At 53.8% G+C, this 67,353-nt stretch overlaps 4 protein-coding genes across 8 annotated transcripts; 3 read left to right on the top strand and 1 right to left on the bottom strand.

The window, feature by feature from the left end:
• Positions 1-10,577: 10,577 nt before the first annotated feature.
• CUNH11orf68 (chromosome unknown C11orf68 homolog) lies at positions 10,578-13,228 on the bottom strand. 3 transcript variants are annotated; one of them, XM_033205931.1, is made up of 2 exons: positions 12,991-13,228; positions 10,578-11,990 (listed from the first exon to the last, which is right to left on the bottom strand). In XM_033205931.1, exons 1-2 carry the CDS (start codon positions 13,113-13,115, stop codon positions 11,231-11,233), a joined length of 885 nt encoding a protein of 294 aa, XP_033061822.1. In that variant the 5' UTR covers positions 13,116-13,228; the 3' UTR covers positions 10,578-11,230. The 3 variants fall into 3 exon arrangements, with proteins under 3 accessions (XP_033061822.1, XP_033061823.1, XP_033061824.1); XM_033205932.1 differs by having other exon boundaries at positions 10,578-11,987; positions 12,991-13,226; XM_033205933.1 differs by lacking the exon at positions 12,991-13,228 and adding an exon at positions 12,407-12,934 and having other exon boundaries at positions 10,578-12,099.
• An 84-nt stretch (positions 13,229-13,312) lies between these two features.
• Positions 13,313-15,626, top strand: DRAP1 (DR1 associated protein 1). The gene is made up of 7 exons (XM_033205934.1): positions 13,313-13,627; positions 13,864-13,936; positions 14,032-14,125; positions 14,427-14,546; positions 14,653-14,746; positions 14,967-15,055; positions 15,400-15,626. The coding sequence occupies exons 1-7, from the start codon at positions 13,586-13,588 to the stop codon at positions 15,503-15,505; spliced, it is 618 nt and encodes a 205-aa protein (XP_033061825.1). The 5' UTR covers positions 13,313-13,585; the 3' UTR covers positions 15,506-15,626.
• Positions 15,627-37,081: 21,455 nt separating this feature from the next.
• On the top strand, positions 37,082-50,726 carry TSGA10IP (testis specific 10 interacting protein). Of its 2 annotated transcripts, none has more exons than XM_033205929.1 (8): positions 37,082-37,248; positions 38,318-38,454; positions 38,548-39,272; positions 39,441-39,588; positions 45,147-45,317; positions 48,061-48,160; positions 48,369-48,493; positions 48,998-49,152. In XM_033205929.1, exons 1-8 carry the CDS (start codon positions 37,102-37,104, stop codon positions 49,119-49,121), a joined length of 1,677 nt encoding a protein of 558 aa, XP_033061820.1. In that variant the 5' UTR covers positions 37,082-37,101; the 3' UTR covers positions 49,122-49,152. The 2 variants fall into 2 exon arrangements, with proteins under 2 accessions (XP_033061820.1, XP_033061821.1); XM_033205930.1 differs by lacking the exon at positions 48,998-49,152 and adding an exon at positions 50,605-50,726 and having other exon boundaries at positions 37,086-37,248.
• Positions 50,727-50,932: 206 nt separating this feature from the next.
• On the top strand, positions 50,933-66,729 carry SART1 (spliceosome associated factor 1, recruiter of U4/U6.U5 tri-snRNP). 2 transcript variants are annotated; one of them, XM_033205926.1, is made up of 20 exons: positions 50,933-51,331; positions 53,047-53,104; positions 53,801-53,856; positions 54,379-54,505; positions 54,629-54,734; positions 54,992-55,069; positions 55,185-55,284; positions 55,374-55,516; positions 55,648-55,854; positions 56,548-56,672; positions 56,760-56,875; positions 56,967-57,109; positions 64,032-64,205; positions 64,286-64,396; positions 64,636-64,723; positions 65,214-65,304; positions 65,415-65,550; positions 66,216-66,305; positions 66,410-66,531; positions 66,642-66,726. In XM_033205926.1, exons 1-20 carry the CDS (start codon positions 51,019-51,021, stop codon positions 66,658-66,660), a joined length of 2,403 nt encoding a protein of 800 aa, XP_033061817.1. In that variant the 5' UTR covers positions 50,933-51,018; the 3' UTR covers positions 66,661-66,726. The 2 variants fall into 2 exon arrangements, with proteins under 2 accessions (XP_033061817.1, XP_033061818.1); XM_033205927.1 differs by having other exon boundaries at positions 51,072-51,331; positions 54,338-54,505; positions 66,642-66,729.
• Positions 66,730-67,353: the final 624 nt, after the last annotated feature.

The following is a 67,353-nucleotide window of genomic DNA, read 5'->3' as shown; positions in this document are numbered from 1 at the left end:
TAATCTCAGCTCACTACAACCTCTGCCCCCCAGGCTCAAGTGATTCTCCTACCTCAGCCTCCCAAGTAGCTGTACAGGCACCTGCCACCATGCCCGTCTAGTTTTTATAAATTGTAGAGACGGGTTTTCACCATGTTGGGCAGGCTGATCTCGAACTCCTAACCTCAGGTCATCTGCCCACCCTGGCCTCCCAAGGTGCTGGGATTACAGGCATGAGCCACGGCACCTGGCCTGGAGATGACATGTTAATTCACTTCTACAAAGATTTATTTTCCTTGGTCCTGGCCCCATCCTCTCTCCCCTGAATGCTCTCCACAGCTTCCAGCTCAGCACTTCCCACCCAGCAGCCTGAGGGATTGTTTTAATCATGAAAAATTTTAAAAGTCTGAGCATTTCACTATCAGACTTGGACCTACCCCAGCTGTGGCACCTTTGGAATTGCTACCCAGGAAGGCCCGAAGCCTGGGAAGGGGTGGGCTAGGGGTGCTTGGCGTACCCCATGTTCTTTTAGGTTACATGCTGCTTGGGAGGCTTGAGGGGCTAAGAGGATAACACTAGTGGCTCTTGCTCATTGAACTCTGATGAACCAGACGCCATTCCAAGTAACATGTTTAATCCTCACAGCAACCCTGTGAGAGAGATAGTATAATACACCCATTTTACAGATCAGGAAATGGAAGCACGGAGAAATTAAGCAACTTGCTAAAAGCCACACAATGAGGAAGGAAAGTGTGCGGAATCCAGACGCTCGCAAATCTGGTGGGACTTGGCCAAATTCACAGGCTTTTCCTTCATAGATACCTGCTTACTCTCCGCCCCAGGCTGCTAGACCGAGCCCCTCACCTTTGCACAGACGACTCCCTCTGCCCAAGGAACCTCCCTTGTCCCCTCACCTGGCTGACTTTTATGCTGCAGCTTTCAGTTTCCCCACCACTTCCTCAGCAAGGTCGTCTACAAGCCCAAGCCAGGTGAAATCCTTTAATCTCTTATGCAACGAGCAATACAGTTCCCTCGTGCAATGAAGGACATTCATTACCTTTTGTTTTTGTTTTTGTTTTTTTTTTGAGACAGAGTCTCGCTCTGTCGCCCAGGCTGGTGTGCAGTGGCGCGATTTCCGCTCACTGCAAGCTCCACCGCCTCCCGGGTTCATGCCATTCTCCTGCCTCAGCCTCCCGAGAAGCTGGGACTACAGGTGCCTGCCACCATGCCTGGCTAATTTTTTTGTATTTTTAGTAGAGACAGGGTTTCACTGTGTTTGCCAGGATGGTCTCGATCTCCTGACCTTGTGATCCGCCCACCTCAGCCTCCCAGAGTGCTGGGATTACAGGCGTGAGCCACCGCGCCCAGCCAGGACATTACCTTTTTTTTTTTTTTTTTTGAGACGGAGTCTCGCTCTGCCACCCAGGCTGGAGTGCAGTGGCCAGATGTCAGCTCACTGCAAGCTCCGCCTCCCGGGTTTACGCCATTCTCCTGCCTCAGCCTCCGGAGTAGCTGGGACTACAGGCGCCCGCCACCTCGCCCGGCTAGTTGGTTTTTTTTTAATTTTTTTTAATTTTTATTTTTTTAGTAGAGACGGGGTTTCACCGTGTTAGCCAGGATGGTCTCGATCTCCTGACCTCGTGATTCGCCCGTCTCAGCCTCCCAAAGTGCTGGGATTACAGGCTTGAGCCACCGCGCCCGGCCGACATTACCTTTTATTCTCCCTGTTCGGAATAATGTTTAAAGGTATTGCATTTTGGAGATGGATATGCGTGTTTCTGTATATATATATCTATATCTGCATCTACCAAGTTGATGGCCATAAAAAGGGGGTGTGGAAAAGAAATTATTTTATTTTATCATATTTTATTTACTTATTATTTGAGACGAAGTCTTGCTCTGTTGCCCAGGCTAGGGAGCAGTGGTGCGATCTTGGCTTACTACAACCTCTTCCTCCTGGGTTCAAGCAGTTCTCCTGCCTCAGCCTCCTGAGTAGCTGGGACTACAGGCACCTGCCACCATGCCCGGCTATTTTTTTTTTTTTAATTTTAGTAGAGACAGGGTTTCACCATGTTGCCCAGGGTGGTCTTGAATCCTGAGCTCAGGCAATCAGTCCACCTTGGCCTCCCAAACTGCTAGGATTTGGAGGGAGCCACCATACCTGGCCTGGAGAAGGAATTATTTTAAAACGTCGTTTTTATTTTTATGTTGCTTTACACTAAAAACATTTAATTGCATTTCTTGTTCGACTAGGTAATACATTAAAATATTTTAAAATTCAAAAGTTACAAAAGGGGTAGAGTGAGAAGCCTCCCCTCCACAGTAACCAGTTTCTTTTGTATTTTTTTTTTTTTTTTTTTTACCAAGAGGTAGCCTATCTACATCCCGTATCATTTCTTGCTTTTTGGTTTTCTTATTATCTTGGAAGATCTTTCACTGAGTATATATAGATCTGCCTTGCTGAAAAGAAAAATCTGGCCGAGCACTGTGGCACACGCTTATAATCCTAGCACTTTGAAAGGCTGAGGCAGGAGGATCACTTAAGCCCAGAAGTTGGAAGCTGCAGTGAGCTGTGATCAGGCCACTGCACTCCAGCCTGGGCAAGAGTGAGACCCTGTCTCACGAAAACAAAAACAAAAGCTACCTCGTCGAGGTTTATCTTACATTCAGTAGAATGCACGCTTTGTTAATGTGCCGGTTGTGTGTATACATCTGTGTAGCCATGTTCCAATCCAGATACAGAACATTTCCGTCCCCCTAGAAAGTTCTCTCCTGCCTCTCTGCAGTCGATTCCCCCACCCCAGGAAATCACTTAACTCATTTATGTTATCATCGATTAGTTTTGTCTCTTGCAGAATTTCATATCAATTGAATCGTTCGCCACATGCTCTTTTGTGCCTGGCTTGTCTCCCACTGCACAGATGTACCACAGTTTATCCATTCTTCTGAATTAACTGAACTAAAAGTTGAATGGAGTCAGATATTGAGGAGGTAGGGATGATTAAAGACTTAGTCCCAGGCACGTGGTGGTGGGTGCCTGTAGTTCCAGCTACTCAGGAGGCTGAGGCAGGAGAATGGCGTGAACACGGGAAGTGGAGCTTGCAGTGAGCTGAGATGGTGCCACTGCACTCCAGCCTGGGCGACAGAGCGAGATTCCATCTCAAAAAAATAAAAGACTTGGTCCCAGGCCAGGGGCGGTGGCTCACGTCTGTAATCCCAGCACTTTGGGAGGCCAAAGCGGGTGGATCACTGGAGGTCAGGAGTTCAAGACCAGCCTGGTCAACATGGTGAAATCCTGTCTCGACTAAAAATACAAACATTAGCTGGGTGTGGCAGCGCACTCCTGTAATCCCAGCTACTTGAGAGGCTGAGGCAGGAGAATCACTTGAACTTAGGAGGCGGAGGTTGCAGTGAGCTGAGATTGCGCCATTGCACTCCAGCCTGGGTGATAGAGTGAGACTCTGACTCCAAACACACACACACACACACACACACACAAACAAAAAATAACAAAAACAAAACAGCGACTTGGTCCTCCTGGCCACAAGGCACTTTCATTCAGCCCAGAGAGGCGGTCAGACACTCAGACTAGTCCTGGTGCTAAGGAGACGGTGCTGCAGGGAGGAGCCAGAGTGCCAGGGCCATTACTGGAGCCCCAGGAAGGAAGAGTTCTTTCCAACTGTGGTGGGGGTGGGAGAAGCCTTCCTGGCAGAGGAGAACTGGGGAGAAACATTTATAAAAAGTGGGGCTCCCTTTCCCTCACCAGCCACCTCTCCAGCCCAGGACTGTGGGACAAACATCAAAGACACAGCTCCAGCCTGCCTGGGTCTCTAGTAGTTCGTTAAATGACGTCATTATGTGACTTCAGGTCAGTCTCTTTCCCTCTGGGAGCCTCAGTTTCCCCTTCCTGCAGATGAGGTTTACATACTGTGGACCCTGAAACTAGAGGTTTCCATGGAGATGGCAGGGGCTGGGATGGGGTTTTGGGCCTCTCATCCTTGCTTCAGTAAGCGCCATTCAGCAGGCAGGAGGGGCTCTGGCAGTGGACGTCTTGGGTTTGAATTTCATTTCAGCCACTTCCTGGCTGGACAAGCTGGGGAAGCTGGGCAATTCCCTAACTTCTCAATGCCTCAGTGTCCTCCCTTGTGAAGAGGATGCTGGCTGGGCGCAGTGGCTCTCGCCTGTAATCCCAGCACTTTGGGAGGCTGAAGCGGGCGGGTCACCTGAGATAGCGAGTTTGAGACCAGCCTGACTAACATGGAGAAACCCTGTGTCTACTAAAAATACAAAATTAGCCAGGCGTGATGGCGTACACCTGTAATCCCAGCTACTCAAGAGACTGAGGCAGGAGAACTGCTTGAACCCGGGAGGCAGAGGTTGCAGTGAGCCAAGATCATGCCATTGCACTCCAGCCTGGGTGACAAGAGCGAAACTCTGTCTCAAAAAAAGAAAAAAACAAACAAAAAAAGAGGATGCTAATAATCTTACCCGCTTTTCACAGTTGTTGGGGAGTGACTGATATGGATGGACAGTGCTGAGCATGGCACCTGTACAGTAAAGGATGGATAAATGTTAGCGAGAATTTTCTTGCTGTTTTATTTTGTGCTTTATGGGCAATTTCCTCTGCAGGGTGATGTCAGGGGCGCTGCTGTCAGTGCTCAGGATGGATCTGCCTGCTCCGCCTGGCCCCTTACGTTTCTTGGAGTGGCTCCTGCTTCCTGCAGACCCAGGCTCAGGCAGTTGGAGCCTGTCACCCAGTTCTTAGGTTCCCCCTAACTCCTCAGACCTGGGCCATACCCCAAGCCCAGTACCCCATGGGTGCCAGCTCCTGCTCTAGGCCAGGAGTGGTATGAAACACCCATCCTGGATGAAAGGTTGGCAGGCCTGGGCTGGGCCAATAAACCACCCCACCCATCCTGGGAGGACCTCTGGGCACCGGTGTAAACTGAGTCATGGGGGGTGAGGGGGTGAGTCACACAGCCTGGAAGTGGGAGCCAAATGGGACAGAGCTCGCCTGTGTGGGGTCCCTGGCCCCATCTCAAACAGTCACAACTCTCAGCCCACCTCCAACACCCATCAGGCCCCTGGCCCACCGCAGAGGTGAGCGGGGCCAGACCAGGTTCCCAGAGGGAGGGAGCCTGGAGGCTGGACTCCCAGCACGCACGCATGTGTCTGTGTGTGAGTTTGTGTCATGTGTTGTGAGGGGCGGGTGGCAGACCGGAAAGGGAGGCTCTGACTCGGGAGGAAAGGATGGATTGGGGTTTGGAAAAGAGTCAAAGCCCTGGAGAAATTTTGGCGGGAATGCTTCGCTGCCCTCTCCTGGCCTCTGAGGGTTGGGCTGATTTTCCTGCCTGAACCAGCTTTCTCCCTTTAGGGGAGGGAGGAAGAGGAGCTGGGGCCTGGTGGGTGACCTCCGTGTCCTCTAGGGTATACAGAGGGCAGAGTCGGTCGGAGGAGGAAGATCCCCAGAAGCCAGTTTAGACTTCATCCCAGAAAGGTCTTTCCCCTCAGGGCCGGAGCTGCTCAGGGACCAGGGACAGAGCTCCCTGCGACATGGGTGTACAAGGACTCCTGGGAGTTGTGCAGGCCCCAGAGCATTTCTAGCTTTGACCTTGGCCAAGTTGCCAAGTTACTTAACCTCTTTCTGCCTCAGTTTCCTCATCAGTAAAAGGAGGAGGTCTGTGAGGACCATAATGAGTTAATGCATCTGAACTGCTTAGGGTGTGCCTGGCACAGAGTAGGTCTATATACAGGTTTGTTTTTTTTTCTTTTTCCAGACAGGTTTGCCAGGCTGGAGTGCAGTTGCTGGATCGTGGCTCGCTGAAGCCTTGCTCTCCCAGGCTCTACTAAAAAAACACTAAAAAAAAAAAACACTAAAATAGGCAGGGCACAGTGACTCTCGCCTATAATCTCAGCACTTTGGGAGAAGACTCTGGTGACGCTCAAGCGACCTTCCTCCCTTAGCCTCCTGAGTGCTGGGAGTATAGGAATGTGCTACCATGCCTGGCTTTGTTTTGTTTTGTTTTTGGTAGAGATGGGAGTCTCACTGTGTTGCCCAGCCTGGTCTTGAATCCTGGGCTCAAGCAATCCTTTCGCCTCGGCCTCCCAGACTGCTGTTATTATAAACATGAGCCATCACACCTAGCCCATGTTTACTTTTACTATTTGAGCCTGTTTTCTCATCTATAAAATGGGTGAGAAAGGACCCCTGAGGTGGCCCTTGTCCAGCTTTCTCTCTGGTCCCAGTCTCTGGTTTTATTCCCTGGGAAGTTGCCCCCTAAGCCCTGTCACCCTGCCTGACTCTATCTCCCTGGCATTTTCCCAGTAAGCAAAGGAGGATGGGGTTGGTGGGCTTCTCAGCTGGGTGTCCTCAGGTTTACCCCTGGTGCCTGGGGGATGTGTGTCAGAGGAGTGGGGAGTTTCCCTCCTCAGATGAATCAGCTGTGTGACCCGAGCCTCATCCCTGCCAGAGCCCCTCCCAGCCAGCAAGAGTGGGGCGCAGCTGCCCTACTGGGAAAATCCCCCAAATCCTGCCAAAGCTCCTGCTGAAGCGTTCTCCCGACTCAGCTAATTCAGTCCTCTTTGAGTCTGCCTGAGTTCCAACAGAAGTACAAGTCGGGCAGATTCTCTCCTTCCCTGGACAGACCCTCTGGAGCCTCCTCCCTGAGATCTGGGGTTTGCAGTATGTGGGAGTGGGAGGAAAAGGAGTTGGGGCGGGGGTTCTTTACCTGGCCTCAGTCACCCTTCCCCTGGTTTTTTTTTTTTTTTTTTTTAGACAGAGTCTGGCTCTTGTCGCCCAGGCTGGAGTGCAGTGGCACGATCTCAGCTTACTCTAAACTCCGCCTCCCAGGTTCATGCCATTCTCCTGCCTCAGCCTCCCGAGTAGCTGGGACTACAGGCGCCCACCACCACGCCCGGCTAATTTTTTGTATTTTTAGTAGAGACGGGGTTTCACCATGTTAGCCAGGATGGTCTCGATCTCCTGACCTCGTGATCCACCCGCCTTGGCCTTCCAAAGTGCTGGGATTACAGGCATGAGCCACCGCGCCTGGCTCCCCTGGTTTTATAAAAGGAGTGGAGCACAGGACTTGTCCAAGTTTTCCCAGCACCCTCTGAGCTGAAGGCACTTCCCTGCTCCAAGGTAGGAAGGGGCCAGCCAAACAGGGCAGAACCCACTGCCAGCCTGAGGGGGTGGGTTTTGGAGGGCCATTGACCTGGCAGGGGATCAGTTCCCACTGTAGACCTGGAGACCCTTCTTGCCCAGTAGGTTTGGTCATTGTACTGTCTATGCCTCAGTTTCTTCATTGGTAAAAAAGGGACTTTCTGCTGGGCATGGTGGCTCATGCCTCTAATCCCAGCACTTTGGGAGGCCAAGGTGGGTGGATCACCTGAGGTCAGGCGTTCAAGACCAGCATGGCCAACATGGCAACCCAGGAGGAGGAGGTTGTAGTGAACCGAGATCATGCCACTGTACTCCAGCCTGGGTGACAGAGTGAAACTCTGTTAAAAAAAAAAAAAAAAAAAGAGAGAGACTCAGCCGGGTGCAGTGGCTCACGCCTGTAATCCCAGCACTTTGGGAGGCCGAGGCGGGCAGATCACGAGGTCAGGAGATCGAAACCATCCTGGCTAACACGGTGAAACCCCGTCTCTACTAAAAATACAAAAAAAAATAGCCGGGCGTGGTGGCAGGCGCCTGTAGTCCCAGCTACTCGGAGGCTGAGGCAGGAGAATGGCGTGAACCCGGGAGGCGGAGCTTGCAGTGAGCCGAGATCGCGCCACTGCACTCCAGCCTGGGCAACAAAGCAAGACCGGTCTCAGAAAAAAAAAGAAAGAGAGACTCTCAGTTTTGGCCCAGCTTCTCTCTCAAGTGGTTCTGAAGACCCAACCTCCTGTGTGCTTTAGAAAGGAGATCTTGAGTCCTTGCTGGGTCTCATCTGTCTTTGCAGTCCCCACTCCAACAGCACTTCGATAAAGTGGGGGTTCAACAGTACATAAGGTACCCTGGAATTGGATGAACTGGGTTTGAATCTTGGCTCTGCCACTTACTTGCTCCATGACTTGAGCCAAGTATTGAACTTGTCTGGGTCTCAGTTTCCTCTTCTGCAAAATGGCAATAATAATAGAGCCAGGTGAAACTTAGATGAAATCATGTAGGTAAACGCTTTGCCCTGTGCCTGGCTCTTGTTATGAATAGAATGAGGAAACTGAGACCCAGAGAGGGGGAGTGGCTTTCATTCACTCACTGATTTATTCAAGAATGTTTGGCTGAGTGCAGGGGCTCATATTTGTAATTCCAGCACTTTGGGAGGATGAGGTGGTAGGATTGCTTGAGCCCAGGAGTTCAAAGCTGCAGTGAGCCACGATCATGCCACTGCACTCCAGCCTGGGCAGCAGAGCAAGACCCTATCTCAAAAAAGAAAGTTAATTTGGCATCTGCACTAGGCTGGGCCCTATGCCAAATGCTGGAGAACAAAGCATTGCCACTGTTCTGAAGGGATCTTACACACAGATGAGAGCAGCAGGCGGGCAGGAGCTGTAGAAGCCTAGGGGCATGCCTGCAACAGTTGGGGTGAGGAAGGATATGGAAGGATCTTGAAGAATTACACCTGAGCCAGTAGGTCTGCAACATGGCGCCAGCCAGGGAAGTGGGCGAGGGTAAGCCAAGCAGAAGCTACAGCACCAGCAAAGGCATGAAAGTGAGAAAGGCCACCATGTGTGCAAGAAAGTCGCACGCAGCTCAACGTTCTTGGACAAGGAGTGCGAAGCAGGGAGTGGAGACAGGATGAGGCAGACAGGTCCAGCAGGGGCTGGAGTCGCCAATTACCTCATTCATTCATGTAATAACTTACGGAGTCATTGTTCTGGCTGAGCACTGTGGTAGGCTCTGGGGACAGGGCTGAGATCTAGCCACTGTTCCTGCCTTCACAGAGCACAGTATGGGCATGGGGCTTAGGGGCCAGCAGGAGACGGACATCAATCAAGCCATTACACAAGTCACCACACACACACTCCGGCCATCAGGGCTGCAAGGCAGGTGCTCAAGCAGAAGGAACAGCCCGAAGCCCAGGGTTGTGTGCCAGTGGGTGAAGGAAGTAACAGATGGCTCCAGCAGAGTGAGCATGGGCAGAAAGGGGTGCCCGATGGAAGCGGGGACAGTCGATGGGCACCAGGTCACAGCCAGTGCAGGAGAGTGGACTCTATCCTGCAGACTGTGGGGAGCCATGGAAGGGCTTTTGGCAGAAGGACATGGCCACTCTGCAGGAGGGATCTGTTGACTTGGCTGTGGAGAATGGAGGAGGGACAAGAGGGTGGAAGTGGCTTGGGAGACAGTGGGTTGTGGGGTGGGGCAGGGCAGAGCAATGAAGAAGGGCTGTGTGTGTGACACACTCAGCTATGGAAGAAGCCCGTGCCGTTGACCCCACTTGGGCATCTCTGCGGGACCCATGAGGTGCCTTGGCCCACTTTGGTGGAGTGCAAGGCCCTGGCAGCCCAAGAGAGGCAGAGCACCAGGCTCCAACTTGGAGACCACCCAGCTCTGGGGACTTCCCAAGGCTGGGCAGAGGGAGACTCAGCCCTGGGGAAGCTCAGGGTGGGGAGGAAGCTGGAGAGAGCACTGAGCCAGCATCTCATGACTCAGCCACTTCCACCCAGTCAGCCTGGTGGCATCTCCGCTCCCCTGCTCTAAATTCCGATTTGGTGAGACTGCTGGAGGCTGAGTCAGTCTCGGCACGGCACGAGAGCTGTGTCCCAAGGGGCTCCCTGCCAGACACCCTGGCCTCCAATCAAGGCCAGGGCCAGGCACAGGGCTGGAGAGATGGAGGGGTGCGGAAGCCAGGCTCCGAGGCTCCAGCAAGTCCCAGCAGAGCAGGGCGGTCTACTGAGATCACATAAGTGAACATGCTTCGTGAGTTATGAAAAGCTGTTTTCCTCGGTGGGCTCAGGGACCTCATTGCCTGAGGAAGGGACTGGGATTCAAGTCCTAGCTCTGCCCACTTCATCGTATGACACTGAGAAAACTCCTTTCCCCTCTTGGCTTCAATTTCCTTGACCACAGAATGGAGCCAACGTCTCCTAAAGAGGTTGTGAGAATTAAATTGAATACATATGAAAGCGCTTTGCAAACTGTCCAGTGGGCCCTATGACGGTCAGGACGGTAGGACAATATGAATGGCGGGGCTTCCAGAAAGACTACCTAGGGTTGCACAGGTTGTTCACTGCACCAGGATGTCCAGCCTAGGGTGCCGAAATCCAGCCCATCCCATCCTCTGCTCCCCAAACCACGTACCCTGGCCTAGGACTGCCTGGGCTTGGTACCTTTCTCTAATATGCACAAATGTACCCTGAGGGCTAGCAGTGGCCCCTCAGACGTTCCTGGAGGGATCAACCCCTGGAATTATGGGAAATCTCTGAGAAACTGATTTGGGATGGAGGGGAAGTGGGGCTGGTTTTGCAGAGGTTCTTAGAGACAGGGCCTAGCCTCAGCAGTGAGGCACAACTTATTGCTGAGGCAGCTGTGGGGGCCTGGCCAGGTCAGCGGGGTAGTCTCTCCTGGCCCTGCCTCTCCCTAGCAACCAAAACAGGTAACCACCAAGACAGTATTTTAAAAAACACTCAAGACACAGACCCAAGCCGGGTTTTATTGAAATGCCAGGAGCAGGCACATGTCAAAGTAGCCAAGGAAGGGGGGATGGTGGGACAGGCTGTGTGAGTTGGCAGGGATGCGCAGGCCTCATGTCCATGGTCCTGGCATCCCCTCTGCCAGGGGACAAGTAGACACAACTACCCTCCCCGCAAAATGGCATGCTCAGGCCAGTGGGGCCCCTACCCCTGGACCATGAAGGCTCCAAGGAGAGAGGGTGGAAGCACTAAGTTTTCTCCCTTGTGAGGGGGAAGGAAAGAAGGGGAGATGCAGGAGGAAGGGGAGGTATAGCAGGGGATGAGCGTCCCAAGGAAGTCTCTCCTCCTAGCTGTCTGCACCCAGCCCATGGTCCTGGGCAGTGGAGAGGAGCAGCACTACAAAGGGAGGCTGAGGGTTCATCCCTCAGGGAACCAGATTCCCCCAGCCTGCGGGGCTTGCATCAGCCCTGAACAGAGGGCAGAAGTTCAAGGGGACTGAAGATGCAGGTAGTTCCCAAGTGACCTAGTAGTCCCCAGAGCTGAGGGGCTTGTCCTTCATGGGACAAGGAGGAAGACAGGAGGCTCCATCCCCAGCATGGAGAGGGGAGAGGGCAGTCTCCCCAGTTTGGCCCCTCTAGGTCAGTTCCACGTTGTTGGCACGGTCAAGCACTCGGGAGCCACGGGCACTGCCCCCAAGCTGGAAACGACTCTCATAGAGAGTGGGGCAGAGGTGCCAGCGGTTGGCCCGGTAGATGCCCAGGTAGGTGTAGACATCAGGCTTGTAGGTGAGCAGGCACTTAATGCCTGCTGCACGGATGGCTGAATCCGCCTCCAGTACACCCAAGCGGTCCGTGAAGTCGTCCGTGTAAACACAGATGACCTGGCGCCCACCCTCCTTGGCCCGTGGGCTCACCTTGGCTACCTGAAGCCGGCCTTCAACCACTGCCCGGGCAATGCCAGCCCAGGCATGGTCCAGCTTAAAGCCCGGTGCCAGATGCATAAGCCACTTGCCTGAGAGCACGTGGTGGGTGATGGCGAGCTGGCGCAGGGTGCCCGGTGTGATGGGCCGCCCACTGGTCTGCAGAGCTTCCCAGGCTGCCTGCAGGCCCTGCACATCCCCGGAGTTGGGGCTGTAGCCCTGCCCATACACTGCAATCCAGCCCACAGGCTCTGAGTTGGGTGAACCGGGGTCCCCATAGCGGGTAACTTGGGATGGTGGGTACTTGGCCAACCAGGCATCCAGCTCAGTGGCAGGCGTCGTGTGGGCATCAAACACTAGCCAGGGGTCCATGTCAGCTGCCATGGCCTCTGCAGCCAGGTGCTCAGCAGTGAAGCCATCCTCACGGCCACCTGGAGAGTCCTCCTCTTCCAGCTCCTCACCTGGTTCCATCCTGCTGTGAGGGAACTGAGTCAGGGCGGGGTCTGAGACAATAACTACATGTGCCAGGCACTGGATTAAACTGTGGCCTTGGGTAAGAGTTACTGTCGATGCGCCTCAGTTGCCTCATCTTTTTTTTTTTTTTTTGAGACGGAGTCTCGCTCTGTTCTCCAGGCTGGAGTGCAGTGGCCGGATCTCAGCTCACTGCAAGCTCCGCCTCCTGGGTTTACGCCATTCTCCTGCCTCAGCCTCCCGAGTAGCTGGGACTACAGGCGCCCGCCACCTCGCCCGGCTAGTTTTTTGTATTTTTTAGTAGAGACGGGGTTTCACCGTGTTAGCCAGGATGGTCTTGATCTCCTGACCTCGTGATCTGCCCGTTTCGGCCTCCCAAAGTGCTGGGATTACAGGCTTGAGCCACCGCGCCCGGCCTGCCTCATCTTTACAATGGGATAACAACTGTTCCTGTCCTGTAGATCCGCTATGAAAATTAGATGCCTGAGGAGTGAGCGCTCCAGAAGAGTTGCTGCAGTTATTACTATTCTCCTTGACTTACAGACAAGGAAACTGAGGCTCAGAGATAAAGGACTTGCCCAAGGTCACACCTGTAGTGAGTGGCAGGGCCGAAGGGTGAATCCAGGCGTGGGAGCAACCGGCCCCAGCTACACCTCCCGGCCCTGCCAAGGCCCACCTTTTCCTGGCAGGTATCCGGAGCGCTGGCATTTAATAGAGGAAGGCAAAGAAGCGCACGTTCGCGCAGCTCCCAAGGCCGGCTCTGTAGAGCCAGGCCTCCCGAGAAGGCGTTATCGGGCCCACTTAAAGACGAGGACACTGAGGTCCAGAGAAGGAACAGGCCGTTCCGAAGCCAATGGGGCGGTGCCCGGACTCGAACCTGGGCTTGTTAGAGCCTGCAGGAGCGCCAGGCTCCGGCCGTGCCGCGCCCGCCGCCATTAACGCCCACGGCCCGAGCGGTGCTCCCGCCCCGGCCCTGCCCTGCCCCACCCGCCGCCCGCAGTCACCTCCGGCCTTCGCTGCGTTCGACGCCGGCCCAGCCCCGGGCCCGGTTCCGCTCCTGCCGGGGCTCCGCGCCACCGCCACCGCCGCCGCGCCCCACCCCCGCCACGGCCGCCGCCGCCGCCGCCATCTTAGCGCCGTGCCACCTCAACAACAACTTTATAGACAAGCGCAGCCACGGGGCGGAGCCGCCGGCCTCAGCGGCCGCAGCCGCCGCGCTGTGGGGCGGGACCGGCAGGGGAAGGGGCGGGGCAGACGGGGAGGTGCTGACTCGGGGGCGGGGCCATCGCGGGAACCCCGGGAGGGGCGGGCCGCGGGGGGCGGGGCCAACGTTCGCTCTTCTGGCCTTAGGGGCGGGCGGGAGCAGCGGTACAGACCGGGGAGGGACGTGCACGGCCCGGGAGGCTCCAAGAGGTGGGCACTAGGGCCCTGTGAGCGGCGTCTTAACCGGCGGCGCTAGGACTCCACGGGAAGCGGCGGGGGCGGAGCGGGCGGCACCAGGACCCGGGGGAACCGAGGCGGGCGGGCGGCGAGCAGGCCCGGGAGCCGGGAGGCTGCGGGCGGCGGCGCTGGACCCGACGCGGCGAGAGAGGCCCCGAGATGCCGAGCAAGAAGAAGAAGTACAACGCGCGGTTCCCGCCGGTGAGCACATGGCAGAGCCCGGCAGGAGTGGGCCCGGCTCCCGGGAGGCTTGGGCCCAGTTCCCGCTGGAAAGGCAGGCGCGCCGCGGTGTTCGGGGGCCTGGACGCCCCGCCCCCTCTGTGCCCTCCCCGCGTCCGCGTCCTCCGCCCCCTTTCTCCGGGGATGCCCCTTCCTCCCCTAGCACCCCCTTAGGGGACGGAGGCGACGGGGTCTGAACTCTGCTCCCCCACCCGAAGGCGCGGATCAAGAAAATCATGCAGACGGACGAAGAGATTGGGAAGGTGGCGGCGGCGGTGCCTGTCATCATCTGTATCCTGCCGGGAGCGGGCCGGGTCGAGGGGCGTGGGGGAGGGAGGCAGCGGGTCGCCCTCTCCCGCCCTGGCGTTCTCCTTGACGCCCCTCAGCCCGGGCGCTCGAGCTCTTCCTAGAGTCGCTGTTGAAGAAGGCCTGCCAGGTGACCCAGTCCCGGAACGCCAAGACCATGACCACATCCCACCTGTGAGCGGCAAGGAGCCGGGAGGGGCCGGCGGGGCTGGCGCGGGGAGTTCACACACTGAGGGAGGCAGAGCTTGGATGGCGAGGGAGGTGGGCGGCGGCCGGGACACCAGCAAGGCCACAGACTGGCAGAGGAGGGGCTGGGCGTCCAGGCAGAGGGAGCCACCTGAGTAAAGGAGGGCAGGCCCGGGGGCGGAGATCAGCCCGAGCTCCAGTCTGACATCCGGAGCCCCTTGCTGCCACCCACTGAGGGTTTGGGTGTCTGGGCCCGTCTTGAGTGCCAGCCCCTCCTCATCTCTTCCAGGAAGCAGTGCATCGAGCTGGAGCAGCAGTTTGACTTCTTGAAGGACTTGGTGGCATCTGTTCCCGACATGCAGGGGGACGGGGAGGACAACCACATGGATGGGGACAAGGGCGCCCGCAGGTGGGGCCAGGGCCTGGCATACAGTGGGGAAGGCCAAGGCCACAGGGCTTGGGGGTGGCCAAGGAGTAGGGAGACCTCCAGGCAGATGGACTGTACCTTCCCAAAGGGGCCGGAAACCAGGCAGTGGCGGCCGGAAGAACGGTGGAATGGGAACGAAAAGCAAGGACAAGAAGCTCTCCGGGACAGACTCGGAGCAGGAGGTGAGTGAGGCCCCAGCTCTTCGCCCTGCCCTTGGTGATGGGACAGACAGCCTCGCCCCAGGCTGAACTGGCAGGAGGCCAGCTCTCATCCTTTTCTGCGACCTCTTTGCACCCGGTTTATTTGTAAATTGGGGCTGTGAGGGTCAACTGCTGTCCCTGCCACTCCCAGTGATGGGCCTGTGTCTTTTCTTGTCAACTCTGACCTCTGTGGTGCTCACAGGATGAATCTGAGGACACAGATACTGATGGGGAAGAGGAGACATCACAACCACCACCCCAGGCCAGCCACCCCCCTGCCCACTTTCAGAGGTGAGCAGCCCAGACTCCCTAGAGCCAACTTACCCTTCCTGTTCTCCCAGGCCCCTCGGTCTTGTTGATTGTGGCATATTTGGGGGGTGGGAGGAGAATAACTGAGGAGACTGAGGAGGGCTCAAAGGCAGGAGACTGTTCTCCTGAAAGATCCTGCTCCACCTTGCCAGGGCCCGTGGGTGGGCCCTGGGCCTGCCCTGCGTGAGCTGCCCTGGGCCTTGGCCCCATGGATCTGGAGGGTGGTGGGGGGAGGGTCAGGTGGGGGAGGGAGGGGCTTGGCAGCTGCCCCCGTGGAGGGCATGGTGGGGCTCAGGCCTGACTCCCTCCTGCCTTCTGCTCTGCAGCCCCCCGACGCCCTTCCTGCCCTTCGCCTCTACTCTGCCTTTGCCCCCAGCACCCCCGGGCCCCTCAGCACCTGATGAAGAGGACGAAGAGGATTATGACTCCTAGCGCCTTCTGCCCCCCAGGCCATAGCCCCTTTTAGTTGGTTTTAGTTGCTCTGGGGGGAGGAGAGAAGGTAGAGCTGTTCTTAAATTTATTAAAAAAAATAATAAAAGGGAACCTCAGTGTCTGTTGCAGGCTCTGTGCAGGACATCATGGTTGCCATCCCATCCACCCAGCTGCCTTCCCCACATGAAACGGGGAGCTGGGGCCAGGTGCGGTGGTTCACGCCTGTAATGCCAACACTTTGGGAGGCTGAGGTGGGTGTATCCCCTGAGGTCAAGAGTTCAAGACCAGCCTGGCCAACACGGTGAAACCCCGTCTCTACTAAAAATACAAAAATTAGCTGGGCGTGGTGGTGTGCCCCTGTAATCCTAGCTACTAGGGAGGTTGAGGCAGGAGAGTCGCTTGAACCTGGGAGGTGGAGGTTGCAGTGAGCTGAGATCACACCACCGCACTCCAACCTGGGTGACGGAGTGAGACTCCATCTCAAAAAAAAAACTGGGAGCTGGGGCCGCGTCAGTGGCAGGTGAGGTGGCAGTGAGGGGAGAGAGGGATCATCTGGGGAGGCTGGAGGCCCTGGCTCTGCTGAGCGCACCAGGGCTGCCGACAGAAGGCAGGTGGGAGAGCTCGCAAGTGCTGGGCATGCGGGGGACACCTGCCCCGTGGTGCTGCTGACCCACCGTGGGCTGCTGCCCTGCTCTCAGCAGCCTCTTGTGTCTCTGATGGAGACTGTTCTGCCCCCTGTGGGCTGCTGTGAGGGGATAAGTGGGACAGGGAGCAGGAACAGGTCTTGGAAACTGTAGAGTCCTGTGCCCGGTGTAGTGAAGGGCATGTGGAAAGGAGCAGACATAGCAAGATTGTGGAGGGCCTTGAAGGTGGTTTTTGAGCAGGGCGGTGACACAGTATGTTCATCCAGATAACCTTTCAGAGCAGACCCAGTTGCGTGTAAAGCAGAGGCACTCAGTGAGGTTGGGGAGGGCGCAGGTGGCCCACGTGGGGCCTCCTGGGGCCCGCAAGGCATTCAGTTTTAAAGGTCTAAATGGTGGCGTATGCCTGTGGTCCCAGCTGCTCAGCAGGCTGGGACAGGAGTTCGAGGCAGCAGTGAGCCATGATTGCACCACTGCACTCCAGCATGGGCAACAGAGCAAGACCCCGTCTCAAAAAAAAAAAAAAAATCTCAAAAAGAAAACGTATACATATAGTCTGTTTCTTAACAAGCTCAGTGGCTTTCTCTTGGGCACTGGTGGCAGCAGGGAACTGACTTGGAAGTCTGGGTGAGGTGATGGCAGCTGGAGCAGGACGAGGTAGGGGCACAGTGAGCGGTGGGCAGACTTGGGTCTGTGCTGGCCTCAGCCTTCAGCGTGGAGATGGCCGACTGCACATGGAAGCTGAGGGGATTGTTAAGGGCGGCCCCCAGGTTTCTTTCTGCAGCAGCTTTGGTGGTCAGGGGCTCCTTCCCTGCTGGGGGACACAGGAAGAACAGGTTCAGCCTGAAGGTCACAGTGTGGCTGTGATGAATTGGGGGTGCCTGTGAGGCTGCTGAGGGAAGGTGCTGAGTGGATGTGTGAATGTAGGGGGACAAAAATGCGTGTGAGCCTCAAAAGCAGGTGACCTCGCTGAGCACGGGGTGCTGGTCAGACCACCAAAGGAGATGAGAGAGCCCAGAACCGGTGCCACCCAGGATCCACGGTGGTGCCCATGCAGGTACATCTGGAAGCAGGGAGAGGTCAAGTGTCAGACACCGTGGACAGGAGGTGGCGCCTGCAAGGCGACCCTCAGCTTTCCTGGCGACTCCACCAGTGCTGCTTGGGCCTTGGTGGTGGTTGTAGGGGGTGAGGGGGCTGGAGGTGAGAGACCCAGAGGTGTGTGGAAGCAGCACTTAGGGATGCCAACCACAGACCACTCAGAGTGAGGGGCACAGGAGTGGGGAGTGGTTTGTTTATTTACATATATATTTACATTATATATTGTATATACATAAATTTTTCACAGTATATGGATGCATAGGGGTGGTTTTTAGATGGCGAGAATGCAAGCCTTTAGAGAGGATCTGCAGGGATAGGATGGGAGAGAATTGATGGGGTGAGGTGGGGGAACCTCAGGCCAATCTCAACCTGTCAAGGGACAGGGCAGTGAGTGGGTTTTGTGGGGAGGATTGAGGTAATTTTTTTTTTTTTTTTTTTTTGAGACGGAGTTACTCTTTCACCAGGCTAGAGTGCAGTGGCGTGATCTCAGCTCACTGAGAATCGTTTGAACCTCCACCTCCCAGGTTCAAGCGATTCTCCTGCCTCAGCCTCCTGAGTAGCTGGGATTACGGGTGCCCGCCACCATGCCCAGCTAAGTTTTGTATTTTTAGTAGAGACATGGTTTCACCACGTTGGCCAGGCTGGTCTCAAACTCCTGACCTCAAGTGATCTGCCTGACGTGGCCTCCCAAAGCGCTGGGATTACAGGCATGAGCCACTGCACCCAACCAGAGGTAACAATTTTTTTTTAATTTTAATTTTTTGTTTTGTTTTGTTTTGGAGCCAGGGCCTCTCTTTGTTGCCTGGCCTGGAGAGCAGTGGCATGATCATGGCTCACTGCAGCCTTCTGGGCTCAAGGGATCCTCCCGCCTCGTCCTCTGGAGTAGTTGGGACTATAGGCGTATAGTGTGTGTGTGTTGTGTGTGTGTGTGTGTGTGTGTATGTGTAGAGATGAGGTCTCACTATGTTGTTCTGGCTGGACTCGAACTCCTGGGCTCAAGTGATCCTCCCACCTTGGCCTCCCAATGTGCTGGGCTTTCAGACGTGAGCCACCACACCTGGCTGGTCTTCACAGCTTTTATCTGATGGTGTCTGACTTATCTGTGAAGCGTGGGGTGGGTCTCCTTCCCTGAGTAAGAGACCCAAAGAAGGAGAAGGTGGGTTAAAACACCCCAGGCTGATGGGAGGGTCAACGATTTGAGACATGGAGAGGAGACAGCCCTAGGGAGCTGGAAACGGGTGTCTGCAGGCCCTGCCTGCCTCTGGGTGCCCTGCTTTGGTAGCAGTGCCTTTTTTGGTTTCCTTTCAGGAACCATCTCTCCTCTGCTGGGACCTGTGCTTTGTGCAGTTGAGCGCCCTCCCTGGGGCTGCGGGGTGGGAATGGCACACCAGGCTAGCCCATCACAGAGCCACCCACACTCCACCACTGATGGGTGCAGGGGTGGGGTCCTGAGCCCTGGGACTTCAAGTGGGACCATCAGGAAAGGGTTTTGACAAGATCGCTGGCAAGATGACAGCGACCACATTGGGGCAGCAGAGCTGGCGGAATGAGTGTGGGCTGCCGGGAGCTGTTGGAAGCTACTTATTACCCTGAGGGAACCATCCTGCCTGAGAACAAAACCAGCACAGAGAGCAGAGCCAAGAGGTCCAGAGACAAGAGCTTCCTGATGCCATCTGGGCACCTGGGGCTGAGCTGGCTTGAGGCCTGTGGACCTTGGACTTCTTAAGTCACATGAGCCAATAAACATTTCCCTCCTCTAAGCCAGTTGGGTTTCTGTCACTTGTCATTGAAAGAGTTCTGGTTGACATAGGGCCTGTGGACAGGAGGTGGATCCCACTGGCCCAGGGGCAGCATTCTCAAAACAGATTGGGGTGGACCCAGGGAAGGTAGACACTTGGGGTCACCAGAGCAGAGGTTGTGCCAAGTGCGTGTGAGGAGTGGGAGAGGGAAAAACCCCTGGAAGCCTATTGGCTGGGTCCATCCAAGAGGTGAGAGTCAGAATGGGGAGGGTTCAGGGTGACGCCTGGGAAGGCGAGGAGGCCGGGGTGCAGGGTGCGACCCTCACTGCATCCAGGCAGAAGGCCCGAGGAGGCCTAGGTGGGCAGGAGGAGCTGCCTGGAGCAGCTGGCCTGCACCTCTGTATTCTTGGCCTGCTGGTTCAGCCTTGAGGTGGAGCACTTAAGACTGGAACCTCTGGAGCCAGGCCCAGGGTCCAAATCCTGACTCCTCCACTTACTAACCTCAGACAAATTCTCCAACTTCTCTATGCATCAGTTTTCTCATCAGATGCATCTGATGTTATCAGACTAGTTGTTACCTATGTTAATTATATGTACTATATATTTTCTTTTTAAAAACATATGTACTATATATTTAATAGTCACTCCTCAGTATCTGGGGTATTGGTTCCAGGACCCCCATGGATACCAAAATCCGTGGATGCCCAAGTCCCGAAGTTGGCTCTGCAGAACCTGCCAATAGGAAAAGCCAGCCTTTCATATCCACGGGTTTCACATCCTGTGAATATTGTATTTTTGATCTGTAGTTGGTTGAATCCACAGACGTAGGACCCGCGGGTGTGGAGGGCCAACTGTACTGTATATACCTGTATGAGGGCAAAGCTTGCTGATGTCACAAAGCCCAAACATACAGGTTCAAATGCAATGGAAGTTTGTATATTGCTTACGTAAGGTTCATAATGGGATTTATCTGATCAGTGGGCAGTACTTCTCTAAGAGGGGCTTCAGGGCCTTGGCTCTTGTGGTGCCATCTTAGCCCATGATTTCCAAAGTCACTGTGGAAGGGGAAAGCTCAGAGCCCATGGAAGTTTTTATGGGCTAGGATGGCAAGTAGCCCAGTGCTTCTGCCCACCTCCCACTGGCTAGTAATTTCTGCTGACCTCACAGGCCACGCCCAGCCTTTGCCAAGTGTTAGGATGCAGCCTCCTGAGACAGAGGGCAGGGGCCCAGGGGAGATGGTGCTCCTGCCTGGGTCACGTGGCCTCTGGGTGCCTCCTAGGAGTGGTGAAAGATGGCCTCTGCCCAATGGGTGCCACTGGCCACTGGGAAGGGGCAGCCTATCAGTGTCCTGTCTGCAGAGCTCCGCTGGGGAACCCATGATTTTCTCTTTTTTCTAGCCATGAGACACCTTTAGCCTAGTCCGTCTGAATGTCTTGCTCTGACCTCAGCTGCGCCCAGGGTGCAGGTGTGACCTGTATGTGGCGTGGAGAGCAGCTTCTGAGGCCGGCATGGCAGCCAACAGTGACACTCCCTGCCGGTTGAAGAGCCGCTCTCTATAGCCCACCACAGGGTTCAATCAGCAGATGTTTCCTGAGCACCCAACATCATTACTCAGCAGGGAAATGAGATAATAGTCACCCACCGATTAAGAGTCTGACATCCCTGGCCAGGCGCGGTGGCTCATGCCTATAATCCTAGCAGTTTGGGAGGCCGAGGTGGGCAGAACACCTGAGGCCAGGAGTTGGAGACTAGTCTGGCAAACATAGTGAAACCCCATCTTTACTAAAAATACAAGAAATTAGCTGGGTGTGGTGGTGGGTGCCTGTAATCCCAGCTACACGGGAGGCTGAGGCAGGAGAATCGCTTGAACGGAGGAGGCGGAGGCTGCAGTGAGCTGAGATTGCACCATTGCACTCCAGCCTGGGCGACAGGAGCAAAACTCCATCTCAAAAAAAAAAAAAAAACAAAAAAAGAGTCTGACATCCCCAAGTACTAGAGAGGAGGAGGCTACACAACACTCATACATGGCTGGTGGAAATGTCAGTAGGTACAACCACTTTGGAAAACCATTCAGCAGTTTCTTATTAACACACACACTTCCCCTATGACCCAGCAATTGCACTCCTAGGTAGGTACCCATGAGAGATGGGGGCATAGGGCCACCGGAAGACATGTACGAGACTGTAGCCCCAAACTGGAAACAGCTCAAATGCCCATCAACAAGAGCGTGAATACATAAATGGTGGAATGTTGTATGATAGAACAGCAGTAAAAGGAACCGCTGTCAATGCAACACCGTGCGTAGATCTTGTAGATCTTACGTGGAGCAAAAGAAGCCAAACAAAAAAGGACATGGGCCAGGTGCAGTGGCTCACACTTGTAGTCCCAGCACTTTTGGAAGCCAAGGTGGGCAGATGGAGTTCAAGACCAGCTTAGGTAACATAGCGAGACCCTGTCTCTACAGAAAAATACAGACTTTAGCTGGGCATAGTGGTGCCCGCCTATAATCCCAGCCACTCAGGAGGCTGAGGTGGGAGGATGGATTTAACCCAGGAGGTAGAGGCTGCAGTGAGCTGAGATTGCTCCACTGCATTCCAGCCTGGGCGACAGAGTGAGACCCTGCCTCAAAAATTAATTAGTTAAAATGAAAAAGAGTACACACTAATGTAATTCATTTAAGCCACGCTCAGGAACAGGAAAAACTAATCAACGGTGATGGAAGTCAGTACATCTGTAAGGGGTGGGGATTGGCTGGGGGTCGGGTACAGGGAGCCTCTGGAAGTGTTCTTCAACTTGAACTGGGTTACATATAAAACGATTAAGCTGTACACTTAAGATGGTGCACTTCTCTGATATCTTCATAAAAGTTTTACTTAATCTTTATCTATCTATTGAGACCCTATTGCACGCCAGACACTGTTCTAGGTAGTGGCGATTAAGTGAACAAAATGTTCTTGGAGTTTATTTCTGAAGCGGTGAGACAGACAATATAGATGAATTGTGCCGGGCACGGTGGCTCACGCCTGTAATCCCAGCACTTTGGGAGGGTGAGGTGGGTGGATCACCTGAGGTCAAGAGTTCAAGACCAGCCTGGCCAACATGGTAAAACCTTGTACTAAAAATACAAAAAACTGGCCGGGTGTGGTGGCAGATGCCTGTAATCTCAGCTACAAGGGAGGCTGGGGCAGGAGAATCGCTTGAACCCGGGAGGCAGAGGTTGTAGTGAGCCAAGATTGTGTCATTGCACTCTAGCCTGGGCAACAAGAGTGAAACTTCGTCTCAAAAAAAAAAAAAAAAAAAAAAAAGAATCGCATGTCAGATGGTGATCCATGCTCTGGGAAAAATAAATAAAGCATAATAGGCGGTCCAGGGTGAGAAGGGAGGCCTGCATTCTTTTTTTTTTTCTGAGACAGAGTCTCACTCTGTCTCCCAGGCTGGAGTGCAGTGGCACAATCTCAGCTCACTGAAACATCCGCCTCCTAGGTTCAAGCGATTCTCCTGCCTCAGTCTCCCGAGTAGCTGGGATTACAGGTGCTCACCACGCCCAGCTAATTTTTTGTATTTTTAGTAGAGACAGGTTTCACCATGTTGGCCAGGCTGTTCTCAAACTCCTGACCTTGTGATTTGCCTGCCTTGGCCTCCCAAAGTGCTGGGATTACAGGCATGAGCCACGACGCCCGGCCTTGAGGGGCCAGCATTCTAAACTGGGTTTCAGGGAAGACTCTGGTGACGGTGAGTATGGAGTGCACGGGCTCACAGCCCTCTGTGGGGAGAGGGCTCCAGGCAGAGGCAACAGCAAGGGCAAAGGCTGGGAGGATTGGATTTCATCTGTCAGTTTCCCTGTGGTCTCCTCTGCTCCCACTGCCTCAACCACCACTCAGGGCCTGACTCAGGGACCACCAGCTCTGCACTCAGCCCGCCTTAGCTGAGAGGTGTCCTTGTGGCACTGGCAGCCCCTTGGGCCTGAGAAGCTTGGTGCAAAGGGAGAAGGAAGAGGCATGGGGTGCTGCTGGACTTGGGGCCCCAGAGGCCGGGGAAGGAGGCAGAGGGGTAAGGAGAGTTGAATGACTGAGTGAACCTGCTCGTCGTCTCCCAGCCTCATCCCTGGCCTGGTCAGGGAGCTGACGTGCTCTGGGATCTGTTGACTTTCCCTTTCCCTCTCTGGGCTTTGCCCTCCACAGCCATGAAATAGGGCTGCGGATGCCTCTCCCGTGGTTCATGAGAGGCAGGAGGCGTTGCAGCAGTGCGTTGCTCTGTGCTTGTCAGGTCTGAGGCCACTGTCAGTTTCTCTGCACCCCCGAGCCCTCCTCTGGGAGAGATGTCCTCATACCCCCACCTTATGGATGAGGAGACTGAGGCTCTAGAGGTGAGGTAATGGCCCAGAGGTAGGCAGGAGCTTGATCTAGGCATATGTGTCGTCTAGGACATGGAGAGGTGGAGTTAACAGCTTAACCCCCAATACACACCCAAAGGCCATCCCTTTCTCTGGCGCAGGGACAGTTGGCTCCAGGACATAGACACGACCAAATTCCCACTCAACTAGGCTACAGGCCCTGAGGCAGGGGACTGGCGCCCATGATCTGGGCAATCTACCAGGGGCCTGTCCCTCCCCTCTTGGGTGCAGGGCCTTTTTTTTTTTTTTCTGAGACAGAGTCTCACTCTGTCTCCCAGGCTGGAGTGCAGTGGCCAGATCTCAGCTCACTGCAAGCTCCGCCTCCGGGTTTACGCCATTCTCCTGCCTCAGCCTCCCGAGTAGCTGGGACTACAGGCGCCCGCCACCTCGCCCGGCTAGTTTTTGTATTTTTAGTAGAGACGGGGTTCACCGTGTTAGCCAGATGGTCTCGATCTCCTGACCTCGTGATCCGCCCATCTCGGCCTCCCAAAGTGCTGGGATTACAGGCTTGAGCCACCGCGCCCGGCCAGGGCCTTTGATGAGAGTGGGTCTGGACTTTCTCGGGGGCTCCTTGTAGCCAGGAAGTGACAGGGCTGTGTGACTACTTCCCATCATCAGAGTGAACTATCTTTATTCTGAAATCCCATTTTTCCTATTGTGTGTGTTCAAATGTCGTTTTAAAAAATGGAATAAGATTTTGGCCAGTAGTCAGAGAGCTGCAAAGAAAAACAGGATCCCACACGATGCCCATCAGATAAAACAGAAAATCAGATAAAACCTGTTGCTAGTAAGGCTGCCAGTGAATGGAATTCTGGCATTTGGTGGGCGTGTAAGTTAGTGGGGATGTTTGAAAGGGCATTTTGGCAGTTGTGTGTCCCCTGGCAGGTCCACTCCTGGGTTAAACCTCTCACAAGCAGAACAGATGTATCCCAGGCATGGTTTGAGGTAGCAGAAAAATCAGTGTCCATCACTGGGCAACGGCCTGGGCAGAGAGCGACAGGGATGGAGCTTAAATGCAGAGTGCTGAGTGAAAAATAGTCAAATAGAGCACCAGAAACAAAAAATGCAGACATACACAGGAATGCTCTATACAGCATTTCCGCCACTTACTCTGTTACCTTGGACAAGTGACTTTAAGCTGTCTCTACCTCTGTTTTCTTTTTTCTTTTTCTTTTCTTGAGACAGTCTCTCTCTCTGTCGCCCAGGCTGGAGTGCAGTGGAGCAGTCTTGGCTCACTGCAACCTCCACCTCCCAGGTTCAAGCGATTCCCCTGCCTCAACCTCCTGAGTAGCTGTGACAACAGGCACATGCCGCCATGCCCGGCTAATTTTTGTATTTTTAGTAGAGACGGGGTTTCACCATGTTGGCCAGCCTGGTCTGGAACTCCCGACCTCAGGTGATCTGCCCGCTGCAGCCTTCCAAAGTACTGGGATTACAGGTGTGAGCCACCACGCCTGGCCTATTTTCTTTTATAAATAAATAAAAGAAAGACAAGGGAATGGCACTTGTGATCCAGGCCCTCCACCAGGGGTCTGGTCCCTCCCCTTTTTGGTACAGAGCCTTTGATGAGAGTGGGTCTGGACTTATACACAGGTGTGTGCGTGGAACAGGGCATGGAGAGGTGAAGTTAACAACCTATCCTGCCACACCTCAGGCCATTCCTTCCAGGTTGCAGGGATGCTCAGCTCCAGGACATGGATGAGACCATATAGATACAAATATATATGTATATGTCTCTCTATACACAAATATATACATATTTATATGTATATGTGTGTGCCTATATGTGTGTGTGTGTATATATATACACACATATATTTTTTGAGAGATGGGATCTCACTTTGTTGCCCAGGCTGGTCTCAAACTCCTGACCTCAATGATCCACCCACCTCAGCTTCCCAAAGTGCTGGGATTACAGGCATGTGCACCCCCGCCGGCCTCTACCTCTGTTTTCTTTCTTTTCTTTTCTTTTCTTTTTTTTTTTGAGACAGACTTTCTTGTCACCCAGGCTGGAGTACAATGGCACTATCTTGGCTCACCACAACCTCTGCCTCTCGGGTTCAAGCGATTCTCCTGCTTCAGCCTCCTGAGTAGCTGGGATTACAGGCATGCGCCACCACGCCCGGCTAATTTTGTACTGTTTTTAGTAGAGACAGGGTTTCTTCATGTTGGTCAGGCCGGTTTCAAACTCCCGACCTCAGGTGATCCGCCCGCCACGGCCTCCCAAAGTGCTGGGATTATGGGTGTGAGCCACCGCACCCGGCCTACCTCTGTTTTCTAATCTGTAAAATGGGGATCATAATAGCACCTCCTTCAGGGACATGTGATGGTTTCATGAGATATGATACGTAAGTTGCTCAGCATAGTGCCTGGCATAGAGTAAGTACCCAATAACTGGTGCCTGCTGTTACAGACATTTATGGAAATAAGATCCTGGAAAGCAGATTGGAAGGGCATGTGCCAAACAGACAAGGGGGCATCGTGGATCAGGGCAGCAGGAATAAGACTGGGATGCAGGGAAGGGGAAAGCCCATTGAAAAGGGAAGCTTCAGGCAGGGCACAGTGACTCATGCCTGTAATCCCAGCACTTTGGGCGGCCGAGGTGGGTGGATCACCTGAGGTCGGGAGTTCCAGACCAGCCTGACCATCATGGAGACACCCCGTCTCTACTAAAAATACAAAATTAGCCAGGCGTGGTGGCGCATGCCTGTAATCCCAGCTACTAGGGAGGCTGAGCAGGAGAATTGCTTGAACCCGGGAGGCGGAGGTTGCAGTGAGTTGAGATCGCGCCATTGCACTCCGGCCTGGGCAGCAGGAGCGAAACTCCATTTCAAACAAACAAACAAACAAGCAAACAACAAAGGGAAGCTTTTGAGGGCCCTATGGCTGCATGGAGTGTCCCAAACTAAGGCGCATGTCTGCTTGATTCTATGCACCCTGTGTTCAAAAAACAGAAAAGATATTGTCAGAATGGGCCCAACCTTAGGGGACAGCATCACATAGGGCAGGGTAAAGCATGGCCCTACAGGATTCATGGGATCATACATTGTCTTCATTCAGTCACTCAAGAAGTATTTGCTGAGGCCGGGCGCGGTGGCTCAAGCCTGTAATCCCAGCACTTTGGGAGGCCGAGACGGGCGGATCACGAGGTCAGGAGATCGAGACCATCCTGGCGAACACGGCGAAACCCCGTCTCTACTAAAAAAATACAAAAAATGGCCGGGCGAGATGGCGGGCGCCTGTAGTCCCAGCTACTCGGGAGGCTGAGGCGAGAGAATGGCGTCAACCCGGGAGGCGGAGCTTGCAGTGAGCTGAGATCAGGCCACTGCACTCCAGCCTGGGCGACAGAGCAAGACTCCGTCTCAACAAAAAAAAAAAAAAAAAAGAAGTATTTGCTGAGCACTTACTCTGTGCCAGGCTCTGCTCTGGGCTTGGGGAAGGTGAACTCAGAGAAAACACACAGAGCCTCTGCTCCCAAGCTCGGTCCAGTTGGGGGAAGGGGCAGCAGGCTGATGGTAAACAAATAGGCACACACACGCCTCTACAGGGGTAGCGGGGAGAGGGGACCCCAAGGAGGCCAGCGTGTTGAAGCCACAGTAAGCAAGTGGGTGGGCAGGGCCCTGGTTCCTCCGGGGTGGTGGCTGCCCTGGTTTTAGCCACGGATGCTCTTCCATCCCAGCCCGGTGCCCAGGGTCGGTTTCACTTTCCCCTTACTCCTTTTCTTAGAGTTTGGTTTCTGTTTTGTGGGTTCCCTGCCCCCCTTCCGCCTTTGCCTGGAGTTGCAGATTAGCCTAGTGGTTCTCAACCCTGGCTACACCTTAGAACCCTGGGGAGCTTTTTTTTTTCTTTTTTTTTTGTTTTTGAGACAGAGTCTCATTCTGTCTCCCAGACTGGAGTAGAGTGGCGTGATCTCGGCTCACTGCAAACTCCGCCTCTCAGGTTCAAGTGATTCTCCATTCTGCCTCAGTCTCCCCAGTAGCTGGAATTAAAGGCACTCGCCACCACGCCCAGCTATTTTTTTTTGTATTTTTAGTAGAGACAAGGTTTCACCATGTTGACCAGGCTGATCTCAAACTCCTGACCTTAACTGTTCCACCTGCCTCAGCCTCCCAAAGTGCTGGAATTACAGGCGTGAGCCACTGTGCCCGGCCAACCCTGGGGAGCTTTAAAATACCCAGAGTTTTAAAAGATCTGGGCCGGTCTTCAGTTAGATCAGAAGCCCTCCGCCTCCCAGGTTTACACCATTCTCCTGCCTCCGCCTCCCAAGTAGCTGGGACTACAGGCGCCCGCCTGGTCGCCCGGCTAGTTTTTTGTATTCTTTATAGAGACGGGGTTTCACCATATTAGCCAGGGTGGTCTCAATCTCCTGACCTTGTGATCCGCCCGTCTCGGCCTCCCAAAGTGCTAGGATTACAGGCTAGAGCCACCGCGCCCGGCCTGGTCTCCTCTTCTTAACTCGGTGAGAACAGTGGTCCCCCTCCCAGCGCAGCGGCAGGAAAATCACCTTAGGCAGGCGGTGGGACCTAGGCAATGTCAGGGCTCCTCTCCTTTATCTTCCGTTGCTCAGGGATCACAGCCCTGAGCTGCCCTTTGCCTAATATCTGAAAACACTTGTTTCCTGTGCTTTGTCCAGTTTCTTAACTGTTTGTAGAGAAAGGGCAATTTCAGTTCACCTTTCTTCCTCAAGGCCAGAACCCAGAGTCCCTCTTCATCCTTTGAACTCCCCAAATCCTTCACCTGTCACCTCTCCAAGTTTCTTCCTGTGCTCTGGCTGGGATCGTAACTGTGCGTGCAGGTTTCACCTCCACTTCTGGAAAGTGCCCCTCTCGGGGGCACAGGGCCTGTCGGATTCACGTCTGTGTCTCCAGGATGTCTCGCAGGGCCTGGCACGTGGTAGGTATGTGGTGCGCATATTTTTGTGCATGGCTCTGCCCCGCCCTTCTTCCTTCAGGCCACCCCAAATCATATCCCTATCCCTAGAGAACTGACGCCCACCCCACTCCAACCAGGTGACACCTCCAGGACCACTGGTCAAGATATCCTCTCCACGGCCATTGGTTCAGGGGTGGAGACTCAAGACAGCACATGCGGCCGGGCACGATGGCTCATGCCTGTAATCCCAGCACTTTGGGACGCTGAGGCAGGCAGATCACCTGAGGTCGGGAGTTCAAGACCTGCCTGGCCAACATGGCAAAACTCCGTCTCTATTAAAAATAAAAAAATTAGCTGGATGTGGTGGTGGGCGCCTGTAATCCCAGCTACTCAGGAGGCTGAGGCAGGGAGAATTGCTAAAACTTGGGTAGTGGAGGTTGCAGTGAGCCGAGATCGCACCACTGCACTCCAGCCTGAGCGATAGAGTGAGACTCCGTTTTTTAAATAAATTACCCAGTTCCAGGTTTTCTGTTATAAGCAACAGAAAATGGATGAAGACATTTATTTTTATCTTCATTAATTTATTTCAGCCAATTGCATGCCAGAGGGACCTGGCTACTACAAGACACCATTGTATACTTGCTGAATAAATGAAATAGTATTGATTTGCAAACCACATTCCCAGTGCACCTGAGGTGGCTTCCAAAAAGAATAAGGAAGGTAAAATTTAAAATACAGAAATGGAGATTCAAGAATGTGGATGGGTGCAGTGGTATACACCTGTGCTACCAGTGGTGCACTCCTAGCTACTCTGGAGGCCTGAGGAGGGAGGATCACTTGAGCCCAGGAATGTGAGTCCAGACTGGGCAACATAGCAAGATCTTATCTCTAAAAACAAACAAATTTTAGGCCGGGTGTGGTGGCTCAAGCCTGTAATCCCACCACTTTGGGAGGCTGTGGCGGGCGGATCACCTGAGGTCGGGAGTTTGAAACCAGCCTGACCAACATGAAGAAACCCTGTCTCTACTAAAAACAGTACAAAATTAGCCTGGCGTGGTGGCGCATGCCTGTAATCCCAGCTACTCAGGAGGCTGAAGCAGGAGAATCTCTTGAACCCGGGAGGTGGAGGTTGCAGTGAGCCAAGATTGCGCCACTGCACTCCAGCCTGGTGACACAGCAAGACTCCGTCTCAAAAAAAAAAAAAAGAAAAAAGAAAAAAAATTTAGGCCACATGGGAAGGCTCATACCATAATTCCAGCACTTTAGGAGGGCAAGACAGGAGGATCACTTGAGGCCAGGAGTTTGATACCAGCCTAGGCAACATAGTGAGACCCTGTCTCTAAAAAAATTATTAAAAAATGTTTAAAATAGGCCGGGCGCGGTGGCTCAAGCCTGTAATCCCAGCACTTTGGGAGGCTGAGACGGGCGAATCACGAGGTCAGGAGATCGAGACCATCCTGGCTAACATGGTGAAACCCCGTCTCTACTAAAAAATACAAAAAACTAGCCGGGCGAGGTGGCGGGCGCCTGTAGTCCCAGCTACTCGGGAGGCTGAGGCAGGAGAATGGCGTAAACCCGGGAGGCGGAGCTTGCAGTGAGCTGAGATCCGGCCACTGCACTCCAGCCTGGGCAACAGAGTGAGACTCCATCTCAAAAAAAAAAAAAAAAAAAAAAAAGTTTAAAATAAAATAGTAAAATTTAATTAACAGAGTAAATAAAGATCAGAAACAATAGCATAAATATATAAATATGCAACCCATAAAGGCCCATAAAGGTGCTTTATTGATTCAATATCAAACTTAGTTCTGAGCTTTCTGGCAGCCAAAGCAAAAACCTTTTTTTTTTTTTTTTTCCCAGAGAAAACTTCTTCAGTGGAAAGAAATTTTTTCCTAGACTTTACCTGCAAAGGAACAGTTTCAGATGGGGCCCACAGTGTGATGTGACAAAGGCCAATCCCAGCCACATTCGGACGGCCAAAGCCTGTAATGAGCCTCCCACAATGAGCCCTTGGAGAATGGGTCCAGGCGATTCAGTTGTTCTCATTTGGGCTCGCCTTGACCTCTCAGTGCCTCTTGTTATAGCTGGTCGCTTTCTTCCTCTTTGAAACACTTTCTTCACTTGGATGGGGGCCCTCACTCTCTTGGCAATCTTCTTCCCCACTGTGGGCTCTGGTCTTGTCTCCATGGCCACATCTCCCTGACCTCTCTTGACCTCTGAATGGTGGTGGGCCCAGGCTCAGACCCCTCCCCTCCCCTCCCCTTCCCTGCCCTCATTTCCCCTCCCCTCCCTTCCTTTCCCCTCCCCTCCCTCGCCTTCCTGGCCCAAGTCCTCCAGTCGTCTTCCGGGATGACAGATCACTGTTTCCACCGCAGGCCCTCCAGTCTAATTTCTACTCACAGCCAGAGGGAGTGCAGCCATTACATTTTTATGCCATTTCCTCACCGTCCTGTGATCACCTAAAGTTACTAAACAAATCTCTATTAGAGTGCCCAGTTTTGTGTAGTAGCCAAATCCCAGAACTTGATTTAGAATGAAGTATTCTTGGGCTGGGCGTGGTGGTACGCACCTGTAGTCCCAGCTGCTCGTGAGGCTGAGGCTGCAGGGATCGCTTGAGTTTGAGGCTGCAGGGACCCGAGATGGCACCACTGCACTCAAGCCTGGGCAACAGAGCGAGAGTTTGTCTCAAAACAAAAAAAAGAACAAAGCGTTTTCCACTTCTGGCCATTGCAGCCCCCACTGATAAGGAGTGGGGGAAGTCGGGTCTGCGCCTCTCCCTGGCCCCACTCCCAGGCTTGAGAGGACGCTGCCTTTGCAGAACAGGGAGGGAGGGCAGTGGGTGCAGAGAGTGCATGCTGGATCGACACTGGCGGCAGATGGCATCTCCCTCCCTGGGTGGCAGCTGTCTAAAGCTGGCCCCTGCCCTCTGAGGGTTTTATGGGCTCCCTTATGCACTACCCCCTTGACTGAAACTCCTGGGAAAGGGGCAGTGCCTCTCTGTTGACTAGCTCTGGTTTTCTTTCAAGTGGCATGCACTAACCCACTCTGTTGCATACCCTGTGCCAGAGAAAACAAGTCCGTGGGGCCAGACCCCTTTTTCCGTTCCCGCTGTCCAGTGCCCACTGCAGTTCACCTCCTTTCTGGAGACCTTCCCTACCAGTGACCCACTGGGGTGCCATGACTGCAGGGAGCCCACCTTGAGCTCTCTGGGGGGCTTCCTTGAAGCACTTCTCACCAGATTTGGGGTTAGAAGGCAGCTCTCCAGCTCCACCCCTGCAGACTCAGTGCCATAGCAGCTCTTTCCAAATCAAATCACTGCCCCTTTCAAATCCACCCTTGATCCCTTTATACTCTTGAGGTGGATGAGGGGCTTCGAGAGTGGCAACATGCGTTTCTGCTTTCTTTAAAATTCTGCAATTTGGCCAGGAGCAAGCACTTCACTTCGGCATTTCATATCTGTTCCATTCTGGAACCTCAGTTGAATATTCTTTCATGCTGTTCATCCTTAGGACAAACCCAGAATTCTTTCCCTGGCTACCAGGCCCCACGTGATCTGACTTTTGAGCCCCCCATGGAGGTTTATTTATTTATTTTTTTGAGACGGAGTCTCACTCTGTCGCCCAGGCTGGAGTACAGTGACGCAATCTCGGTTTGCCGCAACCTCCACCTCCCAGGTTCAAGCCATTCTTGAGCCTCAGCTTTCGGAGTAGCTGGGACTACAGGTGCATGTCACTATACTCGGCTAATTTTTTTGTATTTTTTGGTAGAGATGGGGTTTCACCATGTGGCCAGGCTGATCTCAAACTCCTGACCACAAGCGATCTGCCCAGCTTGGCCTCCCAAAGTGCTAGGATTACAGGTGTGAGCCACTGCGCCCAGTCCCCCATGGAGTTTTAAAATATCAAAATACCCACCTAGGCACAGTGGCTCACACCTGTAGTCCCAGCTACTCAGTAGGTTTGTTCTAGTCCAGGAATTTGAGTCCAGTCTGAGCAGCATAGCAAAACCCCATTTCCAAATAACATAAAATATCTAAATACCAAAAAATATTACAAATAATTGTATGTTGGTAAATGTAGAAACTTAAGCAAAGTAAATACCTTTCTGGGAGAATGTGAAATCTCAAAATTGGCACAAAAATTTCAAAACTTCAGTAGACCCAAAACCAGGAAAGAAAATTGAGTAGCTCATGCCTGGAACCTCAGCACTTTGTTTTGTTTCATTTTTCAGACGGAGTCTCACTCTTGTTGCCAGGCTGGAGTGCGGTGACGCAATCTCGGCTCACTGCAACCTCTGCCTCCCATTTTCAAGCAATTCTCCTGCCCCAGCCTTCTGAGTAGCTGGGATTACAGGCACCGCCACAACGCCCGACTAACTTTTTTTTTTTTTTTTTTTTTGAGACGGAGTCTCGCTCTGCCGCCCAGGCTGGAATGCAGTGGCCGGATCTCAGCTCACTGTAAGCTCCGCCTCCTGGGTTCACGCCATTCTCCTGCCTCAGCCTCCCGAGTAGCTGGGACTACAGGCGCCCGCCACCTCGCCCGGCTAGTTTTTTTGTATTTTTTTAGTAGAGACGGGGTTTCACCGTGCCAGGATGGTCTCGATCTCCTGACCTCGTGATCCGCCCGTCTCGGCCTCCCAAAGTGCTGGGATTACAGGCTTGAGCCACCGCGCCCGGCCACTTTTTTTATATTTTTAGTAGAGACGGAGTTTCACCATGTTGTCCAGACTGGTCTCGAATTCCTGACCTCAGGTGATCTGCCTGGCTCAGCCTTCCAAAGTGCTGGGCTTACAGGTGTGAGCCACCACTCCCGTCCTAACCTCAGCACTTTGGGAGGCTAAGGCAGAAGGATCATTTGAGACCAGGAATATAAATTCAGCCTGGGAAACATAGTGAGACCCTGTCCCTTGGGGAAAAAAAAACACTAAAATAGGCAGGGCACAGTGACTCACGCCTATAATCTCAGCACTTTGGGAGGCTAAGGTAGGCAGATAACCTGAGGCTAGGAGTTCGAGACCAGCCTGGCCAACATCGTGAAACTCTGTCTCTGCTAAAAATACAAAAATAACCTGGATGTGGCAGCACATACCTGTAATCCCAGCTACTCGGGAGGCTGAGGCATGAGAATCACTTGAACCCAGGAGGTGGAGGTTGCACTGAGCTGAGATCAACTACTGCACTCCAGCCTGGGTGACAGAGCAAACTCCGTCTCAAAAAAAAACAAAACAAAACTGAAAGAAAAAGAAACTTGTAATCTGAGACTCCAACGTGAAAGAACCCAACAGAAATGTTTTTATAGGGTGGTTCTACCAGCCTTTGGAGGAACAGATGGTCCTTATCTCATACCAGTTGTTACAGAAGACAGAAAGAGAGAAGGTTGCCCAATTTCTTTTTTTTTTCTTTTCTTTTTTTTTTTTTTTTTTTGAGATGGAGTCTTGCTCTGTCGTCCAGGCTGGAGTGCAGTGGCGCGATCTTGGCTCACTGCCAGCTCCGCCTCCTGGGTTCACACCATTCTCCTGCCTCAGCCTCCTGAGTAGCTACAGGCGCCCGCCACCACGCCCGGCTAATTTTTTGTATTTTTAGTAGAGACAGGGTTTCACCGTGTTAGCTAGAATGGTCTCCATCTCCTGACCTCGTGGTCCGTCCACCTCGGCCTCCCAAAGTGCTGGGATTACAGGCGTGAGCCACCACTTCCAGCTCCAATTTCTTCTATGACCCCCGCCCCCAAGCCAGGTAAGGACAGTATCAGAAAAGGAAGGTCTGTACACAGCATTTCATTGTGGACACAGATGTTAAGCGTAAACTAAATAGAATAGAATATAGGAAAATACCCCACCTAAGGATAGGAAAAGGGTATCTTAAGACTCCCAAACTACAAAGCTCTATTCAGAACATTTATGAATCTAACTCCATCAAAATTAAAGATTTTTTTTTTACTAGCCTTAAAAAAAATTAAGGATTTCTGGTCAGGCACCGTGGCTCACACCTGTAATTCCAGCACTTTGGGAGGCCGAGGTGGGTGAATCACTTGAGGTCAGGAGTTTGAGGCCAGCCTGACCACCATGGTGAAACCCTGTCTCTACAAAAACTAGCCGGTCGTGGTGGCACATACCTGTAATCCCAGCGACTCCAGAGGCTGAGGCAGGATAATTGTTTTGAACCTGGGAGGCGGAGGTTGCAGTGAGCTGAGATGGCACCACTGTACTCCAGTCTGGGAGAGGTCAGGCTGAGATATGTAGACTTGGGGACAGGTGGAAAACAGTAGATGCTGTTCTGGTGCAGTGGTTCATGCCTGTAATCCCAATGCTTTGGGAGGCTGAGGTGGGCCAGGAGTTCAAGACCAACCTGGACAACATGGCAAAACCCCATCTCTACAAAAAAATACAAAAATTAGCCGGGCATGGTGGTGCTTACCTGTAGTCCCAGCTACTTGGGTGGCTGAGGCAGGAAGATCATTTGAGCCCAGGAGTTTGAGGCTGCAGTGAGCTGTAATGGCACCACTACACTACAGCCGGTGTGACAGAGTGAGACTCTGTCTCAGAAAGCAAGCAGCAGGTGGCTTTTAAGGCCGTCAGACTGAACGAGCTCACTTAGGGAGGGAGTGTGGTTGAGGAAAGAGGTCTGTATGCACCTCCTGAGAATATCAACCTGAGAAACCCAGACCTGCCCTCTGCCAAGGAAGAAAGTGGCCCAGAACTCTGGACTGCCCAGGAAATCAACTGAGTTGAGGCCTGGAAGGGGCTCCGTTTCTGAAAGTGGAGCCGCCTACATGTGCCTTCCACTGCGCCCCAGGTGTGGGAGAAGGCTGGCAGCCCCCTAGAAAGAACAGTTGGCATATTTTGGATGGCAAAACAGCTTCGCCTGGAGCAGCACTATTTAGGATATTTACATTGGATGTGCTCATTGTGAGGCACTACTCGGATGGAGTCTGAGAGCAGAAGAGGGGCCACAGGGCCACGGTCTGAGAAAAATCCTGCCTCTACGGCATCTTCCAGGATAACCTGCTTCCCTGGGGCCACATCATTGATTAATTAATAACAGCAACATGGCCCAGGGCAGTGGCTCATGCCTATAATCCCAGCACTTCGGGAGGCCAAGGCGGGTAGATCACTTGAGGTCAGGAGTTCAAGACCAGCCTGGTCAACATGGTGAAACCCTCTCTCTACTAAAAATACAGGCCGGGCGCGGTGGCTCAAGCCTGTAATCCCAGCACTTTGGGAGGCCGAGACGGGCGGATCACGAGGTCAGGAGATTGAGACCATCCTGGCTAACACGGTGAAACCCCGTCTCTACTAAAATATACAAAAAATTAGCCGGGCGAGATGGCGGGCGCCTGTAGTCCCAGCTACTCGGGAGGCTGAGGCGAGAGAATGGCGTAAACCCGGGAGGCGGAGCTTGCAGTGAGCTGAGATCCGGCCACTGCACTCCAGCCTGGGCGACAGAGCGAGACTCCGTCTCAAAAAAAAAAAAAAAAAAAAAAAAAAAAAAATTAGCTGGGCATGGTGGCGGGCGCCTGTAGTCCCAGCTACTCGGGAGGCTGAGGCAGGAGAATGGCGTGAACCCGGGAGGTGGAGCTTGCAGTGAGCTGAGATCCAGCCACTACACTCCCGCCTGGGCGACAGAGTGAGACTCCGTCTCAAAAAAAAAAAAAAAAAAAAAAAAAAAAAATATATATATATATATATATATATATATATATTTGAAATGGAGTCTCACTCTTTTGCCCAGGCTGGCAGCTCACTGCAACCTCCGCCTCCCGGGATCAAGAGATTCTCGTGCCTCAGCCTCCCGAGTAGCTGGGATTACAGATGCCTACCACCACACCCAGCTAATTTTTGTATTTTTAGTGAGATGGAGTTTCAGTCCAGGTGGGAGATGGAGTTTCACCATATTGACCAGACTGGTCTCGAACTCCTGACCTCAGGCACTCCACCTACCTCGGCCTCCCAAAGTGCTGGGATTATAGCCACCGCCTGGCCTGGGGTAAGCTTTCAATGTTTTAACTCCCTCCAGAACCTCATGGCCCATGAAGATGGCCAGGTGGGCCTGGGCCCAGGCTCTGAATGGCCTACTGCCTCTCTCCTGGACACAGCGTTCGACTTCCTGGCTGGGGCTGGGAGTGCAAAGATTTGTTTATTTGTTTATTTTTTCTTGAGGCAGAGTCTTATTCTGTTGCCCTGGCTGGAGTGCAGTGGTGCAATCTGGGCCTGATGCAGCCTCTGCCTCCCAGGTTCAAGTGATTCTCGTGCCTCAGCCTCCTGAGTAGCTGCGATTACAGGTATGAGCCACCATGCCTGGCTAATTTTTTTTGCATTTTTGGTAGAGATGGGGTTTTGCCATTTTGACCAGGCTGGTCTTGAACTCCTGGCCTCAAGTGATCCACCTGCCTAAGCCCCCCATAGTGCTGGGATTACAGGCGTGAGCCACTGCTCCCAACTTGGTAGTGCAAGGATTGAAATAAAATCTTGTGAAAAATCTTGTGAATCAAGTCCCTGAAGGAGCCATATCTCAGTTTGGCTCCTTCAGGGACTTGGCCGGGCCTGGGGCGCAGCACAGGAGACAAGCTAACTCCCCTGTACAGATGGATAGGGAAACACAGGCGGAGTAGGGACAGAGGACTTACACCAGGTTACATGGGGAGCCTGTGGATGAGGCAGGAGCAGAGGTAGAACTTGGGCCTGGGTCTCTGCACTGAACGACTCCTGGGCACCCTGCTGAACTCTCCCTTAGAAGGAGATTGGCCTCACATACCCCACTGACCCCTTCCTAGTATGCTTTTTGCCAGACCCCTTGAGACTGGCTGAGGACTGGTTGCCATAGAGATGGCCTGTTGGGCAGTTCCACGGTGGGGATGGGGGATGGGGCAGGACACCAATATGCTAAATACCTACCAACAGTTGGTTAGGACCCCGTTGGCGCGACCAGGGCAGGACATGCGGCTTCAGGCTCCGGGAACCAGCACCGGGCTGCTCAAGCTGCTGTCGACCATCTCTCAGGACAAGCAGGTGAGGTAGGCCCAGTGGGGGCACTTCCAGCTGCCCAGAGCCAGGTGGGCTGCCTCAGGTCAGGGAGGCCTGAGCTGGGGAGGCCCTTGAGAAGCCACAAGACCTGAGCTGAGGTCCAGGTGAAAGTCAGGGAGGCAGGAGTGGGACAGGGACCACACAGAGGCCTAAAGGTCTTGGGAGAAGCCGAGGGGTGATGCCCGGGGGTGACTCCTCGGGATGATGGGGTGATTTAGGGAACACTGTGGGAGGAGCAGTGTTTCCGGAAAGATTAAAACCACCTTGATGAAAATCACCTTGGTTTCTGCCTTGGCTGTAGCAGGTCCAGGGCCCAATGGGACATTTGGGAGTACAGTCCAGGGCCCAGAGGTGGCCTAGTGCAATGGTAACAAATCTGGGCTCCACCACTTCCCAGCTGTGTGACCTCAGTTACTCAGCCTCTCTGAGCCTCAGCTTTCTCCTCCAAGTGATGGGGGTGATAATGAGTACCAGCCTCCTAGGGTCCTTGGGAAGGTGTGTTTATGCATGAAAGTCCTGAACACACAGTAGGTGCTCAGCAGGTGGCGGCTGTTGCTATTTTAATATGCAGAATGGAGGTGGTGTTCAGTTGGGTTTTTTTGTTTTGTTTTGTTTTTTGTTTTTTTGAGACGGAGTTTTGCGCTTGTTGACCAGGCTGGAATGCAATGACGCAATCTCAGCTCACTGCAGCCGCCATCTCCCAGGTGCAAGCGATTCTCCTTTCTCAGCCTCCCAAGTAGCTGGGATTACAGGTGCAGGCCACCACACCCGGCTAATTTTTGTTTTGTATTTTTAGTAGAGACGAGGTTTCACCATGTTGGCCAGGCTGGTCTCAAACTCCCGGCCTCAGGTGATCCGCCCCCCCTTGGCCTCCCAAAGTGCTGGGATTACAGGCGTGAGCACCACACCCTGCCCTGTTTTGTTGTTTTTTACGGTAACGAGGGCCCAGAGGGGCCCAGCCAGGTGCACAGAAGAGGAGGGCACCTGGGTGAGGTGCAACACAGTCCAGGAGGCTGCTTGAGCTGGCTGCTCCTCCCCTAATGTCTCTGCCCAGGGCCGCCTGGGGAGTGGTGATGGTGTGCCAAATCAGGACCTGCAGCGGAGGTCTCAGAGCTCAAGGCAGACAGCAAAGAAGGACCGCAAGCCCAGGGTCCAGAGCAAGAAAGGACAGGGCTCTGAAGAGGCTGAAGAGTAAGGAGCAGTGGGATGGGTCAGGAGGGTGCTGGGGGTCAGGGCCCTCTGGGGGCTGGTGTCGACCCTGACCCCCACCTTGTCCTTCCTCAGTCTCTTCCACCTTCCTCCTCGGAAGCCCTCCTTCCCCTTCCAGTGGGCCTGGGAGAGCATCGCCACAGATATCCGGGCTGTGCTTCAGCCAAGTTCCCCAACCCCAGGCCACCAAGCCCTGCCCATGCCCTCCTCGTCCTCCCAGCGCCAGTCCAGGCGCAAGTCCACGGCCAACCTCCCAGAGGCCTATGGCTGCTGCCGGAAGACAGAGGCGCAAAACCTGAAGGCGAGACAACAGCTGGGAGCCTGGGGTGGTGTCTCCATCCCTCCTGGCAAACGGGAGCTAGGACCCGAGCCCCTCTGTGAGTGTGGCCTCCAGCTGCCTGGGAGGAGGCCAGGATCAGGATCGGCGTCCGACAAGCAGGTCCAGCTGCAAGGCCTGGGTGCTGAGGAGGCTGAGAGGGGTCTGAGTTCTGGGGAGCTGCCCCAGTGCCGCAGGAGGGGGTCCATCTCAGAGGAGGAGCAATTCTCAGAGGCCACAGAGGAGGCTGAGGAGGGAGAGCACAGGACTCCCCGCAGAAGGAGGGCTGGTTGTCAGAAAAAGGGGCAGATTTCCGGAGAGGAGGCCTCGGATGAAGGGGAACTGCAGGGCCAGAGCCAGGGGAGCAGGCCCAGCTTCAACAACCTCCAAAGGCCACAGAGGAGGAAGACAAGGGCCAGGGAGCTGCAGGGGCCGTGGGACCTGGAGAAGCTGCACAGGCAGCTACAGAGAGACCTGGACTGTGGTGAGCGTGCGACTCGGAGCCCGGGTTCCCCCGAAGCTACACTGTGGGGACAGGGAGTGGTCGAGGAGGCTGGGCTCAGGCAGGCTGGGCTGTGCTCTGAGTGCTGGGGGGATTGCCCGGCGGCCTGGGAGAGAGAGGCAGCCCCTGACTTGGTCCCACTGTGGGCAGGCCCCCAAAAGCAGCCCTGGAAGGCTTTGAGGGCTGCCTTCCAGGCCTCCAGGCAGAATGGAAAGGCCTATGCCTCAGAAGATGATGAAACTTTCCTGTCTGCCAACCTCCCCAATCGTACCTTCCACAAACGACAGGAAGCCACCAGGTAAGAGGGAAGAGAAGGGAGTGGGAGCCCACGGTGAGAAACAGAAATGGAGCTGGTTCTCCAAGAGATGCTTAGGCATTTGAACTCTCATTCATTTCTTTCTTTATCCATTCACCAAACTTTTGGATCATCCATCCATCCATCCGACTACTGATAACATCCACTCAACCATTCACCCATCTCTCTGAATACCTGGCCAATTATCTACTGATACAGCCACTTTTATTTCCCATCTTTTCTTCTATCCATCCGTTAAACTATTAACTAAGTGATTAATCCAACATTTATTATCTACTCCTGGGCCCTTAGGATGTAACTATTAAAAGACTTGGAATTAGCTGGACATGGTGACACATGCTTGTAGTCCCAGCTACTCAGCAGGCTGGGGTAGGAGGATCTCTTGAGCTCAGCAGATCAAGACTGCAGTGAGCTATGATCCAGCCACTGCACTCAGCATGGGCAACAGAGTGAGACACTGTCTCTAAAAAAGAACTTAAGGTGCCGGGCGTGATGGCTCACGCCTATAATCCTAGCACTTTGGGAGGCCAAGGCGTGTAGATTGTCTGAGTTCAAGAGTTCAAGACCAGCCTGGGCAACATGGTGAAACCCTGTCTCTACTGAAAATATAAAAAAATTATCCAAGTATGGTGGTGCGTGCCTGGAGTCCCAGCTACTTAGGAGGCTGGGACATGAGAGTCACTTGAACCTGGGAGGCGGAGGTTGCAGTGAGCCGAGATTGCACCACTACACTCCAGCCTGGGTGACAGAGTGAGACTCTGTCTCAAACGAACAAACAAACAAAAAACCCAGTCTGGTCAACATAGCGAGACCCCTGTGTCTACAAAGGAAAAAAAGATTAGCCTGGCTTGGTGGAAAGTGCCTGTAGCCCCAGCTACTCTAGAGGCTGAGTCAGGAGGATCTCTTGAGCCCAGGAGTTCAAGGCTGCAGTGAGTCATGATCACATCACTGCATTCTAGTCTGAACAACAGAGCAAGATTCTGTTTCTAAAGCAAAGGAGATAGTGGGAGCTGAAGGGGAGACTGGAGGCCGTGAGGAGACTGTTGGCAACACTGAGGTGAGGAACCATAAGGACCTGAACAAGGAGGCCCTGTGAATGGAGGGAGGGGATCCATTTAACAGACACTTAGAGACTGGTTCAATAGGCCTTGGTGACTGGTGACAGGTGGCATGTGAGGGTAGGGGAGAGTTCATTCAGCATTCTTTTTTTTTTTTTTTTTGAGATGCAGTCTTGCTCTGTCGCCCAGGCTGGAGTGCAGTGGCGTGATCTCCACTCACTGCAAGCTCCGCTTCCCGGGTTTACGCCATTCTCCTGCCTCAGCCTCCCGAGTAGCTGGGACTACAGGCGCCTGCCACTGCGCCCAGCTAATTTGTTTTTTGTATTTTTAGTAGAGACGGGGTTTCACTGTGTTAGCCAGGATGGTCTCGATCTCCTGACCTCGTGATCCGCCGGTCTCGGCCTCCCAAAGTGCTGGGATTACAGGCGTGAACCACCACGCCCGGCCTCATTCAGCATTCTTACGCACCCCACAATTCTTTTTTTTTTTTTTGAGACAGAGTCTTACTGTGTCACCCAGGCTGGACTACAGTGGTGCAATCTCGGCTCACTGCAACCTCTGCCTCCCGGGTTCAAGTGATTCTCATGTCTCAGCCTCCTGAGTAGCTGGGACTCCAGGCACGCACCACTACACCTGGCTAATTTCTGTATTTTTAGTAGAGACGGGGTTTCACTATGTTTCACCAGGTTTACACCATTCTCCTGCCTCAGCCTCCCGAGTAGCTGGGACTACAGGCACCCGCCACCATGCCCGGCTAATTTTTTGCATTTTTAGTAGAGACAGGGTTTCACCGTGTTAGCCAGGATGGTCCCTATCTCTTGACCTTGTGATCTGCCCACCTCAGCCTACCAGTGTGCTGGAATTATAGGCATGAGCCACCGCGCCCGGCCGCTGGCTAATTTTTAAATTTTTTGTAGAGATGGGGTCCCGTTATGCTGAGTTTGACTTTTTTTTTTTTTTTTTTTTTTTTTGTTGAGACGGAGTCTCGCTCTGTCGCCCAGGCTGGAGTGCAGTGGCCGGATCTCAGCTCACTGCAAGCTCCGCCTCCCGGGTTTACGCCATTCTCTCGCCTCAGCCTCCCGAGTAGCTGGGACTACAGGCGCCCGCCATCTCGCCCGGCTAATTTTTTGTATTTTTTTAGTAGAGACGGGGTTTCACTGTGTTAGCCAGGATGGTCTCGATCTCCTGACCTCGTGATCCGCCCGTCTCGGCCTCCCAAAGTGCTGGGATTACAGGCTTGAGCCACCGCGCCCGGCCGAGTTTGACTTTTTTAAGATTTGACACATAAGGGAGATTATATGGTATTTGTTTTTCTGTGCCTGGCTTATTTCACTTAACATAGTGTCCTCCAGGTTTATTCATGTTGTTGCAAATGTCGGGATTTTCTTTTTGAGGCTGAAGAATGCCATTGTGTATATATACCACCTTTTCTTTATCCGTTCATCTGTTGATGGAATCTTAGGTTGATTTCAGATCTTTGCTACCGTGAATATTCCTGCAATGAACACAGGAGTGCAGCTACCTTTTCAACATACTCATTTCATTTCCTTTGAATATGTACCCAGAAGTGGGTTGCTGGATCTCATGGTAGTTCTACTTGTAATTTTTTTGGGGAACCTTGATATTATTTTCTTTTTTTTTTTTTTTTTTTTTTGAGACGGAGTCTCGCTCTGCCGCCCAGGCTGGAGTGCAGTGGCCGGGTCTCAGCTCACTGCAAGCTCCGCCTCCTGGGTTTACGCCATTCTCCTGCCTCAGCCTCCCAAGCAGCTGGGACTACAGGCGCCCGCCATGTCGCCTGGCTAGTTTTTTGTATTTTTTAGTAGAAACGGGGTTTCACCATGTTAGCCAGGATGGTCTCGATCTCCTGACCTCGTGATCCGCCCGTCTCGGCCTCCCAAAGTGCTGGGATTACAGGCTTGAGCCACCGCGCCCGGCCGATATTATTTTCTATAATGACTGTACTAATTTATATTCCCACCAACAGTAAACAGAGGTTCCCTTTTCTCCACATCATCACCAACTCTTATCTTTCATCATTTTTATAATAGTCATTCTAATAGGTGTGAGGTGATATCTTATTATCACTTTATTTTGCATTTCCCAGATGATTAGTGATTAGTGATGAAAAAGACATTTGTATGTCTTTTTTTGAGAAATGTCTATTTGGGTTATTTGCTTATTTTTTAATTATAATTATTATTTTGAGACAGAGTCTCGCTCTGTCACCCAGGCTAGAGTGCAATGGCACGATCATAGCTCACTGCAGCTTTGAATTCCTGGGTCCAAGCGACCCTCTCACCTCAGCCTCCTGAGTAGCTGGGATTACAGGTGCATGCCACCACGTCCAGCTGATTTATTTTTATTTTTATTTTATTTATTTATTTATTTTTTTGAGACGGAGTCTTGCTCTGTCGCCCAGGCTGGAGTGCAGTGGCCGGATCTCAGCTCACTGCAAGCTCCGCTTCCCGGGTTTACGCCATTCTCCTGCCTCAGCCTCCTGAGTAGCTGGGACTACAGGCGCCTGCCACCTCGCCTGGCTAGATTTTTTAATTTTTTTGGTAGAGATGGGGTTTCACTGTGTTAGCCAGGATGGTCTTGATCTCCTGACCTCGTGATCTGCCTGTCTTGGCCTCCCAAACTGCTGGGATTACAGGCTTGAGCCACCGCGACCGGCCCAGCTGATTTATTTTTTAACTTTTTATTTGTAGAGATGGTGTTCTTGCTATGTTGCCTGGGCTGGTCTCCAACCCCTGGCTTCAAGCAATCCTGCTGCCTCCACCTCCCAAGGTGTCGAGATTACAGGTATGAGCCACCATGCCCTGCCTCTTTGCCTTTTTTTTTTTTTTTTGAGATGGAGCCTCACTTCATCACCCAGGATGCAGTGCAGTGGCATAATCTTGGCTTGCTGCAACCTCCACCTCCCAGGTTCAAGCAATTCTCTTGCCTCAGCCTCCTGAGTAGCTGGGTTTACAGACAGACACCACTAGGTCTGGTTAACTTTTTTGTATTTTTTAGTAGAGACAAGGTTTCGACATGTTGACCAGACTAGTCTCGAACTCCAGACCTTCAATGATCCGCCCGCCTTGGCCTCCCGAAGTGCTGGAATTTCAGGCATGAGCCATCGTGCCTGGCCTTTGCCCATTTTTTAATTGAGTTATTTGCTTTCTTGTTACTGAGTTATTTGAGTTCACATATTTTGGATATTAACTCCTTTTCAGATGTATGGTTTGCAAATATTTTTTCCCATTCGATGTCATATCTGTTGATTGTTGCCATTGCTGTGCAGAAGCTTTTTGGTTTGATGCAACTTCATTTGTCTATTTTTGCTTCTGTTGCCTGTGCTTTCTGGGTCATATCCAAAAAACCATTGCCCAGACACATGTCATTAAGCTTTCTTTGTGTGTGGTGTGTGTGTGTGTGTGTGTGTGTGTGTGTGGTGTGTGTGTGGCAGGGTCTCAATCTGTCGCCCAGGCTGGAGTGCAGTGGCTCAATCATGTCTCACTGTAGTCTTGATTTCCTGGGCTCAGGCGATTCTCCCACCTTAACCTCCCGAGTAGCTAGGACTACAGGTCTGGGCCACCACGCCTGGCTAATTTTTTGTATGTGTAGTACAGACGGGGTTTCATCATGTTGCTGAAGCTGGTCTCAAACTCCTGGGCTCAAGCGATCCACCTGCATCAGCCTCCCAAAGTGCTGGGGTTACAGATGTGAGCCACCGTGCCCAGCCTTTTTTTTTTTTTTTTTGGCTCAAGATTGCTTTGGTTGTTTGGAGTATTCCATGGTTCTATATTAATTTAAAATTATTTTTTCAATTTCTGTGGAAAATGTCATTAGAATTTTGATAGGCTTGCATGGAATCTGTAAATTGCTTTGGATAATATGGACATTTTAACAATATTAATTTTTCCAAAGCACCCTTCATTTCTTTTTCTTTTCTTTTCTTTCTTTCTTTTTTTTTTTTTTTTTGAGATGGAGTTTTGCTCTTTTTGCCCAGGCTGGATTACAATGGCGGGGTCTCGGCTCACTGCAACCTCTGCTTCCCGGGTTCAAACGATTCTCCTGCCTCAGCCTCCTGAGTAGCTGGGATTACAGGCATGTACCACCATGCCTGGCTAATTTTTACATTTTTAGCAGAAACGGGCTGTCACCATGATGGCCAAGCTGGTCTCGAACTCCTGACCTCAGGTGATCCACCTGCCTCCACCACCCAAAGTGCTGGGATTACAGGCATGAACCGCACCTGGCCTGCAAGCAGGAGACTTCTAGAACGAGTAGGGAAAGGCCTTGAGCTGGGCCTGAGGGCTGAGCCTCCAGGGCAGTCTCTGTCATGGACTTCCATGACAAACCCGACTCCCAGGACACTGGCTCTGGACCCTGCAGCCCCTCCCCACAGGCTCCCATATTCCCTTATCCAGCCCCTGGCCCTCTGTGGGGCTCCTGCTGCCCATAAACCTCTCATTCCCCTTCCCTTTCTCACCCAAGGAGCCTGCTGCAGGCCTGGGAGCGGCAGCGGCAGGAGGAGCAGCAGCAGGCCGAGCTGCGGCGGGCCCGAACACAGCATGTACAGCGGCAAGTGGCCCACTGCCTGGCAGCCTACGCACCCAGAGGGAGCCGGGGCCCTGGGGCAGCCCAGCGCAAGCTGGAGGAGCTGAGGTAGGGAGCCTGGGCTTGGGGAGGCCTGGCTGGGCGAAGGCAGGGAGGCCGTGCCAGGTCTCAGTCTATAGAACTGAGGAGCACCAGTCCTTGCCTTCCCTGGGGCTAGCCAAGCCACTTCACTGTGTTTCCAGATACGGACGCTGAGTCATGGGGAGAAGGGGTCCATGGAAGGCCACCCAGTTAATAATGACAATAATGCAGCTGTTGAATGGTCAAGGTTAAAATATGCTTCATGTATGATTACCCTTTTTCAAATCTTCATTTCCTGATTTCCAATGCCAGACATGCTTGTTATAAAATTTCAAAGATTACAGAAATAATGCCTGGAGAAGGTGAACAGCCCTGTGACTCCACTCTGGGAGACAGCCATTGTTCACAGTCGGCTGAAGAGTCGCATTTTGTTCTCTTCCTATATTGTGACCATTTTCTGTTTGTTTTTTTTTCAGACGGAGTCTCGCTCTGTTACCCAGGATGGAGTGCAGTAGCACGATCTTGACTCACTGCAATCTCCACCTCCCGGGTTCATGGCATTCTCCTGCCTCAGCCTCCCGAGTAGCTGAGACTACAGGCGCCCACCACCAAGCCTGGCTAGTTTTTTGTGTTTTTTAGTAGAGACGGGGTTTCACTGTGTTAGCCAGGATGGTCTTGATCTCCTGACCTCGTGATCCGCCCGTCTCGGCCTCCCAAAGTGCTGGGATTACAGGCTTGAGCCACCGTGCCCGGCCAAGTGTTTTGTTTTCATAGTAAGGCAGGAAGTGTAAGGTTCAGAACTCCAAGTGGCAGGTGCAGCAAAAAGAGTGATTCAACCTCACTCCTTTTACTTTCTATTTGAGAGGGTTAAGGCATAAGTAGATATCTCCCATGCAGTCTCTCAGCCCTTACAGCCTGTGAACTTCACTGTCTGAGCGGAACAGGAGACTATGTCTTGCCTAGGAAGGGCGGGCACAAAAGAAGTTGTCCTGTGGGAGGGAGGGATGTGTCTTCCTTCCATTCTGAGATGATGCACAGGGCTGACACCCACAGGCACCACTTCCCTTTCTGCTCAGGGCTCCTATCATTGTTTTTTTGAGACAAAGTCTCACTCTGTCGCCAGGCTGGAGTGCAGCAGTGCGATCTCGCCTCACAACCTCCAACTCCCTGGTTTAAGCAATTCTCCTGCCTCAGCCTCCTGAGTAGCTGGGATTACAGATGCACGCCACCACTCCCAGCTAATTTTTGTATTTTTAGTAGATGGGGTTTCACCATGTTGGTCAGGAAGGTCTCAATCTCCTGACCTCGAGATCTGCCCGCCTTGGCCGGCTCCTGTCACCTCTAACAGAAATAGCATAAAGCATCCAGCAGGAGAAGTGCACAAAATATCACAGAAAAGATAGGGACTGCCAGCTCATTTCCCACCTCCCCTTGTAACTGCCATAAATTCCTCCCTAAATAGTGAAAGCCCTTTTTTGCAGTAACTTGTGTTTCTGGCCACGGGTTTTCAAATCCATGTATTTTTCTCAATGGAGGACGGTTCCCTCCCTGGCACAGGGCCAACAGGCATGGCCCAGCAAGGCTGCGTTTTTCCACAGGGCCAAGCACACTCGCTGAGGTCCCAGCACAGGTCTTGGGGTCTTGTCTGCGTCTCCCCTCCCTTCCTGTCCACGGGTGCTGCCTCCACACCTCAAGGCCTCTCTTATGTGCTTCACAGATGGATGCCGGGTCCCATGTGGGGTGTGGCCCGAAGGCCCTTCTTGCTGCTAGGGTGCCCTCTTCATGAGTGGCAGTGACACTCAAGTTTGTCAAGCAGACACATTTATGACAAGTGCACAAACTGGGTTTTGGGTTTGTTGAGACAGGGTCTCCGCTCTGTTGCCCAGGCTGGAGTGCGGTGGCACAATCACCTCTCTGTAGCCTAGACCTCCCAGGCTCAAGCGATCCTCCCACCTTGGCCTCCCAACTAGCCAGGACTACAGGGGCACACCACCACGCCTGGCTAATTTTTGTAGAGACAGGATTTCACCATGTTGCCCAGGCTGGTCTCAAACTCTTGGGCTCAAGTGATCCACCCTCTTTGGCCTTCCAAAGCGCTGGGATGGCAGGTGCAAGCTGCCGCACCCGGCCATGCTGGGTTTTTAGAAATGAAAACTGTGCTTCCCCAGTGGAACCCTGATCTCTCCGGGGTATGTTTTTTAAATTTGAAATATATATTTTTTTAGTTTCTCTGTTCCATTTTCCAAGCTGCCTGCTTATAAGAACCAGAGAGAATGCTGGCAAGGTTGTCCGATCCCTGCTATATAGCACAGTGAAATAAACTGAGCCCAGAGCCAAGAGCCCCGAGAGAGGCCTCGCCCAAAGTCACACAACCAACAACCAGAGCTCCCCCTCAAGGGGAAGAGGATGGGGAGGGAAGGCTATGTAAGCAGGTGTCTGGAAGCTCAGAAGCTAGCACTGGTCCCTTTCCCATGGGGGTGGCACAGGAAGATTGGCAAGCCCTGGCTGCACAGGGCTCGGCCCCTCACTTCCCAGCTGCACAACTTTGAACAAGTCCCTCAACCCTCCTGAGCCATCAGTAAACTGGGTGAATAATTTCCACTCTGGCTGACTTCACAAGGAATCCAGGCCAGAATGGGAATGAAATAGCTTTGTAAAGGTGAGGGTGAGGACGTGAATATCAAGTCTTTAGTGAAGATGAGCCGGCTCAGGAGTGGAGATCAACAGTTGTGTCCATGGTTAGCTGCACAAAGGCCTGTCTCCCCTGCAGGCGCCAGGAGCGACAACGCTTTGCTGAGTACCAAGCGGAGCTGCAAGGCATCCAGCACAGGGTGCAGGCCCGGCCCTTCCTGTTCCAGCAGGCCATGCAGGTGAGGCTGGCACCTGGACAAGCACACAGCTGCCCCCTGTGAAGAACTGGCTGAGTGGGTTAGGGAAGCAGGATGCGAGTAGGTCCCTACAGATAGGATCCCAGGGCCGCTGCCCTCTGGAATCCCTGGGACTCCCTCAGTAAGCACAGCCCCACCTTGCCCTTGGCAGCCCTGGTGCAGCGCAAGAAGCCCTCTTCTCTCTCCTCAGGCCAATGCCCGGCTCACTGTCACTCGGCGCTTCTCCCAGGTGCTGTTAGCACTGGGGCTGGATGAAGAGCAGCTTCTGTCTGAGGCAGGAAAGGTGGACAGAGAAGGCACCCCCAGGAAACCCAGGTGAGTCTCCCCGGCAGGTCAAGAACTGGCCCTGCCATGCTGCTGTGGGAAGGGGTGCCCACACCAGCACTCTGGGCTCTGGAGGGCCTCCCCCAGGACAGGCAGAGAGCCCAGAGGAAGGCAAGGCCAGGGTTGTCATTCCTACTTCTCAACGAGGAAACAAAGGACCTGGGGGCAGGGCCATGTTTAAGGACACAGGAGCGAACAAGCAGCAGAGCCAGTCTGGGACTCTGCAACCACGTGAGCAGCCACACACCAAACTCTCATTAGGGGCTGGCACCACCACGCTGGTCACCCCATGTCTTAGAATAACCTGGTACAGAGCAGGGATTATGAAGCCCACTTGGCAATAAGGAAAGTGAGACTCGAGAAGGGAGAGTCACTTTGCTCAGGATCACACAGCAAGCCAGTACAGGAGCAGGGTTTGAAGCCACATTGTCAGTGGTTTTCTTGGGCATGGGGGTGAGAACTGCAGAGCCAGGGGCCTCTATCTGTGTCTTGAAGGAGCCACAGGTCAATGGGGGTGAGAATGGAGCACTCTCCTCAGAGGCCCCCAAGGACAGAACCCACCGGCAGCCAGCCTGACAGGCACTACAAGCCCAGCCTGGACCCGGAGTGCAGTTCCTGAGATAAAATTAAAGGCTTTATGGCAAACACAGTGTGGGATTTCTGCTGGTGGTGGTGGTGGAGGCGGCTACGGGTTGGAAGTGGGAGGTGACAGGTAGGTGGGCAGCAGGCTTAGCTCTGTCCCCACACCCCCTCCCCTCCAGGAGCTCTGGCTCTTTTGGTTCCCCCCACACAGCACACACAGCCCCTTCTCTGCTCCTGAGGAGTGGGGACATCTCGAAGAACAAGAGCTGTAACTTCTCCACCCCATCTCCAATGTATATGTTGGTTCCTATAAAATCAAGCGTGAATAAGATGGAATGACTCCTGCCTCTGAGGATACCCAGTGAGTGGGAGAAGGTGTGGGCCCTTAAACGGGTGCATACAACATATCCCAACCCACGCTCACATCCCAACACACGCTTATATCCTAACACACACTCATATCCCAACACATGCTCACATCCTAACACACGCTCATATCCTAACACATGTTAAGTTGTGCCAGGCAGGGAGCCATAGACTGAGCAACCGTTGGGTGAGGGGAGGGGTTTCAGGACAGATTGGGATTGTGTGCACTGGGCTTTTTTTTTTTTTGAGATGGAGTCTCCCTCTGCTGTCCAGGCTGGAGTGCAGTGGTGTGATCTCGGCTCGCTGCAAGCTCCGCCTCCCGGGTTCATGCCATTCTCCTGCCTCAGCCTCTTAAGTACCTGGGACTACAGGCGCGCGCCACCACACCCAGCTAATTTTTGTATTTTTAGTAGGGACGGTGTTTTACCGTATTGGCCAGGATGGTCTCGATCTCTTGACCTCGTGATTCGCCTGCCTCGGCCTCCCAAAGTGCTAGGATTACAGGCGTGAGCCCCCGCGCCCGGCCTGCACTGGGGTTTTAAGTCCCAGTAGTTTTAAGTTAGGGCTCCTCTCTTCAAGAAAAAAACTCATACACACAGATGTGCCACATTTTGCATTCAATTTCAGGGATTAAACGGATACACTGACGACCATGTGGCGCTCCTTCAGTCTTCACAGTTCACGGGGCGCGGGTTTAAAAAATCCAATCCAGGGTTGGGCGCAGGGGCGCATGCCTGTAATCTCAGCACTTAGGGAGGCCAAGGCGGGTGGATAGCCTGGCCTCAGGAGTTGGAGACACCCCCCTCCCATCTACAAAAAAATACAAAAATTAAAGGGGCGCGGTAGCGTTCACTTGTAGTAGTCCCAGCTACTGTAAAGACTGAGGGGGTAGGATGACTTGAGCCCGGGAGGTCGAGGCTGCAGTGCGCCGTGATCGCGCCACTGCACTCCAGCCTGAGCAACAGAGTGAGATCCTATCTCAAGGGAAAAAAACAAAACAAAACAAAAACACCAGGGAACGTGGGAAGGAAGCGTTCCCTGACGATACTGGTTATAGCGGGTCGGAAACTGGGCTGTGGAATTGGAGATAACGGGAAAACAACACCCGTTGAAGCCACGACCCTAGGAGTCCACTAAGCGAGCGCCCATTGTAGGAGGGAGGTGTCTACGGAAAGGCCGTGAGGTAGTGAACACCGCGTTGCCGCTGAAGTGCAAGCGCAGGGATGCCGAGGAGGAACTTCCAGCCACGAAGACACTGGCTTAAGGTCCTCTAAGTTATTCCAGTTCTGGGATCCCATCTCCGGGTTAATTCCGGTTCCCTTGAGGAGCGCATGCACAACGGGACCACTGGCTCAAAGAACCCACCCGACCTGCCACGGCGCGAATGTGCAGGGGAGCTGTGATCCCGGTTTTCCCATGAGTCTCTGGGGCCGGCTCCAAGGCGAGCGACGGAAGCAGCCGCTCTTAGTTTCCGGCAACGCGACAGCGGCTGCCGAGCGACCCGGAAGTATTCCCATTTTGCGTTGTCTGGGCTCGGCGGCAGCCGGGCTTGGAGTGGACGTGCCACTATGGGGTCGTCCAAGAAGCACCGCGGAGAGAAGGAGGCGACCGGGACGACGGCGGCGGCCGGCACCGGGGGCGCCACCGAGCAGCCGCCGCGGCACCGGGAACACAAAAAACACAAGCACCGGAGTGGCGGCAGTGGCGGTAGCGGTGGCGAACGACGGAAGCGGAGCCGGGAACGTGGGGGCGAGCGCGGGAGCGGGCGGCGCGGGGCCGAAGCTGAGGCCCGGAGCAGCACGCACGGGCGGGAGCGCAGCCAGGCAGAGCCCTCGGAGCGGCGCGTGAAGCGGGAGAAACGCGATGACGGCTATGAGGCCGGTGAGGAGGCGGGGCCTGCGCAGGGGCGGGTCGGGCAGGGGTCCCGGAACGCGCGGGTCTGGGTGTGCGCGCAGTGTCAGCGAAGCTCTCCGGGACAGGAAACCCCCAGGCTGTCTATATCAATTCTTATTAAATAGTCTTTCTACGGGATCCCGTGAGCCCAGAAGTTAGAGGCTGCAGTGAGCTGTGATCCCGCCAATGCGCTCCAGCCTGGGCAACAAAGCGAGACTCTGTCTCAAAAAAGCTTTTCTACGGTTGTTTGGGATTAGAGGTAGACTGTCTCCACCTGGCTCCTTGAGGACAGAGGGCTTCCATTTTCCTCAGTTGTCTGGTACAATCACAGATTCTCAATAAATGTGTTGAATGAATGAATGAAGTAGTGTCAGCGTATGCAGAGGCAAGAAAAACCTGGTATTTGACGAATCGTATTGGACGAATCTTGTAGGGCTCATGGTAGAGAAAGGAAGGAGTAAGATAGGCAGGGATGTGAACACAAAGGACCCTGTACTGTAGGCTCTGTTAAGAAATGTAGATTGTCTTGAGGGTGGTAGGGAGCCATGGCTGTGAGTTGAGCAGTGAGTTGCTCAGATCCGTATTTTGTAAACGTTATTAGATTGAGAACTTAGTCAAAGGTGGTCAGGATTGGAGACCAGGAAATCAGGAGGGCTACAGACCAGGCGAGGGCTGATGGTGGTCTGCACCAAGGCAGGAGCAGTGGGGTGGAGAGAAGTGGACAGGTTGGAGAGGTGTTTTGGAGGAGGAATGAACAGAACTCAGCACTTGTATGAGGGTGGGAAGGAGAAGGAATTGAGGATGACTCCTTGAATTTTGGCTTGAGTAGCCAGATAGGTAGTGGGTGTCATTTCTACTGAAATTGAGGAGTAGGGAAGAGAAGGAGATTTGGAGCGGGGTGGGGGAAGATAATTCACTTTTGGGGTTGTCAAGGTTTATGTGCATGGGGAAGTCTAGAGATTGGACTGGATAAAGCCACTGGGAGTCAGTATCTGGGTGGCCAGTGAATTCCCCTGAAAGAATGCGACATGAGAAGCCGGAGTCAGGAATAGAACCTGAGAAATGCCCTTATGTTAGTAGTAGGCAGAGAAAGATGTTACCAAGAAAAGGAAATAGAGTAACCAAAGAGGCAGGAAAACCTTTGTGTCATGGGAACTTTGGAAACAGAGTATTGTTAGAAGGAGGGAGTGATCAACAGTCCCACATACCACAGGAGATCAAGCAAAACCAGAACTGAAAAGAACCCGTTAGATTAGAGACGAAGGAGACTGGTGACTTTGGGGAGCCTGGAGAGATTGGGATCCAGGGCCCAGGTGGAGGGTGGAGCCTTTAAGATACAGGATGGGAATGCAGAAAAGGAAGAGGTTTTTTTTTTGAGACAAAGTCTTGCTCCATCTCTTTAAGAGACCTTGTCTCTTAAAAAAAAAAATGAAAGAAAAAAGGAGAGGGCAGAATGGTGACTGTAGCAGTTTGGATCTCTTGGGTCAGGAAAGGAAGGTGCACAGAAGAGGCAGGGCTCTGAGACTGGACTCGGGCAGAGGAGCTGCTGGGGAGCTTGGGTGGAAGAAGCTGCTGTTTTCTGCTGTTTCATCAGGCCCAGGTGCTGGTGAGGGGCCCTCATCTTTGATCCTGCAGTTGGAGCCGACGATGCTGGCTTCTTGGCCCTATGTTCAGCTCCTGAGCCATGCTTCTTCTTCTTCCAGCTGCCAGCTCCAAAACTAGCTCAGGCGATGCCTCCTCACTCAGCATCGAGGAGACCAAGTGAGTACTGTCTCCCTTGTTTCCACTTTGTTTTTCTTTTTTTTTTTTTTTTGAGACAGAGTCTCGCTCTGTCACCCAGGCTGGAGTGCAGTGGCCACATCTCGGCTCACTGCAAGCTCCGCCTCCCGGGTTCACGCCATTCTCCTGCCTCAGCCTCCCGAGTAGCTGGGACTACAGGCGCCCGCCACCTCGCCCGGCTAGTTTTTTTGCATTTTTTAGTAGAGACGAGGTTTCACCGTGTTAGCCAGGATAGTCTCAATCTTGTGACCTCGTGATCTGCCCGTCTCGGCCTCCCAAAGTGCTGGGATTACAGGCTTGAGCCACCACGCCCGGCCCCACTTTGTTTTTCTAAGATAGGTGGCTCTGGGGCCAGCCCTGGGGAGGCTTTCTCACATGAAAGTGTGCTAATTGGAGTTGGAAAGTTTGTATAAATAATTTTAGCCAACAGTAAAGTTATAGAAGAGGAAACTAATACCTAAGAGTAAGGTGGCATTCACCGGTTAGATGCAGACCAGGCTGGCGCCCATGTTTCCTGCTTTGGAGGCCAGGGCCCTTCCCAGTGTCCTAGGCTTCCTGGGGCAGACCGTGTGTTTGGGACCGCTCACTCCCACCCTGTTTCTCCTCCTGTCTGTCTGGAAATGCACATGGCGCCCTGTGTCTTTGATAGCCCCTAACACTTGTACCTCTTGTTCTCAGTAAACTCCGGGCAAAGCTGGGGCTGAAACCCTTGGAGGTCAATGCCGTCAAGAAGGGTGAGGATGGGGCTGAGGATGGGGTTTGGGAGAAAGGGCCATCTGAAGGGGTCTTTGAAGAAGGTGGGATTAGAGGGCAGGTTCAGCACGGTTTAGTGGTCTTACACATGTATATTTGCCGGAAGGCACGAGGTCCCTTCTTGCTGTTATAATGGGGACCTGGGACTCTGCTTGTTCTCTGAGTTAGAGCCGTGGCCGTCGCATACTCACTCTGGCTGTGAGGTGTTGTTAGATGGACTGGAAGACGTGCACACTTGCTGCAAACTGGGCTGTGCGGGGGTGGGTCTGTTGTTTTTCTTTAAAGCACGATTTGGGAAGCTTTGGAGCCACAGAGGGTCCTGTTGTGCTGCGTGGGTTGGCCAGGAGTGTGGGGACGAAGTGGGAGCAGGGAGGTGAAGGATTGTTCCTTCCTGTCCTGACCCCTTCTGGCCCCCTGAGCTGGAAGGGGGCAGGGTGAGTGGCTCCCTCCTCTCCCCACCAGCCATGGGCGGGCATAGCCTCACGTCTGGGCCCCCCTTCCAGAGGCGGGCACCAAGGAGGAGCCCGTGACAGCCGATGTCATCAATCCTATGGCCTTGCGACAGCGAGAGGAGCTGCGGGAGAAGCTGGCGGCTGCCAAAGAGAAGCGCCTGCTGAACCAAAAGCTGGGGTGAGGGATCCTGGCCAGGGCAGGCAAGGGAAGGGCTGGGGAGGCCACCATCCTTGGCTGCCTTTTGAGTGGGGTTGGGAGCAGGAGCTGGGCTCCTCAAGCATCACTTTCTCCCCTCTTCAGGAAGATAAAGACCCTAGGAGAGGATGATCCCTGGCTGGACGACACCGCAGCCTGGATCGAGAGGAGCCGGCAGCTGCAGAAGGAGAAAGACCTGGCAGAGAAGAGGGTGAGCACCTGGGCAGCATGGGGTGTTTGTCCAGTGCTTCTGGTGGCCTGACTGGGCACTGAGGCAGGGGCTGACCCCAGAGAGGTGAGACGGGGTTCGGGGAGGGGACGGGCTGTGGTCGGTAGCATCCGCTTTGGATTCTCAGCAACTTTCCTGCAAGACCTGCTCATTTTGCACTCCACTTGGTAGAGCCCTGAGTGTTTTCTGGTGAGGCTGAGTGGCCTGAGGTCCTAGGTCAACCCCTCCCTGTCCCATAGGCCAAGTTACTGGAGGAGATGGACCAAGAGTTTGGTGTCAGCACTCTGGTGGAGGAGGAGTTCGGGCAGAGGCGGCAGGTGAGGTTGCGGCAGCCGGGGCGGGTGGTGCAGGGCGCACTGGCGGCCTTGCTACTGGAATCCCAAGGTTGGGCACATGGAGGGAGGTTCCTTACCCGCCTGATTCTTCCGTTAGGACCTGTACAGTGCCCGGGACCTGCAGGGCCTCACCGTGGAGCATGCCATTGATTCCTTCCGAGAAGGGGAGACCATGATCCTCACCCTCAAGGACAAAGGTGACGTGAGCTGGGTGCCTTGGGTTGGGGCACAGCCTCTGCTGAGTTGCGGACAAGTGTGAATGGCCACTGCTCTGTGCTGCCCGTAGGCGTGCTGCAGGAGGAGGAGGACGTGCTGGTGAACGTGAACCTGGTGGATAAGGAGCGGGCAGAGAAAAATGTGGAGCTGCGGAAGAAGAAGCCCGACTACCTGCCTTATGCCGAGGACGAGAGTGTGGACGACCTGGCGCAGGCACGGCCCGAGCAGGCTGGGCGGCGGGGGCTGGGGTGGAGAATGTCGGGAATAGGGGCTCTGAGGAGGTGGTGGCTCAGTGGCTTTTCAGGAGCCACCCTGGGTCCCAACCTGTATCTCTTGCCTTGCAGCAAAAACCTCGCTCTATCCTGTCCAAGTACGACGAAGAGCTTGAGGGGGAGCAGCCGCATTCCTTCCACTTGGAGCAGGGGGGCATGGCTGATGGCCTGCGGGAACGGGAGTTGGAGGAGATCCGGGCCAAGCTGCGGCTGCAGGCTCAGTCCCTGAGCACAGTGGGGCCCCGGCTGGCCTCTGAGTACCTCACACCTGAGGAGATGGTGAGCCTTTTTGCGCCTTATACTCAGGGGTCACGATTCTCTCTCCCCCTGGGCCTCCTGCGCTGCCCGCAGGCACTGGGAAGAGAGGGCAAGTATTTGTGTTCACAAAGCGCTTGGTCTCGTGGGCGAGCAGTAAATGGCAACCTGGGGAGGCACCAGGTGTTGACGGGTCAGGGCTGCTGAGCCAGATGGGCCCCAGTTAGTGTTTCCGCTCTGCCATGCTGCCAGCTTGTGCCTTGAGTAAGCCATCTGTGAGCCTGGGGTGCCCCATCTGGAGTGGCAGTGATAGGAGCCACCTCCTGAGGTTGCTGTGAGGAGTGACAGCATGGGTGAGGGGTGACTGGAAAGGTGTGCCTGGATTCTGTCTGCAGAGTGACTGTGTGAACGTGAGGTAGACAGCTGGTGTCGTAGGCGTCTTGCTCAGTGGGTAAGAGCAGGACTCTGGAGCCAGACTGCCCGACTCTCCCACCTAGGAGCTGGGCGACCTTGGGGAAGGTACTTAACCTCTCTGTGCCCCAGTTTCCCTAGCTCATCAATGGAATGGAGATAGTAACCACCCCACGTGTTGCTCATGTGTGAGAAGTGCCCAGGACACTGGCTAGCACAGAGGAACACCAAAGAAGCGTTCATCCTCACGGGCTTGTGGTGGCCTGCGTTTCCCCGCCCCACCCCACGCCTCCGTCTTCCCCTCAGGTGGCCTTTAGAAGGACCAAGCGGAGGGTGAGGAAAATCCGCAAGAAGGAGAAGGAGGTCGTAGTGCGGGCGGATGACCTGTTGCCTCTTGGGGACCAGACTCAGGATGGGGACTTTGGTTCCAGGTGGGCTTGGACACCGTGGTGGGGCGAGAGGGCTGGGCTGGGGTGGCCCGGGGGCCAGTGCTCACCAGAGAGGCCTCCTTCCCTCAGACTGCGGGGACGGGGTCGCCGCCGAGTGTCTGAGGTGGAGGAGGAGAAGGAGCCCGTGCCTCAGCCCCTGCCGTCAGACGACACCCGAGTGGAGAACATGGACATCAGTGATGAGGGTGAGGGCCTGGCCAGGGGATGGGAGGGGAGGGACAGGAGCCCCGGGTTGGAGAAGATGGTCTGAGCAGGCATCCCCTGTGTTTCCCCCAGAGGAAGGTGGAGCTCCACAGCCGGGGTCCCCGCAGGTGCTGGAGGAGGATGAGGCAGAGCTGGAGCTGCAGAAGCAGCTGGAGAAGGGACGCCGGCTGCGACAGTTACAGCAGCTACAGCAGCTGCGAGACAGTGGCGAGAAGGTGAGGCTGGGCATGGGCAGGCCTGGGGCTACCAGTGCATCGGCAGTCACCTGTCCTCACGAGCACATGTGTCATAGAGAACAGCCACATTCCTGTCTGAAACCTCTTTTCCATTTGTTTTTTGTTTTCTGGGTTTTTTTTTTTTTTTGAGACAGAGTTTTGCTCTGTTGCCCAGGCTGGAGTGCAATGGCGCGGCCTCGGCTCACTGCAGCCTCCGCCTCCCTGGTTCAAGTGATTCTCATTCCTCAGCCTCCTGAGTGGCTGGGATTACAGGTGCCCGCCACCACACTGGCTAATTTTTGTATTTGTAGTAAAGACGGGGTTTCACCGTGTTGGCCAGGCTGGTCTCCAACTCTCCTGACCTCATGATCTGCCTGCCTTGGCCTCCGAAAATGCTAAGATTACAGGTGTGAGCCACTGTGACCAGCCCTGGTTAAAGTCATGTTTTCGGCCGGGCGCGGTGGCTCAAGCCTGTAATCCCAGCACTTTGGGAGGCCGAGACGGGCGGATCACAAGGTCAGGAGATCGAGACCATCCTGGCTAACACGGTGAAACCCCGTCTCTATTAAAAATACAAAAAAAAAAAAACTAGCCGGGCGAGGTGGCGGGCGCCTGTAGTCCCAGCTACTCGGGAGGCTGAGGCAGGAGAATGGCGGGAACCCGGGAGGCGGAACTTGCAGTGAGCTGAGATCCGGCCACTGCACTCCAGCCTGGGTGACAGAGCGAGACTCCGTCTCAACAACAACAACAACAAAAAATAAAGTCATGTTTTCTGTTTAAAAGTCATGTTTTGCAAAAGTTTTTAGATGCCTGCTTTAGTAGGGGATCCTTTCCTCGCCTCTCTCTTCCTGTGCATGTTTGTTGAATGCCTGCTGTGAGTAGTGCATTGTTCTTGGGCCGAGAAGGTCATTGGTGAACAGGACAGCCACGGGGCCCTGGACTCAGGGAAGTGGCTTTCTAGAGTGTGTGGGGGAGAGCTTAGGAAGCAGCAGTGACCTTGTGAACGCAGGAACGGTAATTTCTGATGGTGACGGGAGCTGGGCACTCAGTAGACCAATATAATGTGTTGGGGGTTGGGATCTTAGACGGGGGAGTGCAGGGAAGACCTTTCCAAGGTACTAGTTCAGCTGAGACTTGAGTCACACAGAAGAGCCATCCTTGCGGGGGATTAGGGGTGGCAGCAGGTGACAGGCTGACGTTTAGGCGGTAGACCAACCAGCAGATATCTCAGGAGAAGAGACCTTAGAGTGCCTGAGGGCCAGGGAGGCCGGAGCAGAGCAGAGAGTGAGGGGGTGGTGTGAGCTGAGACGGAGAGGTCAGGAGGCCAACGCAGGGGGAGCCTTGAGCCCATGGTCATCGCTGCCCCACAGGCACAGTGTGCCAGGCACTGCCCGCATGCTCTGTATTTGTTGATTCATTCCATCCTCCCAGCAACAGCCTATGAGGAAGGTTCTGTCACCTCCGTCATTCCAGAGGCCACATTTTTAGCCCGACCCCACACTTCTCACCCAGGAAGAAGGCAAGAAAGGGTGTCCAGGAGAGGGAGCAAGGGAGGTAGGCTTCTGATAACCACTGGAGGCAGAGAGGGAACAGTTGCAGTGGATTCAGGACCGGGGGGACAGGGGAGTTGAGGAAGTGAGGGCTGCACCCGGGACAGAGGCCGGTCCGGACTGGAGAGGACATATTTGAGGTTTAAAGGGCTGGAGAAGGGCGTATTTGAGGTTTAAGGGCTGGAGAGGGCATATTTGAGGTTTAAGGGCGTATGGTCTCTGTCTGGCACCTTGCGTGCTCTGCTGTTGTAGGGAAAACAGCCAAGACAGTCTATAAATGAGTGGGCGTGACTGGGTTCCAGTAACACTTTATTTCTAAGAACAGGTGGTGGGACATAGTTTGCATGGCCTGGCTCTAAAAAGGAACAGATAAATGAGGTGATAGGCTGACAGGGCTGTTTTATGACTGAAATGAACATAAGGGTTATTAGTCCCATGGATCTTAGCCTGCCTGAACATTAGACTCACCTAGGAAGTTGTTTCTGTTGTTGTTGTTTTAAGAAACAAGGTCTCGTTCTGTTGCCCAAGCTGGAGTGCAGTGGCGTGATCATAGTTCACTGCAGCCTTGAACTGCCAGGCTCCAGGGATCCTCCTGCCTCAGCCTCTCAAGTAGCGGAGAGCACAGGCATGCGCCACTACACCTGGCAAATTTGCAGAATTTTTGTAGAGGGTCTCAGTGTGTTGCTCAGGCTGGTCTCAAATTCCTGAGCTCGAACGATCCTCTTGCCTCCACCTCCCAAAGTACTGGGGTTACAGGCTTGAGCCACCAGGCCCGGTCTAGCCTAGAAAGTTTTTGTTGTTGTTGTTTTTTGAGACGGAGTCTTGCTCTGTTTCCAGGCTGAAGTGCAGTGGCACGATCTCGGCTCACTGCAACCTCCACCTCCCGGGCTCAAGCAATTCTCCTGTCTCAGCCTCCTGAGTAGCTGGAACTACAGGTGCACACCGCTACACCCAGCTGATTTTTGTATTTTTAGAAGAAACGGGGTTTCACCATGTTGGTCAGTCTAGTCTCAAACTCCTGACCTCATGATACACCTGCCTCAGCCTCCCAAAGTGCTGGGATTACAGGCATGAGCCACTGTGCCAGACCACTTAGAAGGTTTTTTAAACATATGCGCCACACCCCACATACTGTGCAGGCAGAAAAGTGGAAAGCCTATCACAGTGAACACCTTTGTCTTCTAGAGTCAGTAATTATAAATATTGTTACAGTTCTTTCTCTTCTTTTTTTGCTGACCACTGCAAGTTGCAGATATCATGATACTGCATCCTTAACTACTTCAGCAGGCATCTCGCGAAATCAGGGTCTTCTCACGCATAGCCACACTGCCCTAACAAGCCCATAAATGCTGTAAAACAGCAGCTCCCATGCCCAGACTTTCCAGTTATCCCCCAAAATGTCTTTTTAATTTTTTGTTGTAAGCAGCATCCAATCAAGTTTCACACCCGCAAAGGAGCCTTTTTCTGACTAATGGAGATTCTAGAGTATGTGGGAGAGACAAATTTATGACGGAAGAGGAAAAAGATTTTGGCAGGCAGTGGTGGAGCCTAGAGTACAAATGGAGGGTGGGCTTGAGCGAAGCCAGCTTGTGTCGTCATTTATTTCGGGAGGGAAGGTGGGGAGGGCACAGCAGCTGTGGTGACCTTGGTTAGGGGAAGTCAAGGCAGCCCATGTCCGATTGTTCCGGTGTTCTCGAGTGACGAGGAGGCAGGGGTGCTGGTGCGAAGAGACGGGAGATACTGTTCTGGAGAGTGGTGGGCAGACATACCATTGGAGAAGAGCAGGCCTGCCAGGCAGCGTGGATGGTGGGATTAATGGGCTGAGGAGGGGGATGGTGGGATTAATGGGCTGCTGAGGAGGGGGATGGTGGGATCAATGAGCTGAGGAGGTTGATGGTAGGATCAATGAGCTGAGGAGGGGGATGGTGGGATAAATGAGCTGAGGAGGGGGATGGTGGGATTAATGAGCTGAGAAAGTTGATGGTGAGATTAGTGAGCCGAGGAGGGGGATGGTGGGATTAATGAGCTGAGGAGGGGGATGGTGGGATTAATGAGTTGAGGAGGAAGATGGTGGGATTAATGGGCTGCTGAGGAGGAGGATGGGATTAATGAGCTGAGGAGGAAGATGGTGGGATTAATAGGCTGCTGAGGAGGGGGATGGTGGGATTAATGAGCTGAGGAGGAAGATGGTGGGATTAATAGGCTGCTGAGGATAGGGATGGTGGGATTAATGAGCTGAGGAGGGGGATGGTGGAATCAATGAGCTGAGGAGGGGGATGGTGGGATTAATGAGCTGAGGAGGAGGATGGTGGGATTAATGAGCTGAGGAAGTTGATGGTGGATTAATGAGCTGAGGAGGAGGATGGTGGGATTATGAGCTGAGGAGGGGGATGGTGGGATTATGAGCTGAGGAGGAAGATGGTGGGATTAATAGGCTGCTGAGGAGGGGGATGGTGGGATTAATGAGCTGAGGAGGAAGATGGTGGGATTAATAGGCTGCTGAGGATAGGGATGGTGGGATTAATGAGCTGAGGAGGGGGATGGTGGAATCAATGAGCTGAGGAGGGGGATGGTGGGATTAATGAGCTGAGGAGGAGGATGGTGGGATTAATGAGCTGAGGAAGTTGATGGTGGGATTAATGAGCTGAGGAGGAGGATGGTGGGATTAATGAGCTGAGGAAGTTGATGGTGGGATTAATGAGCTGAGGAGGAGGATGGTGGGATTAATGAGCTGAGGAAGTTGATGGTGGGATTAATGGGCTGCTGAGGAGGGGGATGGTGGTATCAATGAGCTGAGGAGGAAGATGGTGGGATTAATGGGCTGCTGAGGAGGGGGATGGTGGGATTAATGAGCTGAGGACGGGAATGGTGGGATTAAGGATTGGGTTTTCTAGGGAGGAGGGACAAGGCAGTTAAGCGTTTCACAAAGGAGAGGTTCTGTTGATTTCCCCCGAGTCTAAACTGGGTACTGAGGGACATAACAGAGAGTGGTGGGTGTGAGGACAGGGCCTGGAGTCGTAATGTGGTTGAAGAATTACTAGATTGAGGTTAATACAGTCAGTGAACTACAAAGAAAGGATGGAGAGGACAGAGAGGATCCTTGGAATTGAGGGATAGTTTTGTTTTGTGACAGTGTCTCACTTTGTCGCCCAGGTTGGGGCGCAGTGGCTCCTATCAGCTCACTGCAATCTCCACCTCCCTAAAGGTACTCTGTCCACATACAGTCACTGGGGGTTAGGGCTTCCCTATATGAATTTAGGGGGTACACAGTTCCTAGATAGGACAACATATTGTCAAGATGTCCATATCATGTAGTTCATTTCTAGGTTAAATGCAATTCCAGGAAAAATCCCAGTAGGGACTGTTTTCGAAGCTGGCAAACGGATTCTGAAACTGGATAAAGTAGGGGCATTGTGGCAGTGTGAGATTGCATAAGGATAGACTAACAGGACAGAGAGACCAGACAGAGGGGCCCCGAGACAGAACCGTGTCCCAGTGGAAAGAGATGCTCATCAGTGCAGTGAGTGGGCTTGGGACAGTCAGTTATCTATTTGGGGAAAAAGTGAAATTGGGTTTGTACCTCACACCTTGCAGATAGATTAAGAACTTCAAAGTAAAAACATAACATTTCGGAATCAAACCAAGGAAATTACATTTCTAACTTTTTGGTAGAAAAGATTTGTTTAAGGCCGGGCGCGGTGGCTCAAGCCTGTAATCCCAGCACTTTGGGAGGCCGAGACGGGCAGATCACGAGGTCAGGAGATCAATACCATCCTGGCTAACACAGTGAAACCCCGTTTCTACTAAAAATACAAAAAACTAGCCAGGCGAGGTGGCGGGCACCTGTAGTCCCAGCTACTCGGGAGGCTGAGGCAGGAGAATGGCCTGAACCCAGGAGGTGGAGCTTGCAGTGAGCTGAGATCCGGCCACTGCACTCCAGCCTGGGCGGCAGAGTGAGACTCTGTCTCAAAAAAAATAAATAAATAAAAAATAAATAAATAAATAGCATATGATGCATTAGATATACCCCCTTTTATGTTTACAATGAAATTCATTAAAAAATAAATGTTCCTGGATGTCCTGGAAGATTTTTTTTTTTTTTTTGGGACAGGGTATTGCTCAGCCCAGGCTTGAGTGCAGTGGCAACATCACGGCTCACCCTAGCTTCGACCTCCAGGCTCAAGTGATCCACCCACCCCAGCCTTCCCAGTAGCTGAGACTACAGGCATACACCACAATGCCTGGCTGATCTTTGTATTTTTTGCAGAGACTGTGTTTCACCTTATTGCCCAGGCTGGTCTCAAACTCCTGGGCTCAAGTGATGCTCCAGCCTTGGCCTCCGAAAGTGCTAGGATTACAGATGCGAGCAACCATACCCAGCCCCTGGAAGATTTTTTATTTTTTTTTTTGAGACAGGGTTTCACTCTGTTGCCCACTCTTGAGTGCAGTGGTGTGATCTTGGCAGCCTTAATCTCCCAAGCTCAAGCAGTCCTCCCACTTCAGCCTCCCAGTAGCTGAGACTATAGGCGTGTGCGACCACAATGGCTAATTTTTATATTTTTTGTAGAGATGGGATTTGGGCATGTTGCCCAGGCTGGTCTCCATCTCCCAAACTCAAGCAATCCACCCGCCTCAGAAGATTTTTTAAAAAAATGAGTGTAATATAAAATGGAAGAGGGGTGCAGAAGTGGACATAGTGACTCGAACCTTCGCTAAGGAGGGAGGAGTTTGCTGTGGGGCTGCAGGGTTGAGGGAGGAGTTTTTTTAAGAGGGGAGATAGTGGGTAATCGTTGTGTGTGACTGGGCATCTGCGACGGGGGAAAGCAGAGGGTGCTGGTGCCTGTGTGGGGGTCGCTGGATTCAGTGCTGGCAGCACAAGTGAGTTCTCTTCCTGTGTCACGGAATCTGCTTTCTTGGTGAAGCAGGAAGCAAGAAGCTAGGCTGTGGGAAGTCAAAAGAGTGGGCCACCTCACTGCCCTGCGGGTTCTAGAAGTGCTGTCTACAGAGTCCTGAAACGAGTTTGTTGGGGGGAGGGGCGAGTGGCAGAAGGGACCCTGGAGGAAGGAGCTTGAGGCTGAGGTAGTGTGCCAGGGGCTTTGGAGGGGGATCGGCACAGGCCTGGTCAGGAAGGCCCTGTAGGATGTTGGGTGTTCATTCAAAGGGCATCCAAACCCATTGACGGGTTTGGAGCAGAACAGTGACCCCAGTGAAAGAGGTGCAGAGTGGAGTCAGGAGGCAGAGAGCAGCTGGGCCTGCATGGGCTGTAGGCGTGGCCTGTCTTGCTGCTGCCAGGGAGGACCCTTGGGTTCCTGGGTCTCAATGGCATCACCCCAGAAACTGCTGGGTTTGCCCACAGCTGCTCCCTCCCCCAGGTGGTGGAGATTGTGAAGAAGCTGGAGTCTCGCCAGCGGGGCTGGGAGGAGGATGAGGATCCTGAGCGGAAGGGGACCATCGTGTTCAACGCCACGTCTGAGTTCTGCCGCACCTTGGGGGAGATCCCCACCTACGGGCTGGCCGGCAACCGCGAGGAACAGGAGGAGCTCATGGTGCGTCTGGGGCGGCCCCACCCTGCGCTCCCCTGGGCTGGCTGGGCGCCTGCCACCAACCCTGGCCTTTTGTGCCCCAGGACTTTGAACGGGATGAGGAGCGCTCGGCCAACGGTGGCTCCGAATCTGACGGGGAGGAGAACATTGGCTGGAGCACCGTGAACCTGGACGAGGAGAAGCAGCAGCAGGATGTGAGGGCTGCGCCGCTGGCGGGTGGGCGTGGGGATGGCGCTCAAGCTGGAGATGAGCACTGGGCTCAGTGTCCAGAGCCTCAGCCAGAGTGGGCTCTGCAGAGCTCCCAGGGCGATCTGAGGAGTAAGTGAGGAAATTGAATGTTGTGGAGGCCTGGTGCCTGGCGGGTGGTGACCAGTGGGTGGGGCTGAGAAGAGCCAGTATGGCCTGCTAACCACCCCTGTCACGTGTCCCCTAGTTCTCTGCCTCCTCCACCACCATCCTGGACGAGGAACCCATCGTGAATAGGGGACTGGCGGCTGCCCTGCTCCTGTGTCAGAACAAAGGTAGGGAGCTCAGGGCAGCCCTGATTTGGGTGGGCCTGGGTGCTGCAGCAGGAAAAGGGCTGCTGAGGGCCTGTGGTGTGGCAGGTGCAGGCAGGGTCCCCTCCGGTCCCCTCTGCTGCCCCTTTCAGTTCCAATGCTGGAGCCAACTCCCTGGCCCAGAGCCACTCCTTCCCCTCCACCCCGGCATCTGTCCATCTGCTCTGCCTTGGAGGCTCCACACCTGCTCCAGGAAGGAGAGGGGAGTTGAAACTGTTCCAGCTGTGGCACAGAGAGCCCTGGTATTAGGACCCCAGCTTTGCATTTCCCTGGCCAGTAGCCCTTGGCATGGGGCTCATTTCTGCCATCTTTGCTTTGCCTGTAGAACAGGCCTGATGGCTTTCTAGAGACAAGGAAAGGGAGGTGCCCCCTCAGGGCCTGCTCTACCTTCTCAGGCGGCCCTGGAGCTGTGGCCCTCAAGGGGTTGGGAGTCTCACAACCCCTCCGTCCCTAGGGCTGCTGGAGACCACAGTGCAGAAGGTGGCCCGGGTGAAGGCCCCCAACAAGTCGCTGCCCTCAGCCGTGTACTGCATCGAGGATAAGATGTGAGTGTGGCGGGGTGTGTGCAGGGCTGAGGGGCCTGTGCCAGCTCGGAGCTGCGGGAACACAGCAGGCAGCAGCTCCTCACACTAAGACCCCCTCTGTCTCGGGCCAGGGCCATCGATGACAAGTACAGCCGGCGGGAGGAGTACCGAGGCTTCACACAGGACTTCAAGGAGAAGGACGGCTACAAACCTGATGTGAAGATCGAATACGTGGATGAGACGGGCCGGAAACTCACACCCAAGGAGGTGAGCAGGGCCTTTTGCAGGCGGAGGCCCAGCCTGCCACAGGGAGGCCAAGCCCAGGGCCGTGCAATGCCCCAGGGTCCTGGCTCCCTCAGCCTCTGGCCGGGGGCCTGGTGACGTGCCACGGATGGGAGGGGCCCTCAGGGCCGAGAAGGGCTGTGCCTCAGTGTGTCTCCAGTGGGCACAGCAGTCCTTTCGCAGGCCTGGCAGGAGGGTCCAACAGGCACTCGGGACCTCTGCCCTCCTGTCCCCACCCTTGTGAACCCTTCAACAGCTTTCCTGGCCTGCAGGGCCATTCCAGCATCCAGACCCTTCCATCACTCTTGTAGGCTGCCCGACCCTCCTGCCCCACCACTCAGCTGCCCCCATGCTGTCTGCAGTGTGTCTCCCTCCAGCCCCAGCGTCCAGGCCCCGCACCTGCGTGGCAGGTCTCCAGGTTCCCTGTACTCTGCCACCATGGCAGCACATCCGCTAGCCAAGCTGGTCTCCCGGCCTCTGCTGGGGCCCTGCAGAGTGCCAGGGTCTGTGCCCTTTTCCTATCCCCTTCCCACCACCCCAGGCCTGGCATTGGGGTGAATCAACACCTGCCCTATTACACACCTTGTGGGCACAGGTGGCTCCGGCCCCAGCCAGGGCTCTGCAGCTCCCCTCATGCCCTGTGTCCCCAGGCTTTCCGGCAGCTGTCCCACCGCTTCCATGGCAAGGGCTCAGGCAAGATGAAGACAGAGCGGCGGATGAAGAAGCTAGATGAGGAGGCGGTGGGTGCTCTTGGGGACGTGGGGGGCCCTTGCGCCTGCCGGGGCAGGGGTGGCTGGTGTGTGGGGCCTGCTGCAACCCTTGTTGAGTGGCCCTGACCCCGCAGCTCCTGAAGAAGATGAGCTCCAGTGACACGCCGCTGGGCACTGTGGCCCTGCTCCAGGAGAAGCAGAAGGCTCAGAAGACCCCCTACATCGTGCTCAGTGGCAGCGGCAAGAGCATGAACGCGTGAGTGACTCGAGGCTGGTGGGGTGGGGTGTGTGGGGTGGGGAGGGGAGGGGTGGCGTGGCGTGGCCTGTGCCCACCTCTGCAGCCTCACGCCCTGTTCTTCTCTGCAGGAACACCATCACCAAGTGACAGCGCCCTCTCTCCCCGGCCCCGCCGCAACCTTCATATTAAATAAAGCTCCCTCCTTATTTTTTCCTCCCTGGTTGTGGTACAGATTCCAGGGTTAGATCCTCGGTTGGGTGTGGCACAGAGTCTGGCTCCTGCTAGGTGAGACCTGGCCATCAGATGACACAACTAAACGACGGAAGAGAGAGCGAGAAGGGTCCTCTAAGGCTCCTTCCTCCTTCCCTGGCTGTCGGTCACATCTCTGCAGGGCCGGCTCTCTGATAGAAAGTGGAAGGCGGTTTTAGAAACTCATCACCCTGCTCTCTCCTGGCCTCGGGGGCTGCACAGGTCACTGTCCTGTAATCTCTCCCTGTCAGAGAGCCCAGGGTAGCCCAGGACTGCCCAGCCTGGTGGGCTGGGGATTGGGTTTTGGGCGGGGCACAGGTGCCACCTTCTGTCTTGGCTGTCCTGTGCCACTCTGGTCTGTCTAGAGGAGTGAAATTCCCAAGGTTGGGCTGGGAGTGTTTTGTGCATGTGGTGTGGGGAGGGCTGAGCCCAGTGCCTCCTGGGAGACTTGCCCCATGTGCAGTGACCCAGAGAGATGGGATCCTTGGCCTGAACTCTGTGATAGAGCTTGACCGAGCTGCTGGGGGACATGCGAGCCTCAAATCCATAGAAAGACAAACGGCCACCTTGGGTGCCCCGGACACTGGTGCC

This window comes from Trachypithecus francoisi, unplaced genomic scaffold (genome assembly GCF_009764315.1).
Source record: "Trachypithecus francoisi isolate TF-2019V2 unplaced genomic scaffold, Tfra_2.0 Lachesis_group8, whole genome shotgun sequence".
NCBI classification, from domain to species: Eukaryota; Metazoa; Chordata; class Mammalia; order Primates; family Cercopithecidae; genus Trachypithecus; species Trachypithecus francoisi.
Note: the sequence above shows the minus strand (reverse complement) of the source record. Positions and strands in the feature narration are given on the sequence as shown.

What these genes read in the sequence shown, in the direction of transcription:
- CUNH11orf68 (XM_033205931.1), bottom strand. Translation starts at nt 13,115, where the DNA reads ATGGCGGCGGCGGCGGCGGCCGTGGCGGGGGTGGGGCGCGGCGGCGGT. An exon ending in GAACGCAGCGAAGGCCGGAG is followed by an intron (nt 11,991 to 12,990) that starts GTGACTGCGGGC and finishes GTTCCCTCACAG; the next exon opens with CAGGATGGAACCAGGTGAGG.
- DRAP1 (XM_033205934.1), top strand. Translation starts at nt 13,586, where the DNA reads ATGCCGAGCAAGAAGAAGAAGTACAACGCGCGGTTCCCGCCG. An exon ending in ACCATGACCACATCCCACCT is followed by an intron (nt 14,126 to 14,426) that starts GTGAGCGGCAAG and finishes CATCTCTTCCAG; the next exon opens with GAAGCAGTGCATCGAGCTGG. An exon ending in GGACAGACTCGGAGCAGGAG is followed by an intron (nt 14,747 to 14,966) that starts GTGAGTGAGGCC and finishes TGGTGCTCACAG; the next exon opens with GATGAATCTGAGGACACAGA.
- TSGA10IP (XM_033205929.1), top strand. Translation starts at nt 37,102, where the DNA reads ATGGGGCAGGACACCAATATGCTAAATACCTACCAACAGTTGGTTAGG. An exon ending in ACAGAGAGACCTGGACTGTG is followed by an intron (nt 39,273 to 39,440) that starts GTGAGCGTGCGA and finishes CACTGTGGGCAG; the next exon opens with GCCCCCAAAAGCAGCCCTGG. An exon ending in AAACGACAGGAAGCCACCAG is followed by an intron (nt 39,589 to 45,146) that starts GTAAGAGGGAAG and finishes TTCTCACCCAAG; the next exon opens with GAGCCTGCTGCAGGCCTGGG.
- SART1 (XM_033205926.1), top strand. Translation starts at nt 51,019, where the DNA reads ATGGGGTCGTCCAAGAAGCACCGCGGAGAGAAGGAGGCGACCGGGACG. An exon ending in GGTCAATGCCGTCAAGAAGG is followed by an intron (nt 53,857 to 54,378) that starts GTGAGGATGGGG and finishes CCCCCCTTCCAG; the next exon opens with AGGCGGGCACCAAGGAGGAG. An exon ending in AGGAACAGGAGGAGCTCATG is followed by an intron (nt 64,206 to 64,285) that starts GTGCGTCTGGGG and finishes TTTGTGCCCCAG; the next exon opens with GACTTTGAACGGGATGAGGA.